We start from the raw sequence: 72,089 nt of genomic DNA, 5'->3' as shown, positions 1-72,089 counted from the left end.
AAAAGCAGTAACTTTGCAATTGCAATGGTTATATACGGTAATTTGATCTATGAATAAGACACTGGTGAAAATTATATATACTACATACATAATTGAATTACGTCAAACCTTGAAGAATTAGTCCCAAGTAATTTTTATATCCATTCATTCTTTTCTTTTCGTGAATACGTGGATAATATATACACCTGTGTTTGATGCAAAAGATCCAGGTTTGATTCCCAATGGAGTCTCGAGGAGCATACAATATTGTAGCTAGTCTCCTGTATATTATTATTATTATTATTATTATTATTATTATTATTATTATTATTATTATTATTATTAACAACAACAAGACAGCATATAAAGAGGAAAGACAGGCGGTTTATATCTGAATACCAAAACCCAACGCGAGTCTAGGAGGCAATGGTACTGTTTACGAGCTTTTCGGTTTGAGTTCCGGAGAAGTAAGTATTCGGGCTCGAGCCAAAAATTATTAAAAGTTATAGGGCATCGGGCAACCATGTTCAAAAATGCTTAGGGCCCGGATTTAGGGCTGTCAACGGCTCGGGCTGCTCGGGTCACAGCTCATTCACTATCGAGCTGAACTGAGAAGTTGGCCAAGCTTACAACTCACCCAACCGAGCCGGCTCGAGCCATGGCCTCAGTTGAGCCGAGTAAAACCGAGCCGATGCACTCATTTCGACCCAGCCTGCTCAATCCATCGGCTCAATTGAGGTAGTATTAATTCAATTGTTCGTATTTATTTTAAATTGTGTTTGCTCAGTTTCTGTTCTTACTTAGTAGACATTTGTTCTGTCCTCCCTGCCCCTATAGTGAAAGCGGTTTCAGGATGAATCACATGATTGACAGGTGGACCGTGTGAGAATGCACCACACCTGCAGAATGATTAATCCGATAAAGAAGACGGTGCGAAATTGCTCGATAATGAGCACTGTGTGAAACTGTACAGTGCGAAATCGCACGGAATCATTTAATGGTTTTGGGTGACCACTCTGCCAAATGTAAATTTAGTACTATCGTAGAAATTAATAATGACGAAATTCTGTATCAAAACCTCTTGCTCATAATATGTCATAATATGTGGAACATTGCATCTTTCTTCACCATTTGGTGTTCCACTGATGTATAGTCCAAACAGTTTATAAGACAAGAAAAATCCCCACCTATTACATTAAAACCTATTATTTCCGGCAGCAAAATATCTGAAGGTCTAACCTCTTTCAAATACATACCAAATCTTAATAGCACAAAACACTAAAACTTGATTACCCAATCATTATCAACGAATTATATCCAACCCAATGAAATTTTCGTTTCGCCCAGTCACTTGGGGGCTAATGTGAAGTTAGAACCCCAAAATTTGTGAAGCTCTAATTCTGTTTCGAATACAGCCCAAATCTTGAACCTTCCTAAACTGCTAGTCGACACGAAGTACTGTAAATTCAAATAAACATGTTTGTCAGAAATATCATATTAGTGAAGTTGTCTCCAACAAAAGAAGCAGGAAAATCACTTTTCAAAATGTTTAATAGCCCATATTTCGGAAACTATAATAGCCCAAACTCTTTTAGTTGCTGACCCAATCAGCCCAAAACGAAGTACTATCCAGCCCAATAAACATCTCGTCTGGCCCAATCACTTGGGGGCTAATGTGAAGTTGGATCCCCAAAATTTGTGAAGCTCTAATTCTGTTTCGAAAACAGCCCAAATCTTAAAACTTCCTAAATCGCTAGTCGAGACGAGGTACTGACGATTCTAGTAAACGTATTTGTCAGAGATGTCATATTAGTGAAGTTGACCCCGACAAAAGAAGCAGGAAAATCACTTTTCAAAACGTTTAATAGCCCATATTTCGGAAACTATAATAGCCCAAACGCTAAAAGTTGCTGATCCAATCAGCCCAAACGAAGTACTATCCAGCCCAATAAAAATCTCGTCTGGCCCAATCACTTGGGGGCTAATGTAAAGTTGGCCCCCCAGATTTTGTGAAGCTCTAATTCTGTTTCGAAAACAGACCAAATCTTGAAACTTCCTAAATTGCTAGTCGACACGAAGTACTGACGATTGTAGTAATCGTATTTGTCAGTAATGCCATATTAGTGAAGTTGACCCCGACAAAAGAAGCAGGAAAATCACTTTTCAAAAAGTTTAATAGCCCATATTTTGGAAACTATAATAGCCCAAACGCTAAAAGTTGCTGACCCAATCAGCCCAAACGAAGTACTATCCAGCCCAATAAAAATGTCGTCTGGCCCAATCACTTGGGGGCTAATGAGAAGTTGGCCCCCCAAACTTTGTGAAGCTCTAATTATGTTTCGAAAATAGCCCAAATCTTGAAACTTCCTAAATTGCTCGTCGACACAAAGTACTGTAAATTCCAATAAACATGTTTGTCAGAAATGTCATATTAGTGAAGTTGACCCCGACAAAAGAAGGAGGAAAATCACTTTTCAAAAAGTTTAATAGCCCATATTTCGGAAACTATAATAGCCCAAACGCTAAAAGTTGCTGACCCAATAAGCCGAAACGAAGTACTACCCAGCCCAATAAAAATCTCGTCTGGCCCAAACACTTGGGGGGCTAACGTGAAGTTGGCCCCTCAAACTTTGTCAGACTGTAACTTTGTTTCCGGAGTAGCCCAAGCGTTTAACGTTGCTAGAACAAACCACGCAAATGAAATACTTTCTGGCCCAATAAATATCTCGTGTAGCCCAAACTTTTGGGGGGCTAACTTTACACAGGCCCAATGTACCGTTCTTTCGTACCACTATTTACCATTAGCCCACACAGATATTGTTATTCCTTTATCTAACACCAACAACATATATTGCATTCAACTACCTATGTGATTGGTAAACATCGCACTTGCAATCAGGTTGGTTGCCAATATGAATCCTAGAAACACTTTTGCGTATTATCACTACAACAACACTTTTATGAGCTGACGTGTCATCGTATCAGTTAATGCTTAAAATTAAAAGAATATGCCTGCTGTCAAATTCTATGTGAAACAGTTCACCCCAATTAATATTTTCCTAGCTACCAGAATAATTTTATCCTTTTCCGGTTGAGCGTTTGGTTGATTGATTAGAATTTAAAGTCCATTTCAGCAGCTAGTGTATATGATGCATGGGCATGAAGTTTAGCGTGCGATCCGAATCACAAAAGCTTCTATCGGGAATCAAACCCAGGTCTCCTGAAGTAATGTAGCTTACTCGAATCATATAGACCTATCCACATGGGAACTCCGCCCCTTTTTTTAGAGCATCTGACATCTTGTACTACCCCTTCCACGTTGTTGATGAGGATATGAAGGTCAAAAGTGAAATAAAGAAATAAGTGAAATGTCGAAAGAAGGGTTTCGAAACAAGTGAAGATCATTTTGTGAGTCTTTGAATAAATCTAGTAATAATAATAATAATAATAGTAATAATAATAATAATAATAATAATAATAATAATAATAATAATAATAATAATAATAATAATAATAAATCGTTCTAAATCTTTAACATCTCATGAATATGTCCATTAGGCTAAAGGAGACAAATGACTAATAAAAGTAAATGATTGGAAAAGAATTTGTGAAATCAAAATGTGGGAAAAAACGAAAGAACAGAAAATATTAAAGTGCTGTAACCATGTAGTTCAGATTCAATGTTAAGATATAAGCTATGCCTCCAATGGGCTGAGAAAAAACATTCAACTCTTCTGAGGCAGAGTTTGTAGCTGAAAATTTGGATCATTTCACCACTTTATATCAAGGTTTTGTATACGGAACAGGTAACGCCATGTTTTACGTCTGTATGGTTTTGCTTCTTAATAGATTGTAAAGAGGGTATCTATTATTGGGATGCTAGTTTTTTGGTAGAAGAAAAAAGTTGAGAAGTTTTCCACGAGTTTACTCGGGTTCAAACTAAAGGTAAAAAAAAAAAAAAAAAAGATTTCTATTAGCACCACCGTTGAAGTCTCCGTTTCTGGAACTAAGATGGTTTATGACGTGATACGCCACTGTTTTTGATTTGGGTATGACGTCACGGAGGTAAATTAAATGAAGAATAGAAATGAGGATGCGTTCCTCGATGTTAACACAAAAGCGTGATCTAAATGAATAAGATGGCGTCTAGAAAACGAAGGTTTGAGATCTCGAAAAAGAAAGTGACCTATTTTGGTTTTCGAACCCATGACAATCTTAATACAAAAATATATATATATATATATATATAAAATATTGAGCCTGCTTTCACGGTAATGGAAATCCTATCTTCCCACGGCATTCCAGGGCTTTCGGAAAATAAGATCTTCTTAAATCGTGAGAGGAAGCGAATATTTATTTATTTTACTCCTGTAGCATATTTATATAATCACATTCTGCAACGCTGAAGAAGAATTAGGTTCTAATGCCTAATGTATGCAGACGAACTATACTGACTTTCACTTTTCATAAAAATTTAATTTAAAAAAAAGACGTTGAAGTAAGTACACAAATATCTTGACTTCTAATTTTGACTGAAAGTCATGAAAATCAGTTCAATTTCGTCCGTGATTGGTCGAAATAGAAACATCCGGCATTTAATATCACCTTAACCTATCAAACCCTTATAAAAACGTTAACATATTATTATTACTGAGATTAGGGATATAACAAATGGTTTGTAAAAGGAAAGCTTACAACTTTAGGTTAACACTAAGTAAAAGCTTCAATGATTAAAAATAAATGTTGAAAACAAGTCAAATATAACGAGAAATACTGAAGATTGAAAGTATAATGGCAAATAAAAATAGAAAGAGGGTAAGGCATAAGGCCTTAACACCAAAATTTAATCTAATCGAACGTATTGCAATTTTTATCCTTCCTAACCTTTGAATTGAATAAATTTCTAAATGTTTGACATAACTGAACCACGCAGTGACATAGTTTTTCGTAACAAGTCTTAACTATATTAATTAGGATTTATCTTATGATGTAATGAGTTTTCATAATTGAGGATACCATAAACAATTAACTCGTAACCTTATATTGGTTTTAACATGATTCAGGAGAATTTTCAGAATAGTGGTGTTCATCAGCTCACATCTCGTTACTAATGACATTTCAAGATTTATCAATTTAAAGAAGTGTGTGAGTTCTGTGGAATCTACGTTTGAATAACGAAATTTAGACTAACTGATTTAAGTAAATGAGTGGAATAAGTGATATAAGAAAATATAGAAGTCATAACTTTTAAACACACTTGATAAGAAATTTTTAATGAAAAATGCAACTGCCTAATAAAAATAACAGAGTTGATAGCTGGGTTTTGATCTTTTACAACTACGACTAAATCTTGGGGTCTAGCTGATGCGTATTTAGGTATTATTAACAATAGACGTAGATTGTATATCGATACGAGTTACATTGCCATTTTAATATACATAATGTATATTTTAGAACACTCAGAAATATGCTATCATAAATATATATAAAGGAGATATAGATATGCAAACACACAATACAATTTCTACATGAATATTATATATAGATTTCAATATAGATTTCAAAGACGTTTGTTGAAAGGGATTTGGTTAAATTTAGTTGTTTTCTGTGGCTTGACTATGCTGCTACATTTTCTTCTGACCTGGTCGTTGATCGTAGTCTACGCGCATTGTGATCTCCTCATTTGCTTTGAAGGATCAGAATAATCAGTTGATATATATCAGATGAGCTTTGCTTAGCCTACTTTTAAATATATATATTACCCGAGCATATATTACCCGCTTCGCTGGGTTGAAATACATAATCTAAATGCACACAGATATTGTTCGTTTTGGATCATTTTAATGTATGTCATCCCTCATCATCCTTCAAGTGTCAGGGCTGAAAGTGGGCTTAAACAGCATCAGAAGTGTCACTATTCATTTCGGCGACCGCAAGTACTATAGATTCAACAGTAGTATGTCATTTTTGACCATATATATATATATATATATATATATATATATATATATATATATATATATATATATATATATATATATATATATTTTTCCCCCACAACCATGTTGCGGGCCATGGCATCGGAAGTGTCACCGTTCATCTCAGCGACCTCAAGAAATGTGGATTCAGCACTAATATCGGTTATTTTCAATGATTTTTAAATATCTCTTCCTCCTTCTCCCCCAAGTTGTGGGTTTGGATTTGAATTTAAACTGGATGAAAGTACCACTGTTCATCTAAGGGATCCAGAATACTACAAATTCGACACTGATAGTGGCCATTTTCGATCCTTTTTATATATTTCTTTCTTCCCCTCCTCCAAATGGCGGGGCTGATTTTAGATTTAAACCTTATCGGAAATGTCACTGTTCATCTGAATGATCCCGAAAACTATGGATTAGACAATAATATTGGTCATTTTCGATCATTATTATATATGGCTCCCCCTCCTCCTTGCTGCGACGCACGGCATCGGAATTGTCACTGTCAATCTCAGCTACTCCTAAAATTATGGATTCGACACTAATATTAGTTATTTTTGATCATTTTTAAATGTTTATCCGCCTCGACTACGTTGTACCCTCCCCCTCCCCAAATATCAGGGCTGAACTTGGATTCAAAAGAGCATCAGAAGAGTCACTGTTTCTCTCATCGACCACGAAAACTATGGTTTAAACACTAATATCGGTCATTTTTGATCATTTTGAAATTTCTCTCCCCCTCCCCTCCCCTACGTTGCATCGTCAAACTGAATAGCCTAAAGCAACGCCTGCCCCTAAATTCATTATGTTGAAAATTTAATTGAGATCGGTCAGGTGGTTCAAAAGTGATGAAGTAACAAAGGCAGTCATTTTTATTTTTTTTACATGTATCTTCACCTCCCCCCCCCCGCTACGTTGCCTCGAGATCGTAAAACGATAAAAAAAAAAACCTCGCAAGACCCTAATATCATATATGTTGAAAATTTGATCGAGATTGGTTGGGCGGTTCAAAAGTTATTAGGCTTTATTAGTTTTTGTTTATATGCCCCTCCCCTAGGATCTACCGTTAAAGTGAAATTACAAATATGCTTTCAGACTCGAACCTCATGTATCTTGAAAACTTGATTGAGATCAGTCGGATAGTTCAAGAGTTATTAACTTACAAACGTGATCACTTTCAGTCTAATATAAATTTATTTTTATATACCTCCTCCCTCTCAATCCCCTAGGTTGCACCACAAAAGTGAAAGGACGAAAATATTCCAGCCGAGAACCCTATCTATGTTGAAAGTTTGATCAAGATCGGTCGGGTGGTTCAAGAGTTATTAAGTTTATTTTTATGGATTTCTCTCCTCCCCTCTCCCTAACCCTAAGTTCTACAGTTAAAGTTATGTGATAAAAACCACCTCTGGTCCGAACTTCATCTATGTTGATTTTTTTAAAAATCGGTCGGGTGGTTTAAGCGTGATGAAGTCACAAAGACAATCACTTTTATTTTTACTTTTTTGACATATATCTCCCCCTCCCCCGCCCCTTCATTTCACTTTTACAGTGAAATGAAGGAAACATCCCAGGTCCAATCCTTATCTATGTTGAGAGTTTGATCGAGATCGGTTGGGTGGTTCAAGAGTTATTAAGTTTTATTCGTTTTGACATATTTCCCCTCCTCATTCACCTCCACCCTAAAATCTAATTTCAAAATGAAATGAAAAAAAAGAAAACTTCCCAGGTTTGAACTCCATATATATTGAAAAAATGATTGAGATCAATTGACATTTAAAGAGTTATTGATTCACAAACATAGTCACTCTTATTTTTACTTTTATTGATTTTTGTATATTTCCCCCTCTAGCCCCACCCGACGTTGCTCCGTCAAAATCAAATGATAAAAACCATCTCAGCCAAAAACCTCACCTACATTGAAAATTTGATCAAGATCGGGCGGGTGGTTCAAGAGTTATTGTGTTTTATTTTTTCTGTCCCTTTCTCTGCCCCCCCCCCTAAGTTCTACCGTCAAAGCAAATAGCTAAAAGCACTCCCAGCGCAGAACCGCACGTTGAAAATTTGATCGAGATATATCGGGCGGTTTAAGAGATAATGAGTCAGTTTCAATTTTATAATATATATATGTAAATAATTATTCATTTTGCTAGAATCAATGTCTGTTGAATGGGTACTGTATCTTTAACCACGACTATCTATAAATTTTATGTATCATTTCTCTAACAAATGCTCCTCTATTTGATTTCTCATGTTAAATTCTTTTAACTCTCATTAAAATACTAAGTGAAGTTTATTTCCATTTTACAAATACCTACTAGAAGATATTAATACATATCACTATTTCATACTAACAAAAATATACACTGCATGACTTTAGGTATTATAGAAACAAGGAATGCTTGGCAATAATATGCTTTGGACATTTTAAATATATTCATATAAAAATAATAAAATCATAGCTTGAATACCAGCATTATTTTCATAACTAACCTCACATAATTAATCTTATAAAGAAATCCTGGACCTTTTAACAGTAACGTGTTGTTCGCTTCTCTCTATGAACAATTTTTAACCTATATTTTGCAGAAGAAATTTACTAAAATATTTGTTTATTTCAATGAAAATTTTAGTTTTCAAGATTATGCAGAATCACTATAGCTTCTCTGAGGCTCAAAACAATTTAAACTGAAGTTATTGCTTATTTATGTCCAATGTCCGAAATGAAATACTAATTTCGAAATGATGAAAGCAAAGTTAACGTTTTACAAAATATCGGTTATTCTGGCACTAGTGTTTAAGCAGTAACGTCTTGCATTTTTATTTAAAGACGAAAATCTGTCTTGCAACACTGGAAAGTAAAATAGGTTGGTCCTATGTTTAGCTCCTGATACTGTTTTCACCACATACACAAAGATCTTCGCGGTTTCTGGGTTCATGTACCCCTAACGACACCTGCTGATGTTGGATTGCCGCTAAAGAAAATTTGGCCTTCGTTCCTATCTGCAAAAGGCAACAAATCTTGAACTTTTTTTCTTCTCTGCAGGAATCTAATTGACACTTTCTTTCCTCGCTATGCATGTGCGAACTAGAGCATTCTCGTCCCGAGACCTCACCAACACCATTTTGTTATCGCGGGTGTGTGAGTGTTGCAAAAAATGTTTCTAAATAGTATCCAAGTGCGTGTGTCATGACTATGTCACTGTTTTAATACTGTGATCACTAGGTCTCAATAGTATGTAATTAGAGAGAGTGAAGTGGGTCTAGTTTTTCTTAACTCCAAACGCAATATGTAGATCACAAAATTATGTAGATAAACTTGATTTTGTTATAAGTTTATGGCTCGCTAAAGAAAGATCTTAAGGATGTGTGGTTAACTCAGTCAGTGCTCTGGAGTCTGGACGCTTCGGCTATGTGTTTACTTAGCCAGCCAAAATTGTTTCTTCAACTTATTTGTGTGTAAAATTCTATGTGGGGTTGTATTAAGTGTATGACTGAAATTGAATGTTGTGTATAGTTATGCACTCGGGATACAGTCTTACTTGAAATTTGTAGTTACAAATTTTCCTGGTAATTTGGTTCCGCCTATAACCTATTTTTCTGAATTCTCATTCTCCCTGATTCATCCGTTTTTTTTTTTTTTCGTTTTGGATTTTATTTAACGTATACGCCCTTTAACGGTGGTCTAGCGTCTCTTTTCGAGATACGTGTTCTTTGACATCTCACAACTTTTTTCCTAAAATTCTCTGAAATTTAGTGTAAGGGACGTTCTGTTCTGTATGTTGCTGAGATAGTTTCTCAGAGATGTGCAAAAATTTATCTAGTTTCTGCATGGAGAAATACTGACCCGAATATGTGTTTAACAGATTCGCAGGGATCACTTTCCACTTAGATGGTGTTCAATTTGAGTAGACTTTGCTGTTTCTCTTCTCCTCCTCAGAAAGATTGTAAAAGCTCTTATGTTCCTTGCCTGGGTCCCTCTCTCTCTCTCTCTCTCTCTCTCTCTCTCTCTCTATGTGTGTGTGTGTGTGGTCACGAGACAGCGTTGCCATTATTATAATGGATAAAAGAAATTGAATTCCCTTCCTTCAATCAACACAAGGTACACAAATTAAAAAAAAAAAAAAAAAACTTTGTTTGGATAGGGAAAGAAAATTAATAATATTCTTTCAGTTTCTTTTTCTAACGCCAAAAATTTAAATTACATTAACTAATGTTCTTTTAATCCACTAGCGTTGCCAGTATGTGTGTTTGAGGAGGGCCGAAGTGCTGTCATAGGTACATTTATAGAAATTACAAAAAAATATATAAACATAAAAATATATAAAAAATTACAAAAATCAAAGAACCAAAGTACATTGTCGGACCTCTTTTGGGGGGGAGGCTCCTCTGGACCCCACCTTCCCTAAACCACTGTTTTAATCACATGCATAATTAAATTGAATGAATTTAAAATTAATTTTTAAAAAATGAATATGAGGCAACTGTCACAAGATGTTAGTTAACTACATGATGGGTAACATATGAGAAGTAATAATAAATACACACTTAAATAAAATAGAGAAATGTGTTTCTAATATTGAGGCCGCGGTGGCTCAGTGGTAGAGGGTTCACCTTTGGTGTATGGGGTCCTGGGTTCAAATCTTGCTCCCACCAATTGAACTTTGTGGTGGACAAACACCGTGTGCGTGGGTTTCCTCGGAGATCTTCAGTTTCCTCCCACTTTTTTTATTCCACCATTTCATTCATTTATCATAATCACCGTCTCCTTTAGCATAAACGTTAAACGTAAAACACAAATTTCATTTCATTTCATTTTTTGTTTCTATTATTGTTTCTTAAGAATATTACGAAAGACAGCTAACTTTAGTTTAACAAGCTTTCTTTCTTTTATTGTAATCTCCAAATTAGAGATTTTCATAAGGGTGGATTATGACGATAATTGGGTCATCAAAATTTTAAAGGGGAGGGAAACTGATTTATCTATTTACAACGTAAAAAAATGGATAAAGATGTACAAACATCAATATGTATAAAACCCGGATTGTACGATCAGAAGAGGATTCTGAAGTGATGAGTCTTAGGTAAGTTCAAAAGCAAATATTGTTCTTTTGGGTGTGAACATGACAAGATAATTTAGGGAATGGGTTAGATGTTGAAGAAGAAGATCGGCGCACTGCTCCAAAATTCTTGCAGCAGAAGTCTCAGGAATGATGACAAAAAAGGTGTGGAAATCATATCTTATTCCGTATTTTTAAAGCACTATAATAATAATAATAATAATAATAATAATAATAATAATAATAATAATAATAATAATAATAATAATAATAATAATAATAATAATAATTATTATTATTATTATTATTATTATTATTATTATTATTATTATTTATTATTATTATTATTATTATTATTATTATTATTATTATTATCATATTAATATAAAAACATCAATAATTAATAGAGATTTCTCTCACCATAACTTAAACTGGGAAAGTAGTCGAAATTTCTCGCTACCGTGCAAATATTTTGGCAGTTTAAAATCAGGTATCATCTTTACTTCGTGGTCTTATTAATTTATTTATTTTTACAATTGGTTATCTTGTACTGTTATTATATGTCATTTATGAACAAAGAAGTATTTCCATAATCATGCGTCGTCAATTTCACAAGAGATCGCGTAAAGGGCCAAAGCTCTCAGATATTTTCAGAAATCAACAGTAGCTTCGTATTCTGAACTATTCTGTGAAGTTATTTGATCCATCTGTATGTATATCGTTTCTGTCTTGTACTGCCCTTTTAAATTATATTCCTTTCTAAAAGAGATTAAGTTCATATTTTCTGCTTCAGACTGGAGACGGAATATTAAGTCTTGAACCTTAAGACAGTGGCGTCCAGTGGATTGTGGTTTCGAGTGTTGCAGTACGAACGATAAGAGACAGAAGATATAAAGTTGACTCATTGACTAATAAGCATAACTTTAGATGCAAATGCTATGTGACATGTTAAATTAAATTAAATTCTGTTTTTAAAAAATAGAAACTGCAGAACTTTTTATCCGATTAATCACCTTAATTAATTAGTAAGTTCATTATCCTCTCTTTGATTGGAGCAAATCTCCCTAATACGTACTGGTTGAACTCTGGTATTCTTATTGTCAGGTCTTTTTCTCTGGAAAGCATAACTAATGGTGATAACCTTTCTTGGGACACTCAATTCCTTGAAAGTGTCAATTCTTTTTTATGTAAAAAAAAAAAAAAAAAAAAAAACTTTTCTTCTTTTGCTGACGCCATAGGTACAGCTAAAATTAATTTCAGAAGCTTTGTAGATTCACTAAATATTTTTTCTAGATTATTGCAAACAATTCATTTTAGCAAACTCAGTCCCTGACAGTGATCCAAATTACTTTTCAGCGTTGACTGAAGAGAGTTGGTAGCAGAGATTAGTGTTATTAAAAAATGTATATTGAACACACTTTATTCACAGTTTATCCAGGAAAATATAAAATAAATTGAAGAAATGTAGCTGGTGTAAATAACACTACTGCCATAAGATATCCTGTAAATTTAAACAGGATTTTTTTTTTTCGAACACTCTCATGAATTGCCCTTTGCTTGTTTTGTCTAAGCCTTAATTGGAAATTTTTCCGCAGTTGAAAGCTGGTCAAAGTTTTTTGTAAGTTATTTACAGAAGTCATGGTATACAATTCATTCAGAATTTGTAGGTTATTTACAGAATTAAAGCATACACAATAAAATTGAACCTAATAATTAAAAACCAAACCAGCTGATACAAAACAGGTACTGGTATATGAATTCCGAATGTCACATATCCATACATCAACACACACACACACACACACACAAGTGCGTAAAAGAAAAAAAACTACCTTCCAAATCATCCGTCTTTGTTGTTACGCAATGCACGATGAACACATACTTCCACAGGAGCCGCAACAACGCCTACCAATGTGATATGTTCTGGAAATGAAACCTCGAAACCCGCCAGATCAAGGATCAGCATGTAACAGAAGCTAAAAATCAAAGAACATCAAAACAAACAGCACTGCCAGTTCTGTACCCAGAAATGCTAACTGGGAGGGGTCCAAAGTATTTGAAAGAGGTCCAATACGTCTACATAATATGGAACCTGTCTTATACTGCACCCGAAAAGACGATAAGTAATACTTACTTACTGTCACCTATACTTTTAGAAAAAATGATAGAACGATTATTTTTATAAGAAAAGAAGAGTACATGATGAGGCGTAAAATAAAATATTTAGCCTCAATCGTTTCTCTGTTAAACAAGTATAGTTCGTTAAGAAAGTCTACAAATGTTAGTCAAGTTTCGAAAATTTTTGGGAGGTCCGGACCCAGTGGAACCCCCTCGTGGCTACGCCCCTGAGCATCGCTAACTAGTCCCAAATTCAATGTGGTGTTCCCCATCATACAGTTTTATGTGGAAATTATCAAGAGTATAAAATATATTTATTTAATAAAAGAAGTATGTTTATACTAAAATACTATCCACAGACCCACACAGCAAGGAATATTTCCTCAACCAAAAGAAAATATTTTCCTTGATTTGCAAAAGGTTTTCCTTCTCTGGAGATTTCCATTCTGGTTTCCCTAATGTATTCCGAATATTTCCCGAAAATATTTTCTCAAAAATGTTTCTAAAACATTTTAGAAATTACCGAGAGTACATTTTGAGAATGCTTGCCAGAAAGTAAATCCAGGAAAATATTCACAAAATATATTAGAAATATTGTTTTGGATGTATTGTAATATGTTTTTACTGTTCAGAGGGGAAATATTTTCGAAATGATACTAAAAGTGTTTTCCATATATGATACGGAAAACAATGAAATGAAATATATTCCATATATTTAAAAAATGTTTTCTAATACGTTATTAACAATATTTTCTATTTTTATGAGAAAATATATTGAATATATATTTTTAAAATCGTTTTGAATATTTTAAAAATAAATTCTTTCGTAATATAAGAAATATTTTTTAGAAATATTTTAAAAAGATTTACTTAATTTTTTACAAAAGTATTTTGGTAATCTGCTCATATAACTTAAATGAAGTATTTCCGACCAATATTTTAGTATTATTTCCAGAATATTTTATCGAATTTTGAATATAAAACGTTAAGACAGGGAAAGGAAAACATATTAAAAATGAATAGAAAATGTTTTCCGTTATGTTTTGGAAAATATGTTGTGTTTTTAGTGAACCACATTTTCTGATATATTATAGAAACATTTTTACATTGTTTTCAGAATATACTCTTTCGTTACTGGAGAAAATATATTCCTTGTTATATCTGAGAAGTATTCCAAATATTTACCGAAAATATTTTTTAAAAAATGTTTGGAAAACATTTTATGAAGTACAGAAAGTATATTTTTAGAACATTAGCAGGAAAATAATGTAAGAAAAAATACACAAATTGTACTAGAAATATTGTGTTGGATGTAATGTAATATGTTTTCACTGTTGAGAGGGGAAATATTTTCGAAATGATACTAAAAATGTTTTCCATATATGATACGGAAAACAATGAAATGTAATATATTCTATATATTTAAAAAATGTTTTCTAATACGTTATTAGCAATATTTTCTATTTTTACGAGAAAACATATTGAATATATATTTTTAAAAACGTTTAGAATATTTTGAAAGTATTTTTTTCGTAATATAAGAAATATTTTTCAGAAATGTTTTAAAAAGGTTTACTTAATTTTTTACAAAAGTATTTTGGTAATCTTCTCATATAACTTAAATGAAGCATTTCCGACCAATATTTTAGTATTATTTCCAGAATATTTTATCGAATTTTGAATATAAAACTTTAAAACAGGGAAAGGAAAATATATTAAAAATGAATAGAAAATGTTTTCCGTTATGTTTTGGAAAATATATTGTGTTTTTAGTGAACCACATTTTCTGATATATTATAGAAACATTTTTACATTGTTTTCAGAATATACTCTTTCGTTACTGGAGAAAATATATTCCTTGTTATATCTGAGAAGTATTCCAAATATTTACCAGAAACATTTTCAAAAAATGTTTGGAAAACATTTTATGAAGTACAGGAAATACATTTTTAGAACGATAGCAGGAAAATAATGTAGCGAAAATTTTCACAAATTGTACTTGAAATATTGTGTTGAATGTAATGTAATATGTTTTTAATGTTGAGAGAGAAAATATTTTGGAAGCAATACTAAAAATGTTTTACATACATGATATAGAAAACAAAATAGGTTCCAAATTGACTCTCCATAGGACGTTTAGTCTTGGAGCCACTTTTCATACCGATTTGCGTTAATGCAACGCAAAAGTAGTGTTTCATTTGGCCGGCTTAGAAGTCACGCAGAGGTTGGTATAGTTCTGTTCACGACATAAAATGGGCTATTTATGTATGCTGTGATATTTTCAGTTGAAACATGGGCTGATCCTGAAATACGAATTTAATTATTAGTGGAGATTGAGATACAATATAAAGGAATGTTCCTTGCCGGCCTGGCATCATTGGAATTTTCGTATGTTTTTGAGTCGTGCGTGCAGTGTTGCCACACTTGGTACAATTGTACCAAATTCAGCCCTTTTTGTCATTAATCGGCCCGTTGGTACCACACTGGCATTTTCAGCCCCTTTTGTGAAAAAGTTGGTACAATTTTACCCAATTCAGCCCCATTTAATAAACACTTTTAAAAGTGTCAGTAAGACTTATCTTACATCTCACGTTACTCATACTATGTGTTGGACCCTTAAAAAACCCTGTTGAACATTCATTCTGTGACATTACACTGCATAACGCTACGAACTAGGTGTGGATAATTCGTAATTCGAACTATGTCCAGAAACAAATTACGCTAGATGGGCGTATCCGCGCCGAACATGAAGGAGACGAGGAAGAATCAGCGGGGTGGAAATTTTAGCTTGAAATCTTGAAAACAAAAAGTAGCACAATATTCTTCTTATAGTTATTATCCACCTTCGGTCTTGAAATAAGCGAGAATAACATGCAATAATTTATATTTTAATATTTTATTATAACGTATTGTTTACATACGAACTCGGAAATGATTGATTTGCTCCTCGTTTTATATATTTTTCATATATGGCCATACTGTTTTGGTTTATTGCCCAGTTTGAAATAGAGGGGCGTTTGGTTTCCTTACAATACTTACCGATGTTGATAACTGTTTTCCCTTTTAATTTGCGGCCTCTGTTATACTCTCTTCGTGCGAGAAAAGTTTCAACTACTTCCACGGTTGTTCGGGGTCATCCTAAGTGGATGTTTTTAAAAAGTAATTTTTAAAAGAAAACTTTCTTGATTTGGACTCAGAAGACGTGGGGGGGGGGTATGTGTCAGAACTTACACTCTTTTAGTTTCATGTTATAGAGCCATGTATTACACTGGTATAAAATAATGAATTCAGCCCGTTTTGTTTCAAGTTGGTACTATTTTTCAGCCCACTCCAGAGCCAAGACTGTGGCAACACTGCGTGCGTGTATTTTTTCAAATTTTAAAAATTTTATTCTCAGTGATATGCAGGATTTATACTCTACCAATTATTATCCGGCGAAGTAAAGTACAGGAAAATAATGTATGAAGCTTAAATACTATCACGTTAAGTTGTGTGAAGCGAAGAGTTATCTAAAATAAGGAATCATGTATTCTCCGACTTCTGATACGAGATCTATAGGGAAGTTAATGGATCTATTCAGAAGCTACGTAGGTACTGAAAATACTTTTCTGAATAGACCTATAGCCACAAAGCTAAATTTTGACGACACATTCGACCTCTTAAATAAAAGGAAAGGGGATAGTGATGGCCAAAGACAATTACAGAAAAAGAAAAAGGAAGAACCATCAGCAGAGGAAGGTAGATATCGACGTTGGAGATATTTTCGATAAAGTATCTTGTGAGCATAAAGTGTAAAGTTAATGTAAACTGAAATGAGTTGCAATGAGTCTGAGAAAGCAAACTATAGATTAGTCTATTCCGTGCAGTTTTACTATCCGGATCCATAGTGTATGCAGTAGTAGGAGTAGCAGTAGAAAGGTTAGAAGCTCCCCCTCCCCAGGGATTCGTTGGGTTCTGTTCTCAACATAAAATGGGCAAATTAAACACTTTCCAAAATTTTTCTGTACATTTTACAATGTGTGGATCCGTATAGTAAAACTGCACCGTCTTTTCTGTTCTAATTTGAGGTTCCTGATTGTAAGGGCCAGGCTTGGGTAATAAAATGTGGGGTCAATTACATAAGGCGAGAATAAAATTAATCGTAATGTACAGAATAAATCTGGGATATAGTATACAACAGGTCCTCATCATTTTCCGAGGACTCACGAAGTTCAGTATTTTACGGATTATTCATTGAGGACCTAGGAACTTGAAAATGGGGTAACAAAGCGATTTTCATTTACTTATCGACTGAAACTTGTACATGACATACCACCATTTCTACACGTGGTGCAAGAGTTTGAACTATCCTCGAGTACGGTGCACTTTATGTGCGCCTCTGTAGTGCCCTTGTACTTTATATTTCACTATGTGTGTGTGGGGGGAGAAGGGACTTGAACGCATATTGCATGTCTTGTGCTCGTGGATAGTTCTTACTGTTGCATTACGTACAAACGTGATGGTATTTCATGTAGAAGTTGTAATAGCACACATAAGAAACGCAGATCACGGTGTACTCATACTGCATATTCCAGTGTGAGTACAACATGATCTGGGTTTCTTATGTGTTCTATTACCACTTGTACATAACATACCACCGTTTCTGTACGTGGTGCAAGAGTAAGAACTATCCTCGAGTACGGAACACGATGAGGAGCTGTTGTATACTATTACCTTTTAAAGGTTGATAAACTAACCCAAAGTGGAGATGAGTTGTCAGAATACAGCAGCAGTAATGTATTAACGTATACTGCGCTATTCTATTTTAGGTCAGATACTGCCAATATTTATGTTAACTTCTTTCATCGGAAAATTCACTGTTTACTAGCTTAGTATTTTCAAAGTGAAGAGCTACATTTCTCGAAGCAGATTCAGTCTAGGAAGGCTTTAGCTTTGTGCGAATAAATATAGTGTCGTAGAGTTCGGATATACACCATGCTACAGTTCAAAATGACCCGTGCTATGTGGGAACTAGCAAGCACTAGTGCTGTCTGAATCAGAACGGTAAAGGTAGAGGAGGCAGCAAAGTGTAGGTGCGACTGCGAGTAAAGAGTGATATTGAAAAATAGAACAATTTACATATTTCTCCTGTACATTTTAATGGTTTATTCTCGCATATAAGAAGCAATTAAGAAGTTGTCTTTTACTGGAACATTGCCTTCATAACTTGAGTTCATGGTGGTGGCTTTGTGCAGTATGTAAATACAAGCGTATACTTTGAATCAGGGTGGATTGATTTAAATCAAGATTTAAATTACTTGATTTTTTAAATAAAAATCGTTGATTTAAATCAAATTCCGAAATAATTTAAAGTGAAAATAAGTAAAGTCCCGTTTCTGTTCTGTTATTCCGATTTTATGGAAGATGATAATCATAATACAATAAGACTCAAATGTACAGTATGTACAGCTTTGAAAACAAGTGTCATGCAGAGGATGATTAGGGAAAATCCCGTTTTGAACGGGTAACAGGGCAATCCTGTTTTCTTCTCTTCGTAACATAGGGTTTATATTGTAAATCGTTAGCTATTCCAACGGGGAAATCACCATCGACATTTAAGACGAAGATTCTTTTGTGTACGCGTCTATATATTTGTTCCCAGATAATACGGCGTATTTAGAAGTGTCCTATCCCTCTCCGATTTTTTTTTTTTTTTTTTTTTTTTTGTTGTTTTGTTTAGACTTTATAACTTTAGGCAAAATTTATGTATTTCGTGCCGCAAGCTAGTTACAATTTCCTTTAAAATATGCCCCTGCCAAATATCAGTGACTTTTGAGGAAAAAAGTGTCACTTTAATAAGCGTTGCTGTACTTTTTCCTTAACTTTTAAATTATATTACCTATTTTTAGGTGATAAGATAAAATCTTTATTATTCGATTAAAAAAGTACCAATAAAGCTTTTTACTTCGTTTTTTCAAGATTGAAGGAATTGTAGAGCACGTTACATATGCTTTCACTTCTCTCTGCGTCGAGACATAGGATGTGAGGACGTCATAAATTAAAAAAAAAAAATTGTGCCTATTTTTATTATTTTTTGGCGGGCCTACATTTTGCATTCAGAATACTGAAATTCTGCACACTCGTTCAGTGCACTCTTAGTATTTTTCAGATGATTTCAGATCTCTGCGTGAAAACAGGGGGGTCCAGAGGGGCGAAAATGTAAAAAAAAAAAAAAAAAATATATGTATATATATATTTTTAACAAAAAATAGCTTTCTTCGCGATTTCCCCGCCTAAGATGGAGACATATGAATGGTACCATCTGAAAGGCTGTTCTGTTCCGAAGAGAATGATGTACGAACCATGATCTTAGGATAAATAGGGATGTTTCAGTAAACTGTTACCTGAGATCATGTTTTATACGGAAATCTGGGGTATTCGGGGATATTTTTTGCGGGCTTACTTTTGTATCTAGAAGTTTGAAATTTTGGACACTCATTCACTTCACCCCTTAGTATTTTTCAGATTTGTTTCAGATTGTTGCCTTTAAACACAGGCGGTACAGAGGGCTGAAAAGTAAAAAAAAAGGGGATATTTCTTAACAGAAAATCCGTTTTTTCATGATTTTCCAGCCCCAGATAGCCTACACGATGGACACATTTGAATGGTACCGTTTGAAACTGTTTTATTCTAGGATAAATAAGATGTCTGAGGAAATTTTTATATTACATCCGTGTCATCTGGGGTATGGTGAGGATGTTCTTAGCTCATTGTTAAATATTTTTCCCGCCCTTATTATTCAAGATAGAAGCTTGAAATTTTATACACACATTTAGTACACCCTTAGTATTTAACAGTTGATTTTGAGATCTGTGCGTTAACACAAGGGAGTCCAGAGGGGATCAAAATTTGAAAAAAAAAATCAGAAAAAATCCCGACATCTCTCAAAATTTTCCGCTTCAGGGACATGATAGGGAAAATGTGAGTGTTACCGTTTTAAAGGCTGTTCTATTCTGAAGAGAATGAGGTATGAACCATCATCCTAGGATAAATAGGGATGATGCTTGACTGAAAGTCTATAATTTACCAAGAAGAAAAAAAAAAAGCCATAATTTAAAGCTAAGAAACATTGTTTGGGATTGATATATGTTAACGATTGGGGATTAATTCAAAATTCAACCTCAATACTTTCACTTAAATGGCATAATTGGCATTTAATACTAATTTGTAATGCTTTTTCTTCAGTTCGCGAGTTGTATTATACGAGGAGAAAGATTTGATTTAAATAAAAAAAAAACATCAAAAATGATTTTTTTTTAAAAAAAATCATGATTTTTTTCCACCCTGCTTTGAATTACGTTTTAAAACTTACACGTCAGATTACGATTTTCATCTGATTATTTCATCCATATTCACATTCCTTATATTTTGTTTACTTATATACATTCTTGAACAGAGTCAAATTTTAACTTTCCGGGATGAGCGCTGTAGTAATTTATGGTAGAACGAGCGGATGTATTTTTTGTAACAGTAGAGGTTATACAACTTGATTTTAATTTGTATTGTAATGTATTTGTTTTAGTTTACATTTACGTGGGAATGTACTATTTTAGGTCCGTATAGATTTGCAAAATTTACCAATGGAGTACTACTTTTATTTCAGGAGAGCAGTGTGTAATTAACAGGGTTGGCTGGTTTAAACCAGCTGTTTTTTTTTTCAAAACCAACTTGTTTAAACCAAAAAAAAAAAAAAACGAAAAATGCTTTAAATCGTGTGAACTTCATGGTGACGTTTCCACATATCAAACCATCCGCATTACATTTATCTACTTTCCACCCTTTAAGCAGGATCACGACCGTCGAACCACAACCCATCTTTCAAGTGTAAACCAAGTAGCGATTCGAGGTGTCCCTCTAAGCAGGAGTCCTCTCCGTGATGAACTTGGTATTTCATAAGGATGTTAAGCCTAAACATACGAAATGAAACCAAATGATATATTTCTACTTGAATGAATGCCTGTTGTTTTATAAAGAAGCCAACGTTGCTTAAATATATTGATAGAAATTGCCAAATTTATCAAGTGCCTACGTAGCTTCCAACATCAGCTTAGATTTGACTTGGTTTTAATTTTATTGAATGATATATACATACCAAATTTGTAATTTAATACCTCAATTTTAGCGTAGTGATTATGATCCGTTGACCTTAAAATTTTACATACAGATACATGTAAAGTAATAACAGGATTTTCCTAATGGCTAAGGCGGGAGTTTCCCGATTTATATATAATTCTAGGTATAATGTTTTTACTTGTGTAACTGTTTGTCTTTTTGTCCTTCTGAAATTACTCTTGACAATTATATTAACAAGTAGGACCATGTAAAGATCAGTACAACGTATTTTTATCAGAAGTCCTTCGTGAGTGAGTCGGCAATCGCATTTGTGACCAATTAGTCCCGGTTTCGTGTCCAAATGGACAATTTCTCTTGGATGTAAGTCGAGAAGCGGTTTGGATTCCGCTTTAAGCTTGTGACCCCTTCCAGCATAACCTTGTTGTTGCATAATAACACCAAGGGGAAACAAACTAATTTCTGTCCATATTTAATATGAATACATAGAGTAAATTATTTAAACCAAAAAACTGGTTTAAACAAACAAAAAAAAGTTTAAACCTCCCCCCCCAAAAAGTTTTGTTTTCAATAAAAACCATGGTTTTGGCCAACCCTGGTAATTAATAACAATATATGATGATTTTAGTCTTTACATAATCATTAGCTTACGCGCATACGCACCCTCGCTGACGCACTTATTCCTTACGGACGCAACTTCACGCTGCCCCATTCCTTGTTGCGCTCCTGTCCTGACTCGGTTATGTAGCATTTGTAGTTTTTAGTGGCAACCCCATACCCATGTTGGTTGGTGTTTATATCACAACCGTTTCAATGGCATTCCTTCGAACGCGTATTTACACCCGTAACAAGTAAGCCTTCCTAAAGTGTCTTTCGTCCAGTAATATAACTCTTCCCGTAAGAAATACTTTAGTTGCTGAGACTGAATTTACTGATCAAAGATTTGAAATGTAATGAATTTGAGTATGTGGAGCTAGGACAGTACTTTATACTTTTACTTGTTATCTGGCGTATATTGTCTTTCACTTTGAGTTCTGTTATTATGCTGAATAAAATTAGCAAGTCAAAATACAGATATAGGCGTAGTAACAATGCAGAACGGGCTGTTCTTTTTATTTTTTTAAATATATATATGATAAGTGATGACAAATTATTGTTGTGTTTGATCTAGTTACGCATCGTGGTTTTAGTTTTTAATTATAGAAACGAGCGTAGTGAATCTTCTACAATTCGACTCGATCGGCATTTGTTTATTTGTTCTATGTTAATTATCGTAAAAGTTAAAATGAAAACGCGGCGTGTGTCTTTCTTCAACTGGCGGAAATAATTTTATTGCTTGGGGTTGTAAAACTTCAAATGAAACGTTTGTTTTATATCTTAACGCTTATGCCATGTAGTCTAAAGAAGACGTGGGGATCACGGTGGTTCATTTGTAGAATGCTTACTTCTGGTGCGTTGGGTAAGCAGGTCACAATACTTCCTTGAGAATTCTTACATATTTATACAGAAAGCAAATTTAGGAAAATGATAATATTTATTTTTATTATTATATTTTCAGTTTTAGCTGAAAGGTTAGAAACAGCGGAAATGGAACTAGCTAGTTGTCATGCGAGGAACAAAGTGCTGGAATGCAACATGAGGGATCTTAAGACGTCGAAAGAAGAAATGGAATGTAAGTTGAAGCAAGAAAGACAAGCTCTAAAAATAGAAAGGGATCATGATAGAGAAAAGGTGAGTGAACTATGTATGTTCAGATAACGTTCCATAGTTATACTCTTTATGCTAAACGAGATGGATGAAGAATGAACGTAAATAATTAAGAAATTACATTTTTGTACTCTCCCGCAGGGAATCGAACGTGAGACTACGTGCCCGAAATGCACACACACTAGTAACTAGATCAGCGGGCAGTACTATGTATTTTCAGATTACGATATTCATTTCTTCTTTTCGTATTAGAACAAGTGAAATTTGTCAGTTAATTACGTCACACAGACACAGTTTATTCAACTGAGTGTGAAATTGGGGGGTGGAGGGACTGTAGGCACGGTATCAAATAGTAGATCTCTCAATGCACCTAGTTCGATCCTAGAGTATGTGAGTTTATGATGAACAACGTGATGAGCGTGAGCCGCAGCTTGAGGCGTGAGCGTGAGCTTTGGCTAAAAGTGTAATAATTGGTTTCTTTCTTTACCAAAGTTTTACATTTAATTCACATAATAATGCCGAGGGAGCGTTAGCGAGTGGAGACGGGTTAGTGCCCCGCAGGGCACGTTGTTTTCTGTTTTTATTACAGCTAAATGGGAAGACGTTCCTGTGTTCTAGAAGATTGCTGCCTTCTTGGTTATGTCACTAACCGTTACAGTAAACAATATAACTTTCTCCACGTTTCTTTATATTAGCATATATCAGGGTTGGCAAAAACATGGTTTTTATTGAAAAAAAAAACGGTTTTTTGGTTTAAACCAGGTTTGTTTGGTTTAAATAATTTGCTCTATATATTCATATCATATATGGACAGAAATAAGTTTTTTTTTTCATCCTGATGTTATTGTGCAACAACCGGGTTATGCTGGAAGGGGTCACATAAGCTTAAAGCGGAATAAAAACCGCTTCTCGAGTTACATCCGAGAGAAATTGTCCTCCATTTGAACTGGGAACCACGACTAATTGGCCACAAATGCGATACGTCTGCCGACTCACTCACGAAGGAATCATGATAAAAATATGTTGAACTGATCTTTACATGCTTCTTGATATAATTGTCAAGAGTAATTTCGGAAGAGCAAAAAGATAAACAGTTGCACAAGTAAAACTATTATAGAGAATTACATATGGACAATTTCTAAGTACTACGGAGTACAGAACTAACTTAGTTCAAGTTAGTTAACAATGACTTTTATTGGTCCAAATTAAAGAAAAACAACGACTTAATTTGCATATCAGTAAGAATAGTGAAAAAGATACGAATTATTTGAGTCCACTTTGGCTCAGACTCATTTATACATAAATAGATACCAAAAATAGTTCTCATTTCACTAAATGCCTCTCGTGGGGTCTGCATGACCCCCCACACACACACACACAAAGTACGGCATTTCGAAGTATTTTATCAATAGTAAACATTGAAACGAAACAATATTTAGAATTTTTCTTTGATTGCAATTACATAACAATAATAACAACTACAAACAATCACAAACATTTATAAACTTTAAAAAAAAAATTGCTTTTGTAGTATAATCTTTTTGAGTAATGAATGGGGAATTCAGGTCTGAATATAACACGAATAATATATGGGAGTGAAACGTGATAACCCACAAATGTGTGTTCATCAAGATTTTACAAACACTTACACTTTTACGAACATTTTTCGTTTTTTGGTTTAAACCAGCCAACCCTGGTATATATATATAGGGTGTAAAAAAAATTAAAGCATCAAACCTACAGAGGTGATTTGTCACATCAGAGCAAAGGAATAATTAATATGGACCTGTGGTGAAAACGTCCATACTTTCGAAGCTATAGGCTGTCGAAGACATAAGAAAATAAACTTTAAAAATCTATAGCTTCAGTGTGGGACCGAGCGCAGTCAAGGAAGACATCACTTAAGAACTAGTATGTGCCCTATTCAGATACCCATGTTTCAGAATTCTGCGGTGCTTGCGTATCAATGGACAGTTTATGAGCACTTCAACTTTTCTGAGTATTCCTCAACTGGCTCTATAAAAATTAATGTGTAAGTGCGGCAAGATTCTGAAATATGGATATTTGGATAGGGCACGTACTAGCTCTTAAGTAATGTGTTGACTCGACTGGGATCGGTCTCACAGTAGTGGAACTCTGGACCTCTAAATTTCCTTTTCGCACGTTTTCGGCAGCCTGTAACTATAGACGTTTGACCACGGGTCCATATGAACTTTTTTTTTTCTTTTCTTTTCGTGTGCAGAGTAAGAATTAAATGATAACTTAGCTGCTGATAGTCGAATTTCGGTTAAAACTACGCTAGAAGTCGTGTAGCCGAATAGTAACCGAGTAGTACTCAGTGATACTACACTTTGCCTTTTCCTGGATTACTATAGTACGGAAGGTATAACGTCGTTGCTTTCCCGTGAAAAGTTGTAATGACGTTTATGGGGAGTTGCCAGCTTGGTTACTCGTGGCTCGGTGAGCGCAGTGAATGGTGGCTGGTGATTTGCTATCCTCTTACCACACCCCCAGTGACGAGCAGGTCCAAGTGCGGGAAGCCAATGACGCTATACCTTCTGACCTTTAGTTACCAAGAAAATTGTCAAAAGGTGTTAACCAACTTGATTACATTAAGCAAAAGGAATAACAGCTGTACAGTTTTGCGGTAAAAATAGCCGTCTCGTCTTTGTAATTGCTCATTGCACTTAATTATTGCCAGTACTTGGGCTGTTATAGACAATTAGTTATTTTAACCCCTCTTCCTTGGTTGCAGGACTCAGTTATTCAGGATAAATTAACACGTCTCAATTGATCTTTCTTTTCTAGTATCGAAATTCTTATATAATATTAAATTAGCTGCAGCATGGGATATTTCGAAGAAAATTTTTCTGGTCACAGTATGAAACATCCTCAGATATGCTAGTTGTCATTGTCGTGTATGTGATGCACTAACCAATTAAAGTAGTGTATACTAATTACGGCTCTCGATTAATTTAATCGTGTGGTTGGCGTAATCATAAATATATTCATCTTTATTAAAAATTAGTTGCTATATAGATGTATATGTAGTGTATAAGCGAATTTTAAAGGGAAATGTAGACATAGTAACTCCCACAGGATTTTTTTACAGGGGGAAGTGGGCAAAATGACCGACATACAAGCAAAGACGCAGATACAAATACGTAGAACCACATAATATTTAATGTAAAAAAAAAAAAAAAAAAACAATTATTGCAACTCACTGCTAACTTCACTAACTGTTGTGTGTGAATTAAAAAATTTAGCATATTTTAATACTAATTAGGAAAATCCATTGCTAAAGCAAGTGCTCCCTGCAGCGGGCGGCTATGGTTACAGAATACAGTTTTAGTGTTATTGATACTTCGTAAGTGAAATTCTCATTTAGTTGGGCGAGGAATCTAGAATACAATAGTGCTATGATAAAGAAAAGAGTAAGCTTTTATATTTTAGGTATGTTTTGTATTTGTAACCTGTTCTTCTTTCCGAAAGTATTTTCTCCTTTAGAACAACTTAACTCTGTGCTTCAGAAGTGCAGAAGTACAACTCTTATGCAAATCAGGCGCAAATATATGTATTGAAAATTGAAAGTAAAGATTACCATGAAAAAAAGCAATGATAGAACGACAGTGTGAAAAATACGAACCAACCAGTGCTAGATAGCCACTGAAAAGCACGAATATTATTAACAGAGTGAGCACAAGGGCGTAGCAGGATGAGCTTGGTGTGCTTCCGTATGGAGCGGGCATGTCAGCGACGGTGGATATGCACGTAACCGAGGGTAGTGTAAAAATTTTATAACCCATACAACTATGCCTTACATCTAATAGAGCTTTACTTCACTCCTGTGGTTCTGCATCATCACTTTACATAATGCCGTGAGTTCATAATAGCTTTCTTACGGAGTACTATGCATTACGTATTACGTATTTCTACCTATGATAAATATTATAATAGATATAAGGTTCCGATATATATTTACGTGTGGATTGCTATTGCAAAATGAATCAACATATAAATAACATAAATAATGGTTTGCGCCTTCCATTTCAACTGAGCCAAAAAAAAGTACCATCACCATCTCAGATATTGTTGAAACTTTTTTTTATAGCAACTAGACATGTTTTTTAAATGACCCGTATTTTTTGTTGTCGGATAAGATTTTCCCGCCAAGTAATGGGCCATCAAAACGGGAAGTTCAATTTACGAATTTTAGAGGACGTGGAAAATGGTAAACTTCGTAGCCTCATCATTCAGCTATGGAGACAGATAGTTATAATTCTTGTTGTGGTATGTACACTCATGACAAAAATTATTGTCGCATGTCTATAAATATGTTGTTGTAGGAATATAATTTGATAACGAATTTGTCCGGTATTTCTTATAATGTTAGTATGTGTATAATCGGGAAAGACGATGTATGTGGCAAATTTCATGTCAAAAGAGCAGTAAATAAGAACAATAAAACGAAAATAAAACTTTCTTGTCCATTTAGCAACATTTTGTTTTACTCATTCTAATTTTCGTGTTTGTAATTCTTTTCTTCTGAAATTTACTACGAATATACATTTCCCGATTATACATGTAGTATCAATATTAATAGTACCCTGCAAAATCATTATCAAATTATATTCTTACAAGAAGACAGTTATAGATATGCGACAATCATTTTGGACATGAGTGTACATAGGGATTTAAATAAAATATATTTTATTATAGTTTGGTTTGCGCATGCGTATCTTTTGGTACATAAATTAACAAATGAACGTAAGTTTATCTCTAAAGTCGAAGTTTGCGTCGAGCACTTCCGGTTCGAATTTTAAAATTCTATTTTACGGTTGGTAAGACCTAGTTACGCGCTTCTCGAAAAAAAAAATTGTATTGCTTGTGTGTGCAACCGTCTTGTCGCAAAAAAAATTCGAGAAACCGTCAAATTTTCAAAAATCACCTTTCTCGAAATCACCATAATTTAAAATCCTGAAATGTTGTCAAATTGTTCAACTTCACATGAATAATAAACACCCCAAATAGCATTGTCGACCAATGCTTCATGAATGAACTACAGCCTCTTGAAGTTAGCGAAGTTTCATTAACTTCAATATCACCGTTGACAACACTGAAAACAATGAAAGTGCAACAATTTGATGATGTTTGTGGTTCACATTCATTAAATAAAGAATAAAAGTTTCTCCTGGCTCCTTTTTATTATTTTGATCAAAAAGGCTCTCTCAAATAATAAGATGAGCCTCCCCTTCTCCGTTTTCTTAAACCGATGTAACCTGAGGTGTAAATTACGATTACGAAACAAAGTTTCACTGATTTTTTCCACTCTGAAGTAATTATTTGCTTACTTAGTGTCTTCTTCGCTAATAGCATGTAACCATGGCAGATGCTCCAATAGGTGTAGGTGCACTCACAACTCGTAGCACGTTGTCGATAGTCACAAAACACTCATATTCTCTTCTTTTATTCTCTTCTGGAAACCTGTACCCTGTTGAAGGTGCATGTGGAAACAAAGAAAAAATAATGAAATGAAATCTTGGGAGTTTTACGTCCCACGTTTATGCCGGTTAGGCTAAAGGAGACAGTGATTATGAGAAATGAGTGAAATGGCGGAATGAAGAAAGTGGGAGGAAACAGGAGAACCCCGAAAAACCCACCAGCACGGTGTTTGTCCACCACAAAGTCCACACGGCGCGAGCTGGGATCGAACCAAGGACCCCAAGCACCGGAGGTGAACGCTCTACCACTGAGCCACCGCGCCTCCTGGAAACACAAAGAACACTGAAATTTCATGTAATATTTGATTTATTGATAATATTTCTGCTATCCATCACTGGTTATTATATATGTATGTAACAAAAGTTAATTTTTGCAAATTTCTTAAATCTACACTTTGAATTGGAGAAGCTCGATTTTGGGGAAAGCATGAAGTTAGCCCATAGTAACCCGTTACTGCCATAAAAGCCAAAGATGACTTCGGTAAATACCGGTTACCGGTCGCACACTTTCCCACTTTTTTTTTTTTTTAAATTGTCGAATTCGGTTTTTGGCAACAAGACGAGAGTAATACCCGGAGTTGGTACTTGCACTATACTCACGAATTTTTCTGCTGGTTTATTACTGTGAATCTGTTTTTCGTCTTCCCGTGTTGCCACATTCTTATCCCGCCTCTCCCCAATACGTCGCAGAGACCTTTACTACGGCCGGTTTCACTGAAAAGCAACTGCTTTATCGGACCTGTCTTCATCTTGGACATCTGAAAGCAATTTTTAAAGTGGAATGCAGCACCATCAGAAATCACTGAAACGGTTTATTAAATTGTAGACACTTATTTTCACGTACTCGAACCTTTTTCTATAACGCATATTTTCGCTTTTCTTCGAGTATTTTTAGAATCTTATTCATGGCTATGAGTACGAGCCGAATCGTGTGTTTTGTCATCGCTTATTACGGCAAAACTGTCAGTTGTTTCATAATCATATATCTCTCCCGTAAAGGAGATTTGCTCGTTTCTCCAGTGATCACTCTGAACTTCCCTTTGCAGAATAACAGTCTAATTTAAGCGAAGTCCACATGCAGTAAAATAGAATTTTTATCTTGAAATTTTACACGGTGCTTTGCGGTAGCATTTTTTTCCACTTTCATTGTTGCAAACTGTGCCTTCAAAGTTAACGAAAGTTCGCTAACTTAAAAAGGCTGTAGTTCATTCATAAAGCATTGGTCGAGAATGCTATTTGGTGTGTTTATTATTCATGTACAGTTGAACCATCTGACAAAATTTAAGAATTTGAAATTATGATGTTTTCGAGAAAATGACGATTTTTGAAAATTTGACGATTGCTCGAATTTTTTGCGATAAAACGGTTGCATACAGAAGCGATACTTTTTTTGGGGGGGGGGGAGCGGGTAACTAGGTCTTACCAACCGTGAAAACAGAATTTAAAATTCGAACCGGAAGTGCTCGAAAAAAGCATAAACTTCGACTTTTCACATAAACTTACGTTCATTTCTTAATTTATGTACTTAAAGATACGCATGCGCAAACCAAACTATAATAAAATATAGTTTATTCATATCCCTATGTACATACCACAACAAGAATTATAACTCTACATGTCTCCATTGCTGAATTGTGAGGCTCCGAATTTGACCATTTTCCACTTTTTCTACAATTCATGAATTGTACTCCCCGTCCTTGATGGCCCATTACTTGGTGGGAATTTTTTTTTCGACAAAAAAAAAGGCCCCTTAAAAACATGTCTAGTTCCTATTAAAAAAAAGTTTGAACAATATCTGAGATGGCGATGGTACAATTTTATTATTTATTTATTTTTGCCTCAATTGAACTCAGATATCTAATTTAAGTTAAAAACAATGTACATTTCTCATTAATTTTTAGTTACTATAAAGATGTGACTTAAAATTTGTAAAATACTGTACATATTTTAATTTTTTGCATTTTCTTTTTCTATAATAGATTATTTAAAAAAAGGTACATAACGTAAGAAATGTTTATTAAGCACTGACCTGTTCCGAGAGATCAGAAAAAATGATTACGAGCTGGTTTTGGAATGAACATAGCTGTTCTTTATGCTATGTATTGGGTAGTTCAGGAAGTGAGTATTTATTGAATGTTTTATTATTATTATTCGATATGCCCATTAAACCATATAGTTGAGACTATTGTATTGATAGAAAGTTTGACACTATAATATTAATAAATTTTCATAGAAATAGGCACTAACGATACATTTAAATAGGAAGAATGGGTCAAATAGAATTTACTGTAGGCAGCCAATGACACCCCAAAATAAACAAACTTCTGTTCTTTATAATATATCGAACGTAAAGGAACAACATTGGTTGATTTGGCGCTTTATTGATGCATTTCGAAGGAAAAATGAGAAGCAGGACACGAGACAATGCTTCAAAAAGACGATCCGCCCAAGAAAAGAAGAAAATTCCCGACGAGAGCTCACGTCGTGGTTCGGATTCCACGTTAATCAGTAGGTTCACGTTTTGTATAGCCTCGCTGTTCACGGGACGTTAAACTCAAAATCAACTGAACTGAAAGAAGAAAATATATTCAGGCTGATAAAAGAATTCGCGTACAGAATTTTGAAACTGTTGACATTGCAGAATAATGCTGGATTTGGCCCATAATTCCGTCATGGAATGTTAATGTCATGGTAATTGTAACATAAGACAAAGCAAATTATTCAATAGGTATATTAGATTTCACTGTTGTTTCCTTTCCAATTATCTGTGTTGCAAATACGTAGTAATAAGCAGTAATGCAGTGTAATGAATTGCTATGACGTTATGAATATCCTTTACGTTAGATATATTGTAAAGATAACTTCAGAAGTTTACTTTGGGGTGTTGTAGGATGCCTACAGCAAATTTTATTTTAGCCCAATATAGATTCATGCTGAAAAAAATTTCTGCAGGTCATTGTGTCCAATTTTCCTGAAATTAGGATATATCATTCTAAAAACAAAATAATTAGACCCATTTTTTTCTGCACTATGCAAAAAAAAAAAAAAAAAAAAAAAAGAACTAAATTAAGCATTTGTTGCAACTGAGACTTTCAGTGACTGTTTGCCATGGCATTTTAAAGAAAATGTGGATCAAATTTAACCTTTCCGAACTTCTTAATTTTAGGTTGTGCAGTTATTTTTTGAGTTTTAGTGATATTAATGCCTATTTTTAAGACTTTTAGTACGTAATCATCCGGTTTCTATTTTTGAAGTACATTATAACCCATTTAAGTAGATTAACCTATTTAGATATACGGCTTTGCGTCCAAACGTCCTGCTCCGGTATCACAGGGTGGTATAGGAGCAGAGGGCTGGTGTTATTTATCACTAGCCTTTAAGATATATCTATAAGTGAGCATAGTGAGAAGGACCACATATACTTCTACCTTATTAATTTATACAGTATGGCGCTAAATTCGGTGTACAAAAGCAGAGGGGTGATTCCTGAGAGTTAAAAAAAAAAAAAAAATCCAATAAACATAGGGCGGAAACTCCATCGTTTATGTGTTATAGGCTGCTGAAATCATGAAAAAATGAACTTTAAAGGTTCATAGCTCCAAAACTATGGGACCTACCTTGGTCCGGTCAAGACTTCCCTATCCAAAAATGCGTGTTTCAGAATCCTAAGGTGCTTCCACAACAATGTTTATAGAGGGAGTTTGACTACGGGCCTATGATATAAAGTACTCTCCAACTACCTCCATAAAAATTGTTGCGTGAGTACCTTAGGATTCTAAAACATGTATTTTTGGATAGAGCACATATTAGTTCCTAAGTGAAGTCTTGACCCGACTTTGGTAGGTCCCATAGTTTTGGAGCTATGGACCTTTAGAATTAATTTTTTCATGTTTTCGGCAGCCTATAACACGTGAACGATGGGCTTCTCGCCCTAAGTTTATTGGAACTTTTTTGTTTGTTTTACTCTCAGGAAACACTCCTCTGCTTTTGTACGATGAATTTAGCGCCATACTGTAAGTATCGTTAAAAAAATGTAAATATTAAGCTAGGCTTAATCTGCACTTTTAAAAAAAGTTTATATCTCTATTACTTTATGGCAGGCATGCATATAGCGGAGTTGGGATTTGGGCACCAGAGTCCAGCGGGCAAGCTCTGTGTCGGTTTTCTACATTATTTATTTACAAATACTGAACAAAAATTCAGAATAAATTAAATCTTTTAAAAGTTTTTTTCTTTTTAACTCTTTTTAAAGCGAGCTTATCTTCTTTATCTTTTAAGTCGAAGCAGGAAATATAAACCACCGAACGATTTCTGTGTATGAACTCTGTCAAACTCGTAACCCAGCTGAGTTACTTTCCTTCCTTCGCTCAGTAATACTCATTCATCTACAGTTTCCATTTTCATCCTAAGTTAAGTTTATTGTATTCTGTAATATCATTATTTTAAGTTTGGATCATAGTTTCAATTCTATATTTACACTATAACTTTATTCAGCGTACCAAATTTGAGTGATAGTTATTAAGATATTTAGTATATAACTTCCAAAAGTATAGGAAACAATGTTTTAGTACTTTGGATAGCCTGAGGTAAGATAAAAAACCCGCATAAAACGCTTCGTTTGACTTAACCTTGATTCTGATATATCTTTCGTTTTTAAATTTTGTCACACATGCTACAAACAGTAATTTTACAACAATTGGTTTATTTTAGGAGTCCACTGTGTTTGGAGGCTATCAACCGAGATGATTTCAAGGTACGCCGCACACAGGTACTACATAGACGGTACCAAATTTGACCGTAAGTAAGGATGAATCCCAGAAAAAGGAAGAAAGTGTTGTGACTCACCTAGCATTTCAGTGTCTTCCTATGTGATAAACTATCATCAGCCTCCCATCATTAGCGCGCGGCTTGCTCAATTTGCAGATTCGACGAAAAACGTTTTATATATAGAGTGTTTGGCATAGAGACATTTAGTATAGGAAGCCCAAAGTTCATAGCGTCAACATAACACCAATTTAAAAATATAGACTGAAGATCTAATTAATTCTTATTGACTGTGATTTTTTTATTGGCGTAGCTCGCTTCGTGTGATGTGTATGGTACTCATTTAAGCTAATTTGCGGGTATATTATGCTTAGTTTTAATTTATGGCAGTTAAATCACACTTCAGATTCTAAAGTAATGTATAATATACCTATTTCGTATCGCTAAATATATTCTTAGATGAAGGTGACAGAGAACTTTTCAAGAAATAATTTAACTTATTTTGTGTGTGTTGAGGGGAGGGGGGACGTAAGTAAACGCATGATTCTGCTGCTTGGTTTTCGGTGATTGGTACAGTCATCTTCTGAACTACAATACTAGGGTGTGGGGAAGAGTTTGTAAGGTGCAACTCTGTTCGAACTTTTCTTACAAAGTAAGTTTTGGTTTTTTTTTTTTTTTTTAATGTTAAATAAAACTTGTTAAAATTGATACACTGATGAGGTGTATATACATTTCAAACTATTATAATGTACGGTATGCAATTAGTAGACTTAAATTAATATAGAATTTTTGTTTATGTATTCACATTAAATATATTGTGTACTACAAATGTATACTTAATGTAAAATTTAATACATTATTACTGTAATTATTCTCAATAAATCTACAGGATTTTATGTCTCTTTTAAAGGTTCATTCCTTTATTTGGCTTTCGGTTTATGTAATTATAAGTAATGTAGGATGGTGGAATTTTGATCATTTTAAGGATAATTTCTTTATTATATACGATAACTCAAAGAAATAATCGATTGTATATCGCATTAAATATTTACATGATATAAAATAAGTTATTTTCCCCATTTATCATGTATAAATCTTACCACCAGTGGGGTTCTATAGTATAGACACTGGTTGCCCAAGTACTTCACAAGTTGCGGTATAGTCAATGCGGTCTGGTTGCTTGAGCACTGACTTCAGGAGTGGTAGAATGAATGAGTATTCGGAAACAGTGAGTAGCCTAGTGGTTAATGCATCGACACGGTAAGTTGAAGTTACAGGTTCAAACCTTAGTCCAGTCTTGCATTTTCTTTCCTTTTGTAATTATGTACTTTAGCTTAGTAGACCTGATTTCTTTATACTCGAGTTATTTCATCATGACTTTCAACACAAGGACGACATGAACCACTCACATGTTGATAACTGGGATGTCTTCCTTGTGCTCTGTCATTTATTCTACGCACTACAATAGCTGTTTTAGTGTTGTGTAAAACATACAACGAAGAGCACAATTAAGACACCTCGACTGTGGACATCTGAGTGGTCCACGTCGTCCTTGTGTTAAGAGTCGTGGTGCAATAAAATGGTTTCAAGGTGATATGATCACGTTTTATAGTGATTCTTTATAAGAAAAACTCATTATATACACGTGTTTGTAAGTTTCGTATATTTTTAATACGTCTGTAAGAAACTGTACTATAGCATTTTTTTTAGTTCCATTAAGAATACTTTTCACAAAATGCATGTGATTTGTTCCGATTGTTATTGTTCCTCCATATCATTTTTCAAGGAACATTGGCATAGATATAGAATGTGTGTCCGAGATCATTTAGTTTTCTTCACTTGTATTGCACAGTGCCCCCTGTGGTGTCGTCTTGTAATATTAAGGGATCCCGGGTACATGACAAAATATTTAGATAATATTTTCTGTACATGATAGAAAATATTCAGAGAATATAAGGTAGACAAATCAAAAACATTTTCAAATTACTTTTCTTGGTGTTTTGTAGCAGTAGCAAATGTTAAAAAAATATTAAACTAGTTTTAGACGAATTTGTGCTAACAAAGAAAATATTTACGATTTATTTTTCAAATAGCAATTGATATGTTTTTGATTTGTTATTGTATGTAGTTTCAGAACGTACTTAAAGTATTTTCTAACATTTTCTGGTTTTCGCAGAGAAATATTTTAAATTCTTTCTGAATATTTTTCCGTCATTACTACCATAACACCGACAGTTCGAAATACATTTCTTTCTTCAACCTATAAGCTAGAATACTAGAATTTATTTCAACAAATTTATGTGATGATAGAAGTTTTTGTGTGTTCTAAACCGGTTCCAGTATACACAGACTTCTACCACTCCATTAATTTGTACAAATGAAATCCAGATATTTTAACTTACAAGAGTTGGAAAACTGTTCAGTATTGAAGAAAGAAATGTATTTCAAACTGTAGGTGTTATCGTGGTGATGATGAAAAAATATTCAGAAAGAATTTAAAATATTCTATGTGAAAACCATAAATCGTTAGAAAGTATTTTAAGTACGTTCTGAAACTAAATACAATAACAAATCAAAAACAAAAACATATCAATTGCTATTTGAAAAATGAATCGTAAATATTTTCTTTCTTAGCACAAATTCATATCTGAAACTAGTTTAATATTTTCTAAACATTTTCTACTGTTACAAAACACCAAGGAAAATAATTTGAAAATCTTTTTGATATGTCTACCTTATATTCTCTGAATATTTTCTGTCTTGTACAGAAAATATTCTCTAAATATTTTGTCATGTACAGAAAATGTTCTCTAAATATTTTCTGTCATGCACAGAAAATGTTCAGTAAATATTTTCTGTGATGTACGGAAAATATTCACTAAATATTTTTTGTCATGTATAGAAAATATTTTTTGGTATGAGTGGAAAATATTTTAAAATTATTATTTTACAGAACATTAATTTTTGTTAAAAATGGATTAGAAATCTTCAGAAAACATTTCAACTAAGTACCCAATACATTGTAAAAATATTTAGAAAAAATTTCTTTATTTTAGACAAATGATTTTCAGTGTTATTGGCAAATGATTTTAAAATATTCCATGCGAAACATTTTAAAAACCATTCCGTTAACATTGTATAAAACGTTTCAAATACATTTTCAGCAATGTGTGGAAATGGTACAGAAAACATTTTTTGGAAAACTTTTCTAACGGCGTATAAAATATTTCTACAACATTTTTGAGTATATTGCGAAAATATTTTCAGTATTATTTGGAAAATGTTTTCAACAACATATGGAATATATTTCCTTAAGGGAAGTAGGATACATTTTCTGAAGGAAAATGATGGTACGTTTTAGAAACGTTTTGAAAATATTTCATTGCTGTGTGGGGAGGGGGGGGGGGTCGACTCTACATACTGACTTATTAATGTTTGATTCACAAATTACTGTAGAAGAAGCGTTCATTATCAATATAAGTTAAGAATTAACTTCTAAATGAGGATCTACTTTCATTTGTTTTCTCCTCTACTAGATATCTTCTACTCCTCATTCTTCTTCCTCCTCACCACTCAACTCTATCTCTCACTGATCTTTAGAAACAAAAGAGTTTCCAATAAAAACATTTGGAAACAGTTTGGCTTTATTTTATTATAATACCAGAGGCCAGCTTCTAGAAGGCAGGGACAGCACATGTGACATCTTGAGGAAAAAACACTGCAGATTCAGCATGCTGTTTTCCTTTATAGAAGGCATTCTCGGAAAATTCAATTTCCACACCTCGAAAACGCAATCATTTTAAAAGAATTTAGACATCATTCGCAGCAACAACCTGACGACGAGCTGCATAGTAAGATTTTTTTGTTTTGAAATACAGTACATGAAAAGCAGTCCTTTGTTCCAATGAAGTGACTATACCATGGATTGAATGTAACATATACCCGCGTACTTCCTAAATATTAGGTGGCTATACGATAGTTTCCAAAAATTAGAGGTGGGTATACGCCGTATACCCGCGTATATCCTCCATTACATCCCTGGCTGTTACTTTTTTTCGCTTTATCATGAACGCAAAATAAATCAGCGAAATCAGTTTTACTTTTCAACATAGCTGTCAATTACACATAGAAAGGACCCCCCCCCCCCAAAAAAAAAAAACTGTTATATCAAAGCTGCAATAGCAACCTAAAATTTCACAATGATTATTTCTTCCACATAGGAAATAAATAACAGAATCTAACTTATTTAGCTATAAACGGGTTAGCAGGGGAAACTGGGCCTGGGAACCCCAAAAACGAAAAACAAAATTACGAAACTTACTAGTAATCTAGAATTTCACAACAATGGTTAAGTATTGAGTAAAGAGTAATAAAAGGGTTCAGCGAAGCCTCTAGGTTTGGGGGCCTCAAAAACAAAAAAAAAAAATATATATTACTAGAATTGCTGGCAATTTTAAAATTGACAATGCTTTTCCCTCGCGCATAAGAAATGAATAAAAAAAAAAGTATTTAGTAGTCCACTCAGTAGTTAACGGGCTCGACGGGGCCCCTAGGCTTGCGGGCCCTGGTGCGTTGCACAGCCCGTCGTTAGGGCACTGTTCAAAGGAACGATCGAATCCTTGTTTAGAGAAATCAGGTCATGAAACCAAGAACTTAGAAATCATACAACTTCTGTGAACCAAAGAATTCGATTAAGAGGAATGGATCGTCCTTTGAAACGTATTGAAAGGAATCAAATTCAGAGAGATAAGTTACAACTTACAAGTAAAAAAATGTGTAATTTACTTAAATTAACGAAGCAAAGGCTTAAATTACCATAATTCCTTCTCTAAAAATAATTATCAACTTAGAAAGTTTCGAACTTCGACATTTCGTTTTTTTTTTTTTTTTTTTTGCTAGCCACAGGCTAGCATCCTCTTAGAGGGCTACACCCTCTTCTAGGTGGGGGAGTTTATGAGATAGGGCTCAAGGATTAGCAGGTTGATGGGCTAAGTGATTTTGTATATTTATTATTTATTTATTTATTATCACATACCTGGACATTATAATCTTTGCGATCATAATCATAAAATTGTGGTAAGGTAAACAATTATACATTAATTAAATGATGAGTTGTTACGTTAAGAATGAAATGAACCTAAATAAAGTGATGAAAATATGAAGAATATGAAGAAAGTAACCTCAGAAAGTAGATAAAGAAATATATATAAAACTATAGTAACATGTAGAAATATAGATATTTGCATACACATAAAATGAACTTCAAAATACAAACATAAAATATTGATGGTGTTGATACGTTCAGCTATGATTTAGAAAATATTGAAGATGAGTGGTGGAGGGAGGTGCGATACACAGGACAACACAGGAGATGTTAGCAAGACAGGTGAAGTTATCTTCTGCCTAGGGGCTGCTCTAGGCTGATGAAGACATAAGGAGCCCTGTTAGAGACAGAAGGACTTACTGTGCAGAAAATGATGGAAATACGTGAGGTAGATGGGCATGAATTTGATAGTCGTCGAGTAATAGTAAATCTGGGTGCTCAGGTGGCAGTGTATAGTAGTAGAGAGTGAATAGCAGACTGAGTAGGGAGTAGGCATAGCGAGGACGAACAGGATGAAGAGCATGATAATGCATAGTATCGAAAAGTAATGGCTAGCGAGAATTATAGCGGACTGTGATGAACTTCTGGCGATGCGATTCGAGATGAAACGTGATGTCGGGGAATGTAATGAGATTATATAAGTCGCGGGTTGGACTGGGTAACTGAATACGGTGTGCGATGCGGAATGCGTGACGCTCAAGGACACGTAACTTTTCGTAGTATGTAGGAAGAGCGGAAACCCAGGCGGTAAAACCGTAGGTAAGGACTGGGCGCATGAAGGCTTTGTATGTGTTAAGAACTGTTTTAGCTTGTAGGCCCCAGGTTGTGCCAGTTAGGCGCTTGAGGAGGTTCAGGCGCTGATAAGCTTTGGCAGCTACTTTCTTCAGGTTAGGTTTCCATGTGAGGTGTGAATCATAAAGAATGCCCAGATAGGTAACTGTTCCAGCTGGAACAATTGGAGTGTCATTAACTGTGAGTGAGAGCAGTGACGGGTTGCGGTGAACTCTAGATCGTTTTCGGGGTGGTATGAAAGTAATGGCCTGGGATTTTGCGGCATTTATTGAAAGACTCCACTTCCGACACCAACTAGTGAACCGATTAATCGCTTCCTGGAGAGCGTGATTGATCTGGTGGATAGTATTTCCTAAGGCCAAAAAGGCGGTGTCATCTGCATATTGAAATAAATATACATCAGGAGGAAGTGCAGGAAAATCGGCCACAAAGATGATGTATAACAACGGTGAAAGAGCAGAACCTTGGGGTACTCCTGACAAAAGGAAGATAGGATGAGAAAGTTGATCATTGATGCTGACGTAGGAGAGACGACATACAAGAAAGTGATAGACGAAGCGAATATAAGTAACGGGAAACGCGAAATGTAGAAGCTTATGAAGAAGGGCCAGATGCCAGACTTTATCATAGGCTTTTTCAAGGTCGAACAGAAGTAAGCAGGATGGTTTAAGGGAGTTAAAATGATTTGTGATGAGACTGGTGAGGCGAAGGAGTTGATCATTGATAGAGTATGATGGGCGAAAACCTGCTTGGTGAATAGGAATGATATTTTTTGATTCGAGGTACGGGTGCAATCTTTTAACGATGATGCGTTCTAGAATTTTGCTAAAAGTAGATGTCAGTTGAATAGGTCTATAGGAAGATGTGGCAGTGGGTGGCTTGTTTGGCTTCAAGAACATGAGTGTTTTAGATGTTTTCCAGTCCATTGGAAAGAATCCGGTACGGAGAATGAAAGTATAAATGAGAGCAAGAAGCGTCAGGAGTATAGGAGGACTTTCCTTAATGTGTCGGTAGGTTATATTGTCAAAACCTAGGGCAGAGTTTCGTTTGGGATCAACAACAGTAATGATTTCAGCTGTGGAAATGGGTGTTGTAAGTGGATGATTTGGAAGCGTATGTGATATATTGGGCTGTAACTGAGGAGAGTTCAGAGGTAGGTGTGAAACTGGATGCTGAGCGGGAATGTCGGAAAGCGGTGTGGGTGTGAACATTTCCTGCAAGTAGTCTGCAAAGGCGTTGGCGTTTTCCTGATCACTCTGAAGTGGTGTGTCATTATGGAGTAGATGATAGTAAGGCTTAGTGTATTTACCGCGCAGAGCGTTAAAGCGTTTCCAGAATTTGGAAGGGTGACTAGTGTCATTGAGGTTGTTACAAGTTTTAACCCAGTTTCTCAGTTTATATGCCTTGAGATAATTTCGAACAGTGCGTTGCAGTTGATGATGGTGATGAAGGGTTTCTGGATTACGAGTACGAACATATTCGCGATAGAGCTGCCGAGAGCGGCGAATCATAGTTAAGTATTGCGGTGGTAGTTGTGTTTTGTATGGAATAGAAGCTGAACAGGGAATATAGAGTTCTGATGCATGGGAAATGGTAGAACTGATTGTAGTAATGCTATCGTATAGCTGCTCTTCCGTAGCTGGTTTATTTTGATTAGCAATATATTGGGAAATATGATCACGATATTTGTTCCAGTCGGCTTTGTCATAACGAAGTGTTAATCGAGGAAGTGGTGTGTTGGCAATTTGAGGGGCGTGCGTGTTTTGATAAGTAAGTTTGAGAGGTGCGTGATCACTGCCAATTAGATCGAGGACTTCGACTGTGTAGTGGGAAGTTATAGAGTTAGAAGAAATGACCACGTCAGGCGTTGTCTGAGAGACAGGACGAGACGGTTTTTGTAGATCATGAAAATTTCCTGTTGTATGCGATGTAAGAACATAGTACGTTCTTTATCTGTGCGACTATGGAAATTAATGTCTGCCATGATCAGATAATGTTTATAAGTATTTGAGATGTGTTGAAAAAAAAGCAAGAGGGATCTGATGTCCAGGTCGGATATAAACTGTGATGAGAGTGATTGCGATATTTGGGAAATACAAAGTTGTGATAACATGTTCTGGAAGGTTGGGAAGGGGACAGGTATGGCGCCGAAAGGGCAAAGTATGGTAGAAGCCAATGGCTGCTCCGCCGTTAGCTCGTTGAGCAAGGATCTGGCTATCACAGCGAAGGATGTTGTAACGGGGAAAGCGGATGGTATCAGTAGGTTTTAAGAAAGTTTCGTTGAGAAGGAAGGCATTCACATTTTCTTCCAACAGGAGCGTGTCAAAGAGCAGTTTGTGTTTCGATAATGATCGAATGTTCAGGAACAGAAATACAATACCCATGATAAGAGGTAGTATGTGGAAGTAGTTATTGGTTGGACGAAAGATTTGTGGTATGAAAATAGACATCAGTGTTTGAATAGGTGGCATTGAAGGAGGCGTGGAAGATGATGCGGTCAGCATGAATAATTTGTTGTAAGATATGTGGACGGATAAATGGATGAATGTTTTGTAATGCTAGAGTTGTAAAAGCTAGAAGTTTATCAATAGTGACGGGGGTCGATTCTACGGGAAAGTCGGTATTGGTGGATGAATCATGTGTTCGCAGTGGAGCTACTAGTTCTGGATGGGATGTTTCTGGCGCAGGTTTACCCTTGCAATTGTAGCTGTAAGTGGGATGTTGTTCGTTGCAAGTAGCGCACCGAGGTGGCTGAGTCAGATTCGTACATGAGCGAGTAGGATGTGTGCCAGTACAGTAGCTACATACGACAGTATTACGGCAATTGGCAGTAGTATGTTGGTTATATGTTTGGCACTTCTCACAACGAATGGGTAACGGGGATGAGGACCGAGAGGGTTCCACACGATGTCGTTGCTTATATATGTAAGCACCATTAGCAAGTAAGATATCAATGGTCTCTTGAGAGGCACTGAGGATCCACACCATATACGTGGGTCCTTGATCTTTGCGAATGCGAAGGGATTTTGTGATGGTAAGACCCTCTGCCCTTAACTCTTCTGAAATTTCGTCGTCGGTGTACGACGGATCGACACCCCTTATAACCACAGAAAGGAGAGGAGGTTTCTTAGGTGGTGGAGGTTGTTTGCGCCGAGATGAACTAAGAGTTTCTATGGTGGCGTTCTTACCGAAAATTTCGTATTACGAACAGTGATAGCAAATTTTGGATCATGCAACTGCAGTATAATTCCGTTACGAGTTTTAACGACTCTAATGAGATTGATGCTTGGAAGATATTTGCGTAACTGCAGAACTACAAACTTGACATTTTCGAATTTTGGGTCAAACTTTTGGAGTAAGAATGAATGAATGAAGCTGATGATCGGATGTTGAGGGAATGCTCAGAGATGATTCTGAAGATATATTCGCAGTTCCCAGGTCCATGGCGTTAGCTGTTGACGGCGATGGTTCAGTCACGTGCAGTCTCTTAGCTGGCGGTGAATTTCTGACACTGTCAGTGTAGTTCTCCGTGCGAATGGGCGATCGTGATCGGCTGGAGGCGTTCGAGACGGTAGAGGCATTGGAGCGCTCTGAGGATCTACGATGTCTACCGCCCTCCTTCCGCTTTTCACCTTTGTGACATGTGCCGGTGGAGCGAGAAAGACTGGGGGTAATCCTCCGTTACGACCATCCATCGAAGCCCCAGTGATCTGAGGAGGATCCGCCATGGAGATCAACAGGTGGGCCGAAGCCCGAACTTAAGGTACAAAACCAGTGTACAATGATGTGATGAGAAATGATGAAGGTGAGGTGACCCGTTTGGATAGCCACCAAGGTAGGAGGAAGTTTCCGGACAGACCCGTAGCTCTGCACGCCCTTGGCTTGATCAGTCTGGAGAGGAGAGCTCGTAGGAATGACGCAGAAAAGTCTCCGGGATATGGAAAAGGAAGGTTTCCAAAAAGCACAATAGCCACGCTATTTTGGTTGTCGCTAGCAGAAAATCGCTTGCGACCGAAAGTACCGACATTTTGGTTTTTTTTATTATTATTTTTTTTACAATGCTAGCCAGGCTAGCTACCTTTTACAGGGTTACGCCCTGTTTTAGGGAAGTGGTGTGGGAAGACTTAGGTTTCAAGGTCTGTGGATGGTCTAAGTGCTGTAATATATCTTTATTCATTTAATTTCTGGACTTAAGGAACTTTGCGTTCCCTAACATTTGGCGTGGATAAGGAATGATCACAATTGACAAACATTAAATACAGTGATACATGTTAATACATACAGTTATGCAGGTGTTATGAATTGCAAAAACAAAATAATAATAAAAATAATGAAAATGATGTTTTCAGTATATAGGATAGTCACGGAAATAACATACATAATAAGAAACATAATATGAAACAACTAGAACAGATATGAAAAGAGACAAATTTTGAAATAAAGACAAAAAAGTCAAATATATGTTTTAATATATGAGTCTGGAATTATTTGTTGATGGAAGTGAAGGATGAAATGAGGTGCAATGCACAGGACAACACAAAGGATTAAATGTTAGCAGACGAATGCGGTTATCTTCTTGCCTAGGGGGACTCTAGGCTATGATGAAAGACGGTGGGAACCCAAGTTAGTAGACAGAGGGAATCACTGTGCATGAAATGATGGGAATATGAGAGGACGATGAACATGAGTAATGTAATCATTGATAAGCAAAAGTGAGGGATCATCGGGTGGAAGTGTGTAATGATATAATGTGAAAAGAAGGGATAATGGAGTGTGGACATAACGTGAAGGTGTGGTATGTAATGTTATGTACTGCATTGTGTCAAAGAGAAGGGGATGATGAGCTTGAAAGCGGCTACGGATGTATTAGAGTCGGAGAGTTTCAAGGTGATATTGCAACGTTGGAAGGGAATAGAGATCACGTGTTGGGCTAGGCAATACTATACGAAAAGCTATCCGGAAGGCGTGTCGTTCAAAGACAAGTAGTTTTTTGTAGAATGTGTCGGAAGCAGCGATCCAAGCTGTGAAGCCATACGTTAAGGTAGGACGCAGAAAAACCTTGTAGGTGTTTAAGACAGTAGAAGGTGTTAGACCCCAAGTCGTACCCACGAGACGTTTAAGCAAGTTTAGTCTATTGTAAGCCTTTGTCGTTATTGTTTTAAGATGGTGCATCCATGTAAGGTGAGTATCAAAAGTGATTCCTAAATAGGTTACTGTCCTGGTAGCTTGCAACGGAACATGGTCAACATGTAAGGAAAGACAACGTCGATTTCTGCGTACTTTAGAGGTTTTCTTCTTGGGGATGAAAACGATGGCTTGTGTCTTTGCAGCATTAATTTTAAGCTTCCAGTGTTGACACCAGCGACAAAAGTCATTTATGGCGGTTTGTAAGATGCCGTTAATATGTTGAATGGATGTGCCTAGCGCGAGAAAAGCGGTGTCGTCTGCATACTGGAAAGCATGAACGGAATCCGGAAGGCGTGGCATATCAGCTACAAACAGAATGTACAATAGAGGCGAGAGAGCGGAACCTTGAGGGACTCCTGAGAGTAAGAAGATTGGATGCGATAGGCAATTTCGGATGGCTACGTATGTAAGACGGCCGGAGAGAAAGTTAAAGATGAGGCGTATGTAGGCGGTAGGTAGCTGAAGTCTAATAAGCTTGTAAATGAGTCCGATATGCCACACTTTATCAATTGCTTTTTCCAAGTCGAAGGGGACGAGGCATGACGGGTGCACTGAATTATGGTGTGTACTAATTAGGCTTGTGAGGCGTAAGACTTGGTCATTTATAGAAAAGGAAGGGCGGAAACCCGCTTGGCTGAGAGGTAGGATGTTTATGTCTAAGAGATAGTTATGGAGGCGTTTAACAAGAATGCGCTCAAGAATTTTGCTAAATGTCGTTGTGAGTTGAATCGGCCTGTAAGAAGATAGTTCATGAGGTGGTTTGTGTGGTTTCGGAAACATTAGCGTTTTTGAAGTCTTCCAGGGCATAGGGAAGTATCCAGTGCGCAGAATGAAAGTGAAAACGATTGCAAGAAGTAGTAGTAGTGTAAAAGGACATTCTCGGATCTGGCGATACGTTATATTATCGAGACCTGGTGCTGTATTTCGTTTATATCGTATGGTATCGATGATCTCCGTGACGGTGATGGGTGCGGTAACAGGTTGATTGGCATTGAGAACATGCAGATGACTAGGCTGTAAGAATGGAGTAGATGGGTTTACCCGATCAGCAATGTGTGGCCGGTCCTCAGAAGGGGGCGGAGTGAAAATTGTCTGGAGGTGATCGGCAAAAGCATTTGCTGTGTCTGTGTCTGTAAAAGCAGCGGAGTTTCCTGTCAGTATGGGGTATGGAGTGCTACTGGACTTGCCGTATAAAGCGTTGAACCTTTTCCAGTACTTTGTTGGATGACTGGTGTTTGATAGGTTATTGCAGGTTTTAACCCAGCATCTGAGTTTGTACGCTTTGATGTAGTTGTGCACTGTACGTTGCATTTGTTTATGATGATGTAAAGCTTCAGGGTTTCCGGTGCGAAGGTAATCTCTGAAAAGTTGGCGGGAACGGGATACCATAGTCACATACTGTGGTGGTAGACGTGGTGTGTATGGAATGCTTTTACTAGTTGGAATAGAGAGTTTACTAGCTTCCTGAATGGTATTTGTAATAGTATCCATTGTAGCGTAAAGTTCATCTTCAGTAGTGGGTGATGTTAGGTGTGCTGTATGTTGAGTCAGATAGCTTCGATAATGAGTCCAGTTTGCTTTATCGAAGCGGTAACATAGGCGAGAAGGCAATTGCGAGCGAGGTGATGCAGTGGCTTGTAACTGAAGCGTAAATTGAACAGGAGCGTGATCACTACCTATTGTATCGAGAACAGTGATGAGACTTTGGTTGGAGAGGTTTCCTGAGGTGATGACAATGTCAGGTGTTGTGTTGGAAATGGGCCGAGTAGGTTTTGGGAGTGGATGTATGATCCCAGTTGTGTGCGTAGTGATAAAAGCTTCGAAATTCGCACGATCTAGTTGTGAGCGACTGTGCAGATTAAAATCGGCCATGATAATATAGTGACGGTAAGTGTTTGAAATATATTGAACAAACTGAGTCGGAAGAGGGTGACCAGGACGTACGTAAATAGTTGCAAACGTGATGCTGAGAGATTTGAAGTATAAAGTGGTGATGAGATGTTCAGGTAACAGATTGATGGGACAATCGTGCTGACGATAGGGGAGATGTGGAGAGAAACCAATTGCTACGCCCCCATTCGCTCGTTGTGCTGGAATGTGACTGTCTGCCCTAAGAATGGTGTAGCCGGGTATGCGACATGGAGTTCTCTTTGTCAGGAATGTTTCGTTTAACAGAAAAACTGTGATATGTTCCTCCAGAAGTAGAGTTTCAAACATGAGTTTATTGGTAAATAATGATCTGATATTCAAGTACAGAAAGTTTAAAGCCATAATGAAAGGGTGATTATCCGAGGTGAGTGATTGGAGATGCATGAAAGTGTACTGTATTACCAGAATAAGTAGCTGTGAAATTGATATGAAATGTTGTTTTAGCTGCTAGAGTAATTTGCTGGAGAATGTGTGGCCGTATGAAAGGGTGAATATTTTGGAGTGCCAGAGTAAAAAATGTGAGCAGTTGGTTTAAGGTGACAGGAGCGTCAGGAGCAGGCGGAGTTGAAGTGGCGGCAGGTGCTGTACGGAGTGGTACAACAAGTTCAGGATGGGCTGGTGTTGGTTCCGGCTGAGCTTTACACTTATAACTATAAGTGGGGTGGTTATCGGGACATGTGGAGCACTTTGCTGGTTGGTGTAAATTGGTACAGAGCCGTGTTGAATGGGGTCCTGCACAGTACCCGCACTTATAATTGTTTTTACATTCAGAAGTGGTATGTGTATTATATTCCTGACAGCGTTCACAGCGTACTGGCAATGGTGCTAGCGACCGCGATGGTTCGACTCTATGTCTTCGATTATAGATATATGCCCCATGTGCAAGTAGATCGTCTATGGTCTCCTGATAAGGTGAAAGAATTCGGACCATGTAGGTGGGCCCACGGTCGTTACGAATCCTAAGAACTTTAGTAACTGAGTAACCATCGAGTTTCAGTTCCTCATGGATTTCATCGTCTGTGTATGACGGATCTACTCCGCGGATAACCACAGAGAGAAGTGAGGGCCGTCGGGGTGGAGGTGGTTGTTTGCGTGCTGAATCGGAAAGACGAGTGATCTCAGCGTTTGCGCCAAAAATATCGATTGGTACTTTGTTACGAATAGTGGTGTAAAGATCTGGGTCGGCTGTCTTGAGAATGTAACCATTCCGGGTATGAACTATTTCCTTGAGAGCAGCACGTGGTAGATATTTCCGTAATTGGAGTGAGACAAACTTCTCGTTAGAAAACTTGCTGTCGTAATTACGAAGTAGTATGGAAAAGGTTGATGAGATAGGTGAAGTGGACGATGTTGATGCTCCTATATCCATAGTGTCACTAGCGGAATCTTCGTGGTGATGTTTTTTCTTTGGCGGTGAATCCTGAACACGTGCAGCATAGCTGTCTCTAGATTGAGGTGATCTGGAGCGGACGGAGGTTGTAGATTCAATAGATGCAACTGAAGTATGAGAATCTCTTCGTGTGCGAGCGGCTGTAGCGTTTGTCTGCGCCTTTGACGATCCCTTCCGTGGCCTCACCTTCGTGGGACACACAGGAGGTTCGTCGACAACAGAAGGAAGAGAGGTATGCCGACTGTTCGTGCGTTTGCCTGAGGTGGTGCGTGAATCCGCCATCTTTAAAGACCGTCCGATGGGCAACTGCCCAGATGGAAAAGCTAGTGAGACTAATGTATGATGAGATGTGTGAGTGATCTCAAGGTGGGACTACCCGTTTGGATAGTAGTCCGGGTGAGACAGTTCTCCTATTAATGCAGTGACACTGTACACCCTTGGCTGAGATAAGTCTGATGAACAGTGTCCTGTAGAAACGCGGAGAAAAGTCCAGGATCAGGAGTAGGAAGGTGTCTACAAAAATCGTCACCGTTCTAGGTAGGTGGCGCTTCAGAGGCAAACCTCTGGAAAAGTATGACATTTTGGTCTTCCCAACGCTACTCTAGTACTTGCAATGTAACTCTTTACCTACGATTGTTTCTGTTTCTTATGTTCTCTTAACAACATTTTCGCTCTATTCATTATTTCTTAACAAGGTTAATCATGTAAAATATAAGCAGTTAAAGCTTATGTAAGTAGTATTGTGACAGGTTCAGTCAGTTACTCAACGATTTTATAGTAATGGAACAGTAGTTACCTGCTGCCGTCTTTGAACGATTTCTATACTAACTACATATTAAGTGCTGCTTATACGGAAAGCACATCAATAGAGAGAATGTGATTTTATTTTTCACTTTCAACTAAATAGTAGCAGGCAAAAACAAGATTTCAACCCTATCTTCAAATTAGTTTTTAAGATAAAAAAAAAACTACTACACTTAGATATATATAAAAAAGAGTGCGAAATTTTCTGTAACAATTTCAATTTGCTTGTTTGATGAAATTCCATGTGCGTCACCGCGTCTGAAAGTACAAACTATATTTATGGAACAAAGAAAACCTAATTTTGAAATTGAAATATTATAAATATATATACAGGGGTAACAAAAATTTCAGGACACGTAAGTTTGACCCTCCACTGTACAACACGTGTTGCAGTTGTCGATCGTTTTTTTTCAGTGTGTCATGTAGATATTCCTCTTCCGTCAGCAGTAACCTGTTCACCTGTGAGTGTCGTGGTGTGAAAGTGGTGCGGTAAAATGGGCGACCTGACAGACTTCTAAAGAGGCATGGTCGTTGGTGCCCGTCTGGTTGGAGCTTCTGTGGCAACAGTGGCGAACGTTGTGGTGGTATAGATAGGCACTGTGTCCAATGTCCCGAGAGCATACACATTTCACGGGCAAATGGCGTCTGAAAAGCACAACAGTGGTCGAAAGACAATCCTGTCAGATAGGGACCGGAGGGCATTAAAATGGATTGTAGCAACTTAAAAGAAGACCACTGAAATGAAAATTACGTCTGAACTCAATTCTTGCCTACAGAACCCGGTTTCATCGAAAACAGTGTGATGAGAACTTCATAAAATGAAAATTCATGGCAGGGCCGCTATCGCAAAATACCTGGTCACAGCAGTAAATGCGAAGAGGTGTATCCATTGGTGCAAGGACCACAAGGCGTGGATTCATGAGCAGTGGAAACACATAATGCGGTCCGATGAATCGACCTTCACCTTGTTTCCAACAACCGTTAGAGAACACCGTCCTAGGCCTATGATACAGACTGTCTGCGTCAAACTGTAAAGCATGGGGGTGGTTGTGTTAGAGTATGGGCAGTTATCGTGGTTTTCTGCTGGCCCCATCATAGCCCTGCATCGAATGATGAATGCTAAGGTGTATGAGGCCATTTTGGGAGACCAGGTTGTACCCATTGCCCAAATATTGTTCCTGATGGTGGTGGTATCTAGCAAGGTGATTTGGCATCCTGTCACGCTGCAAAACAGTGAAATCATGGTATGAGGAGCATAACCAGGAGCTACTACACCTCCCCTGGGTCCCACAATCACCAGATCTGTACATCATTCAGACATTGTGGTCTGAGTTAGAAAGGCGTGTTCGGTCTCATTACTCCCCAACAGTATCCCTTAGGGAACTGGAGCATGTTTTAGGGAAACAATGGTACAAAATTCTACACACCACGATTCAGGAGCTGTATACGTCCATTCCACGTCGGATCCAAGCTGTTTTGGAAGCAAAAGGAAGCCCCACACCATACTAGATATGATTTCACGCTTTTTCCAAACATTTTAGATTTTTTCACAACCTCTCTCTCTCTCTCTCTCTCTCTCTATATATATATATATATATATATATATATATATATATACATTTGGTATATATATATAGCCACGTAATGTATCCTGAAGCTGCATTAGTAGCGTAACTTGGATTATATTTAGGTTGTGCAGTTAGATGACAACTAATTTTGAATGATTCTTTGTGTTTAAATAATTTATATAACTATATATAAAATATAAAGTATCGTCCTCCGCAAACAGAAGAAAGAAAAAAGTACGCATATACTGTATCCTCCGCATTTTCATTAATATTTTTGGGTCGTCATCCCGTTCGAAACATCCATCGTGACATTAAGCTCAGGAAGGTGGTGTGTAACCTGAAGTGGAACAGTAACTGCTCGATAAGGAAAACGTTGGCTAACACCTATAGCTGTACCTCCGTAAACTCTTGGACCAGATGGAGCATCATGTTGGAGTAGATGATATTTCGAAAAGTAGCAAGAAAGATGTGGTGCGAAGTAAGATTCGTTAAGTTCAAAGGCTGCTATATTTTCTTCTTGGAGAAGTTCTGTAAAGAGCACGTGATGGGTTAAAACTGATCGAATGTTAAGAAAAAGTCAGTTATAAACCCTAATGATACGTAGTATACAAGTGTATGAAGAAGTACCTAGTGTTGCAAATAGAAAAAAAAAAGTTCGTATTTTTTCAGAAATGTACTTTTTTTTTAGAAAAAAACATTGCCTCTTGTTTTTTTTTTTAAATTTCGTTTCTCTTCAAATAGTCATTTGTAATGCATCTTACGTCTATTTAAGTATTAAATATTTTTATGTACGTGTAATCACCGGAAAATGCAACCTAATTAAACGCTAGATACTGATACGCTACAAATATTTTACAATTTACATGAATACCATACCTATTAACAATTCGGGTTTCAGCAGTTTTCATCAATATCAACTAAGAAATAAAAGTAGAAATGAAATTTTGTTTTTTCGTGAAAGCAGGTCTCTAATAAGTACGAAAATAATGTCACGAACAGTATAAAATTCAAATAACTTGTCTAAAGGTAAAAACTAATACTAATTTGCCTAATAGTATTTTTCTAAATATCATATATAAATAATTTGTCGACTCGATATATATGATATGCAGAACCGGCTGTACCATATATGCAACACGTGCATTTGCATGGAACGGCAAGTTTGGAGGGTACGGCAAAATCTGTCATAAGTATATTATTTAAATTAAATATTTCTTGTTGGAAACAGACTTCATGATGATGGTAGTTACATTTACTAAGCTGACCTATTCGAATACTACATTCATAAATTATGTTTAGCTTGCATTAGTTTAAGATCACATGGACAATGCTAAAGCAAATGGTCGAATAAATTCGAGCACAAATTGTTTGATTGTTGTCAAATGCAAGAATTCAATTCTCGAATAGCAGCGAATATCTGTTCCATTCAGTAAGTTATCACAGTTTTGATATGACAACTAGTCATGTTTTTGTCAGAAACAAGTTCCTTATCATTGAAGATAGAAACAAGTTTTTAAAAAAAATGTTAACAGATGTAGAAGAAAAATCAGGAAATTAAGATGAAAGAGCTAGTTGCACTGGAATTGTAAACTGATACTTTGAGATTGAAGCTCGATAGTGAATTCTATAAAAAGGATTGCAATCTTTCCTCTGCAGGTGTGTTTACTTTATCTTTCACTAACATAATAGATTAATATTTAAAGAAAAAAAGACACAACGGGATTGCGTTTTTAGTAAGTATTTAAGCCTTTCTGAGTGCAACTGCACTTACCCTCCCCTTCGTTATTCATGCTGGAGTAGCATACTTAAAATCATTACTTTTAAGATTTGATCTTTCTGGAGAAAGGGTGAGGCGGCAAATTATGCCATTGCACGGGGTGACAAATTGCCTAGGGCTGGCCCTGATATGTAGACAAGACATGAATATAGGATGACTCAATTTGAAGTAATGCAGGGTGTTTCAAAATGAATATTAGGGCTTTGAAACTTTGTAGTATCTATTACACTTAACTTACAATTATAAATATTATCAAGTAAAAGAGCAACTCAAACAGTTTTGTACGCACGCACTCACATGCATTGTTTCTTATGTCTGCAATTAGAAAGAGCTAGTAGCAAGGATAGAGACTAGAGAGCAGAAAGCTTTTTGTGTTTTAATAAAGACTGAATCTGTACAGTGCAACCGTCTGTGTGAAGAATATTAAGGAGACGCTTGCAACTACGTCCTTATCGTTTGCAGTTCCTACAGGTGTAAAGCCTACACTCTACGGTTTACATGCCAATTTCGCAAGTGAAATATTGCTGCATAACAATGAAGATTTTCTGGATCGTGTCGTCTTCGACATTTCTCCTAAGAGCTAATGTGAACACTCATAATGTTTGCATCTGGCCGTCAGCAAATCCTCAGGAGATGGTGCAATTGAAACGAGACTCCCTTAAATTGAATGTGTTTTGTGCCATATGTAACATACCTTGTTTGTTACAGACAAGTTAATAGGCTCAATGTGAATACCAGATTATATTACTCATATTATTATCGTAATTTTATAATAGGGCAATTTAAAGTATCCTTATGTTTATTATTCTTTCGCAAACATTGCGTTGAAATGCAGATTTTGTTGTGTTTAGACGTTGGTTCTCTTAGTAAACTGCTCTTGAGTTTGTTATCAATGTTCTTCTTCTTCTTCTATTGATTCGCCCATAGTAGAAGAATATACAGGCATAGGAGCATTACGGAATGAGGCCAGTTTATAACGTTGATTTATAGTTCAAATTAAGGTTGTAGTGTTCTTTCTTACTATATATTTTGTTCATGAATGTCTATATTCTATGCGAATTATCTTCATTTCATTTAATAAAGCTGTAATAAAAATTTCATCAAAATTTCCAACAGCGGGAAAGAGAGAGAAGCGAGGCGGTGAAACGACTGTCTACATATATACTGTGTACTCTAAACTACGCCGGACAGAACTAGTGGTTCGAGCTTCCTTTCTTTCGTAAAAGGAAATGTAATTTGTGATGTATTAGAAGCTATTTTGTCGTCCTATTCTATATAATAAGATTCTCTAAGGATCATAGTTGCCGACAGAGATATAGTTCTTTCTAAATTGTGGACGAAAAGTGAATAATTTGGATACGAAAGTGGAAGTTGATCACGCACATGGTGATTATCGTGTAAGCTGAACAATGGCGTAAAATTTATTATTTCTTCTTCTGGTAGCAGCACTTCAGGTAACGTGACTAACTTTAAGTTTATCTACAATGACTGTTCTGCATGGGAGCATTGAAGTAAAGTGAACTTAACCTTGTTTTATTGGAAACTTCAGTAGTAAAACTCGAACGACTAAAGGTCAACGGATATATCTATATTTAGTTCGGTTAAATTATTCTGGGACACGAACATACTGAATGAAATTATTCTTTCTCCGTATTAACTACGGTGGTTTATCAGAGTTAAAACAAAAGCTACAGTTGTTTATTAGAGTTGAGATAACGAAAGCACTGGTGTTCTTCAGAAGTACAAATTAATATTTGTGAGTACGAAAATGTATAGTTTACGAGTGTATCTTATACACGGCACAATGTCCGAGTAAAGAGTTCCTATGGGGGAAACCTCCTCCCGAAGGGGCCCGGCCTGTGCGCGGCTCCGAAAAGTCTTAGCCAGCTCTCTCATTATGTAAGTCGTAAGTAGCGTAAATCTCTCTCTCCCTCTCTCTCTGTTGTGAAGTTCATTAAGTATTGGGTTAAATGTATTATAAGTGCACATGAATATTTTCTATTAGAGCTCCAGTTTGAGTAAATTTGAGTATAATAACATATATATTGATGGTATTTATCAGTGCTTCTTGCTATATGTGTTTAAAGTTCAAGTGATTTCATTGGTAAGGTTGCCATTTTACGAAGATTGTTTGAATAGCATCTATAGTTCTCCAAAGTTTGTCCACCTTCGGGTTATCATATGTTACAGTAATGAGTTGAACGTTGTTCCTCTGCTTAGATTACTGGTGCTACGTGCTGTTGAATTGCTGTTTGGTCAGTAACTGTCTGTCTATAAGAAAATACGTATATCTCGTCCATTCGTCCAATGTTGTCTAGTTGATATATACACAAAGTCTCATCCAACTGTCGTCTACGAAGTGTGTTATATACTATCGTGTCTATTGTCTACCTAATCCAGATTGTCTAGTATTGTCTATTATTACTGTCCACCTAACTTGTCCGCCTGGAAGGGAACATTATTATTACTAAACTTCCGAGTCACTAGTTGCTGTGTCTGCCCAGTGGATGTTCGGCTGTACACTTTATTATTTGAGTTGCTACGGCATATTAAGTTATGCGAATTGTGTGAACAGGAGTTCTATTATGCTGAAGTGGTGATTAAGACGTCAGGTGTACTATATTTGACTTCGTATAAATTGTATGACATTATAATTGATAGTAAAATGCGCCCATGGTTGGAGCTGCCGAACGGGTATGTCAGTAAATATTACCTCCGTTCCTATATTGATTGCTTTTCGGCACCTGAACTGAACCGGAAGCGGTAACACTTCTTGCAGCTGACGCTCGCGCAGACGAGAATCCCTCTGTTCTGTTATTATGTCGTACCTATGACGAGTGATATGAAGTCCTTAAATGTTATGTAACTTTCTGTGACGGCAATACAGTTGTTTCTCTTATGTGGTGCGACGAAGTGTCAGGTAACTGTTGCTAACACCAACAGTACAATTTACTTCAACTATTAGTTTATTGGCCTATTATGGATGATGAACAATGACGAGTTGATAATGGTTGATATTGTAAACAATTTGGATATGAGATTGACAGACAGAATTCTAAATGTATTCTCTTGAGATTTTTTTTCTTTTCAATGTTATGATACTGTAATGAATACACTGGCACCTTACGTTAATTGTAGTAGTGTGGTTAACTATCACACCAGTCTGAGTTGAAGCATTGTTAATAAATCGTATCTGAAAATGATTTTTTTTTCAAAGTATTTAATATAACTAAGGTAAAATATTCATATATATATATACATGTTTAAGTAGAGCTTTATTAAAGGAGTTGAGTGGAGCTATTACTCTCTCTTCTAATCTGCATCCACCGGAGGTAAGTTTCTGGTTCTTCATTCTTTTTGTTTCCGTTTTCGTTTATGATTTTTCCGTTGCGCGATAGATTTCCTTCTCGATTCCTTTCGAGGTTGCTAGGACTTCGAATCAGGCATCAAGAAGGTGAGTTCAAGGGAGGTGGTCGTTACGTATTGGCAAAAATCAACGTCCCTTGAACTAGGCTTTAGATTGTAGCAGTTGTTACGCATATGGCGGAAAGTTTATGGCCCTTTCTTGCCTATCGAATAGATGTGTGCCGTGTGACGAATGAATCTCACATCGAATACTTGTAGTAAAGACTGTTTAAGATGCTCTTTTACTTGATGGATTCTTTATAATTTTATGTAAAATGTAATAAGTACTACGAAGACTTAAATCCCCGATATTCATTTTGAAACACCCTGCATTTCTCACCAATAGTGTTGGAACTAAGATGTAGAAAAGGAGAGAAAATTTTCTTATTAAGTTATTGTTTACAACAACGATATTATTATTAGTTGAGATTGTAACTACAACAACATGGGTTAGTAGTCGAAAAAATGTAATCGAATGTACACTCGTAATCCTTTCGGACCCAGGTAGCCAAAGTGGCATACACGGGTGTGTCACTTTTTTAATCCGCTTCTGTGTGGACACTAATTAAGATATCGGGATATTATTCTTGCCAAATATCGTTGGACCATAGTTTATCATATCATTTTCTTTTTCTTCTGGTGTCGAATTTCCTTCTCAAATTTTAGTCTAGTCAAAAATTCGAGAATTTTCTAGTTTCAAATTTCCTTTACTTCTTTTTTCGCTGTTGCTTCCTTCGTTGTAGGAAGACCTCTTAAGACTTGCCAGGTAGATACCTCGAATGGATACCTAATTGTTGACACCAATTGGACGGGCCTGCGCGCAGTGTTGCGAATTGGGGAAGTTAAAATTTTCCTAAATTTGGGCAAAAATTCGAAATTTTTGTTTATAAATCCGTATCTATACATCCGAGTGTAAGTCAACTTACGCCAATCGAACATTTGTTCTTACTTAACAAACGCAAGTACAGATGGTTACAATGGGGTAATTAGGGAGCGCACCAAAAATTCGTATTTAGGTTCTAACCCTTGATTATTCTAGTTTTTCCCTACTTTTCTGTTTACCGTAATATATTTTTGGTATATAAGCTTTGTTCCTTAAATATCGCTATAATACTTGTAGGATATCAGTGGTGTATCAGTGTTTAATTTAAGATAGTTTGCGTCTGTCTGGTAGCAGTTTTGCCAGCTACAGAAAATTTTAATTCCAGATTTTAGGGGGAAATTTTGGGAAAATAATCTGTTTTGTCTCTATAATTTCCCTCTTGTTGGCTACATCGGAACACACGTACCAGTATCTGAAAGTATCATCTTTGCCCTATACAATGCACTATAGAAAGTTTCAATAGGATAATTAGGGGAAGTACAGTTGAGGTTTACAGTAGACCTTGTTCTCTAATTCGAAAGATTGCTTGTGATTTTTAAAGGTAGAATGAGATTTTTTATTGACATATTTACTTTATTAGATATTGTCGCAATACTTGTAGGATATATTAGAAGGATACCAAAGCTTATTTTAAGATAATTTATGTGTGTCTGATAGCAGTGTTGCCAGCTACAGAAAATTTTAATTCCAGATTTTAGGGGCAAATTTTGGAAAAATTCCCTTTTTTGTTTCTATTATTTCCCTCTTGTTGGCTACACTCGAACAAACATACCATTGTGTAAAAGCCTCGTCCTTATCCTATACAGCGCACCATAAAAAGTTTCACTAGAATAATTAGGGGTAGTACAGTTGAGGTTTATAATAAACTATGTTCTGGAAATGGTAAGAAATTTGATGAATTTCTGAGGTAGAATGAGAATTTTTTTAAAAAAAATTTCATGCTTACTTTGTTAGATATCGCCATGATAATTGTAGGATATATTCTTGGAGTACTACGGTTTATTTTCAGATAGTTTTCGTCTGTCTGATAGCAGTGTTTCCAGCCAAAACAATTAATTTTTGATTTTAGCAGAAAAATTCGGAAAATGTCCCTTTTCCCCTCTATTATTACCCTCTTGCTAGCTACATTAAAACAAACGTACCACTACCTGAAAGCTTCCTCTTTGCCCTAAAGAACGCACCATAAAATTTTCAATAGGATAATTAGAGAAGCTGTAGCCCCGGTATATCTGTTGATGTTTGCTTCTGGCGTAAAAAGTGTCAAAATTTCATGTGTATGATGACAGAGAATTTTTTCTTTCCCACTTTGAATGGAAGCCAGCGACTTCAGGATTTCACTGTACCTTGTCAACACACCAAAGAATGTTTTTAGGTGACTTGAACCCATATAGCAGCAGTGGTGCTAGATACAAAAAAATTTGAAATTCGGTTAGGCATTTTTTTGTAAATTTTCATCCCTACATTTCCCCTAATAATTTCCCAGTCGTTGGCAACACTGCACTGCAACTTACACCAAAACATAGCCTCGTCCATTTTCTAAAAAACAAGGCCTTAACCATATCAATCGAATGAATAGTTTTTGAGCCATACTTCACTAACTGAAAATGTAGGAAAACGCTAAAAATGACCTGGATCCGAAAGGAATAATCACATAATTTTGCTCATATAAGCACAAAGAAACAAACGATTTGTAAGATACGAGGGCTTCGACTCAAGTTCCGCTGATTATTTCAATAATCTGCAACATAAATCCATAAATAATAGCTGCCAGAAAAAAAAGACATTTAAAAAAAAACATGAAAAAGAACGATGTTTTTTATTGAAAAAAAACTTCACAGAAAAAAAACGTTTTTTTACAACACTAGAAGTACCCATATTAAACATAGACATCAATTCGTTGAATTTGAAAGTGAACTGTAGTTCCGGAATAGGTAGCATGAAGTTGTAAGTTAAACAGTAATTTGGCTGCATACATGATCTGATTCAGATGTGGTTACGATCAAAACGATGAATGTTTTGTAAAGAAACAGTAAGGAAACGTAAAAGGTCTTACAGTTGCTGGATCACGTAACGAATTTGCTGGCGGTGTTGGAGTGTCAACAGAACGTATCGATAGAACAAGTTCTGGCTTAGCTGGATCGGGTTTAGGCTTAGCTGTGCACTTGTAGTTATAAGTAGGGTGCATTTCAGAACATCGGTCACAATGTGGTGGATCTTAAGATTAGGACAGCTTTTTGTAGGATATTCCAGTTAACAGTAGTCAAATTTGATGGTATTTGGACACTCAGATATCGGATTGGAATTGCATTGTTGACATTTCTAACCGGCAGAGGTGCTGGTGTGCGAGATGGTTCCACTTTATAACGACACCGGTATATATATGCACCGTGGATAAGAAGTTGGTCTATCAATTGTTGTTGATCAGTAAGAACTCGAACTAAGTATGTTTGACCCTGATTGTTCTTAATACGTATGCACCGCTTGACCGGTAGTCCTTCTTGATGTAATTCAGAGTAGATTTCCTCATTGGTGTAATCGGATTCTCCGCCACGAATGACAACTGATAACATTGAGGACGCCGTGGTGGAGGTGGTGTTTTCCGTCCCCTTGAGCTCAAAGTTGATATTTTTTATTTCAACCCAAAAATTTCGAAAGTAGCTTTGTTGCGGACGTCAGTGGCGAAGTTTGGATAGGTCGATTTCAGGATTATGCCACGACGCGTCTTGATGATTTCTCGTATTTCTGGACGAGGAATACACTTTACAAGTCGCTGAAAGACAGCGCGCACTGTGTCGTATTTTGGATCATAATCAGTTAACAAGAAGTGATAAATTGTTTCTTGGTAGAACAATAGTTGATTTTTAGCAGCAGTGGATGTCCAATTCATATTAGTGCTGATATTATTAGCAGCAGTAGGATCTTTGATTAGTGTAAGGCGTTGTTTCTTAGGATCTAATGTTTGCTCGCCATCAGAAAGAGATCTCGAGCGACTTAATTGTCCGTTAGTTACACATGTGTAGAAGGCCGATGTCCTTCTCCATCATCTGCATATCGAAATGCAGATGAGGGGCACATTTGCATATGGATATGTAAATATAATGGATTTTGTGGTATAATTAATTGCTTAACATTAGCATATTCTGTGCATATTATTTCAATATTATTAGTAATGAAGTGTAAAACACCTAGCATAGTACGTAAATATTAATACAATATTGTATTATATTGTATTTATATCATTTTTTGTTTATTTCATTTATAGGAATTATATAGTGTATTAATGGGTTGCATAAAATTACTGCGTCATTGCATAATGTATAGTTTACAGGGGATGATGGAAGAAATAATATTAAAAGTATATATGGAGGATTATTTAAATAGGAAATGAGCAGATTCTATAGGAATCATATATGAATTTCAGAACGCTGGAAGAGAGCGAACGCTGAGAGAAGTTTTTTTTTTCCCGACTTGCTGTCGCCTAGACTACATGATGTGAGGTCTCTCACGACTCACCATGGAAAGAAATCACCAGAATAGGAACTAAATAAGCATCGTTATATACAGGAAGTAGCCTACGGACTTCCTTGGTGAAACTACACTGAGTTAGATACAGTGTGTTGAAACACAGGGTTTGTATTGTTTCAAATGCCATAAACTTTTTCGCTTCTACATGCGAAATTTTAGTTTTCTATACGTGTGAGTTCCAATGCAGTGTAGCCCAAGCGTCATTTCCTCCCCCTTGCTCACCAGAGACCAGTAAACCTGGCTAGCGAGCCTTTAGTTAGTTCCCGAAATGCAACACCAATTTGAAAATGTATACTCTGATTTGACTTATTTTCTGTGTTTTATATTAATATTTACGTACTAAGCTAAACACGTTCTTGGAAATACCGCATAAAATTCTGATTTATTTTATCAGCGTGTTTCCCTTATCGAACAAGACACTTGGATCTTGTATTTGTGAAAAATAAATAATTTACAAAGATGTTTCCTCAATCTCTCTCCAAGCAAACATGGCTGCATTAGTAGCAGACAGTTTTGAAAGACAGCCACAGGAATTGGGTGTACTGCTGTTTCTGAGAGAGATGACAGTTCATAAATTGTATAAATATGTATTCTTTGTATATTTTCCTTTATTTTGATGTATAATAACATATGTTTCTCTATTTAATTCATGTGTAACAAGTGAAAAATAACAAAAGTTGTGTTTAAAACTCTCATAGTTTCTGCTGGGAGCAAAAGCTTCCGTGTTGACCGTCCTTGAAGAAGGGGCAGCACATGTCAGCAAAGAAAGGGTGAATTTGGCTACGGATGGTAGCTGAGAATGTGTATTGGGAGGACGGACCACCCACAATATCGCCGCAAGGCAGAGAACCCTTTGTCATAGGTTTCTTGCGGAAGCGAGTTTCTTCGTTTCCTTGTTTTAGGTATAGACATATACTCGTTTTCATGAGAGAACGGGGTAGTTCAAGCTAGAATCGAGAGGCGACAAGATATAGTTTTTCGTTTAGAAGGAAGTCACCTGACTTCTCTTACAGTGAGTTTTGATACCCGGGACAAGGTGAGAACAAAGTGTTTCCGGTTCCCCTGGATGGTCCTGTGAACAACTGTATACGCGAGTGTGTAGAACTCAGTTTTCTATATGAAGTTATAATCATTTTACAGAATGTGTAAGATATGCACATATCTGTAGTACATACGTCACAGTGGTGATTATTGAATCTAGTGGAAATATGAAAGTAAACTTTTACGTTCAGTGAATCTTCACTCATTCTCTGAGTGCTACGGACCCTCAATAGAGACCACGTAGTTTGAATCTCATTGAACATCCCATTTTTAGTATGGGAAAACCCAGTTCTTCCAATATGGGAGAAATACATAACTTAAGCTATCTCAAGTAGAGATAGTAAACATAGGCCAGTAACGCCTTTAAGCCGTGCCTGTCCTTGGACATTTTGAACAAGGCTTAATGCAATTATTTTGCTTTGCATAAGTTGTAGGAACAGTAGTGGTAGCTTGTTCTAGACGTGTAGTCCCTGTAACAATACGCGTTGCGTTTTTTGCCGACCATGTGGGCTGATATTAAATGGAGATGGTTGAACAAAATTCTGTTGTCCGGGAGCATTCCCTGCGTCCGCGATAAGGATGAAGAATACTAAGGCTGAAGCCCAAACGAATACGATAGAGGACGAAAAGATGAAGTTCAAAAAACAAGGAACCCTTCGAAAGCGATAACTTCCGTCAATTCTCTAAGTGTAGTATTTGTGTTATGATCACAGGTACGTAATGCAATACCTGGTCCTCACTGACACAATAACAGACACAAGAGAGGCGAGATTTCTTGGTAAGGTGGTAAAGCGACTTCAATGCTACTCCAGTACTTGTTCACTAATGTTTCACCTATGACGGTTTTAATTTCTTGTGTTTCATATACAACAATTAGAGTACAATTGTAATTTAATTACAAAGTTTAATATAGAAAAAAATTTTGGAGTGCATTGTACGCACTAGAACAGATTCAATCAGTTACTCAACCGTGTTATAATAAACAAAATATTGCTACGTTCTGCAACCTATGAACAATTTGAAAACTACCTTCGCATCGAATGCTAATAGTTAATGAATATTAATACAGAAAAATATTATTATTATTATTATTACTTCATTTTTCAATTTAAATAGTAGCATGCAACTTTGAGGTTACTTTTTATCCCTCTTTTCAATATGCTTTTAATAGAAATATGTGCCAATGCATTGCGGTATGTATAGGAAAAAAATACGAACTTCCTAAAACGATAGGCTATCAATTTGAATGTTTCATGAAATCCCTTGTACCTCACCGTATCTGAAACCATAATCTGTATATATTCAGCAAAGAAAACTTAATTTTTGCACACGACGCTAGTAGGAAAGATTCTGCATATTAATGTTCTGCCAGAGACACAGTCGTTTCCTCTGCGTCTTAACTTCTCAACGAGATCAGCACTAATTCATGAAGCCTCACACTAACACTGAAATACTCCGCTTATTCCTGACACAAAATTTTTCGATTCAGAGAAAGTGATTCCGTCAGTGTGAAATTGGCTTAGACATTTGATGGCTCGAACTTCTCAACAAGAGCAGTACTAATTCTAAAAATCTGGCACTAATTAGCGCTAATTCCTGGCACGAAAAGTGTTGTATTCTGAGACAGTGGTTGGCTTAACTTCACAAACGTCGTAATGTATTGATAGTGATATAAAACAAGTTAAGTGAACCATTTTATAATAGTGAAATGACTATAGTTCTCACTTTTCTGTTGGAACTTCATCGGATTCCAAAACGGAAGAAGCCTATAATTTACCAAATTATACTTTTGTTATTCTGCTCTCCACATATATTGTTTGTAAATGCTCCAAATATAAGGTGGGACACAAATAAATATTTGGTAATTATATTATTAAAAGCAGTTAAGAATGTTGCAGATTAACTTAATGAGCAATCAATTATCATATTCACTGTTCCACACTTACTTCGCACGCTGTGGAGTGGTAAAAACCTCATTCTTGCATTTCTCCAAATAAATGAATAAACACTAAATAAATCCTGACTCCCTGCACTATTATGTAGGCCTATAACTTTACTTATTCCCTCCTAGTAGAGGTCTACAAAGACCCGCCCGGCCCCGCCTGTGAACTTATAATTGGAGGCTCCACCCGAGTCCGAAATATGTTTCAGCATTTAGGCCTGAGCCCGACCCGAGCACTTGTGATAATCAAATGATCACGAAATAACCCGAATTACAGAAACTTAATTAAATTAAAATTATATTCTTCTTTACAGCCATTAGAAGTTTAATTTTCGGTTTGCTTCGGAAGTTCTCCAGAAAGAACGGTCCAATGAATATTGTTGCACAGTATATTTACAAAGTTAGGCCCAGAAAGGCCAGAGAAATATGGTTGTATATTTAAAAATTTACGTTCTCCCGCTCAGATCCGAAGTGATATTGCTTTGTATTTCCGAGTCCAGTTCACGGGCTAGGCACCAGCCCGTGCAGATCTCTACGCGTGAATAGCTATCAATTAGAACAAAAAGAGAAACAGAATTTCTATTATATTTTTTCAATTGCTATTATGACACATTAAGGTATCTCCTTATGATACAATGAACCTGTAGCTTGTTATTTTAAGGACGAGTATATTGTCTATAATGGAACTTTTGGGAATGAAATGAGAGAGGTGATCCAGAACAAATGCTAAAAGTAGATGCGAACAAATTTTCAATTGTTCTTCCCCTCCCCCCCCAAAAAAAAAAGAATAGAGGAGTTGAGTGTGAGAAAACAAAGACAGCTTCATAGATAGACCAAATTTTGTTTTATTTCGGAGCTTTCTTCTTTCTGAAAAGCATCACTAGAGTACAGTTCGATTATGTCATTTTCAATGAAAAATTATGTCCCTCCAAGATATCTAGTGAGCGCAATATTTGCCCTAAACAATGTAGTAAACACTACTGGATAAGCCTACTGACATTTTGAGTGTTTATAATAATTTTAACCCCATAAGGAACTATTTTGAATCTGGAAATGTGCAGAGTGTCTCATACCGGATATCTATATCTATTAATCTACCTATATATCTATATCTATATCTATATCTATCTATCTATCTATCTATCTATCTATCTATATATATATATATATATATATATATATATATATATATGGAGAGAGAGGGAGAGAGAGAAGCAGAGAGATCTATAGTTACAGATAGATAGATTGATAGATAAACAATCTTTATTGTGTGTGTGCTGTTTTCAAGTGAGTTGCGACAAAGGTATACTAATATAAACTTTTTACACAGAAAATTTTCTGCGGGAGCGAGTGTTTTGCCTCCACGCCTGAAGCGAAGTCGAAGACGGCCTTCTAGGTGGTCCTTGAAGTGCGAGAACAGGAACACGAAAAGTGCGGAATTCCTTCCTGAATCAGCTCCTCCACGGCAGCTGTGTTCAAAATCTGTTGATGCCGTGCTTGGCCAGTCACGGCGCTCCTTGTCGGTGATGTTCTCTCTACCAGCCGCAAATTTTCGACATCATTCCTCGACATGCTGTGGAGGCATTACAGTCTGTCCGTAAACCCCTTCTAGCTGTCGGTGAATTTCAGCCGCGGTTACATATTCAGCCCAAAGAAATAACATAACTGAACTTACTTCTTCGAAAGATTAGTTTTACAAAGAAGTTGCCATTTGTATTTACCTACAACTAGCGCTGTAGCTTATGCATGGCTGAAATTTTGCATAGTTGCCAACTCCATGTTGTAAAATAACCGCTCACTCCTCATTCCTCTATAATATGTTTAACTCCTGAAATATCGGCCCTGTAAATTTTGATTTTTGATCCTATAACTTTTGAACCTTAATTTTTGATCCTCTAATTCCGGAACTATTCATTTCGGAATTCTACAGTGGAATGAAAGGATTGAATCTCTGAAAGGAACCGACTTGACATTGGCGGCATCACAAGGATTCGCTTAGCGGAAGGAAAAGATGAATTTACTCAGTCGAATTGACGGGTTTAAAAACTAGATTTGGTTAATGGAAATAACAAAAATAGGATATAGTTGATTGATTCATATGGATGGAATCGGACAAATCAATACGTCAAAACAGACAGACAATGCACACCAGAGAAGGTGAGAATAAAATACTGAGTATATCTAGAAATAACCAAGGCATTTTGTGATTTTTGTGTCCCTTCTTTCCAATAGATCACAATAACTACTCTACCAAGGTAGGGGGTGAGGAGGGTAGCATTTTATTACAAAAAGAAAGGAAAGCAAGTAACTAGCTTAAAATTTATTTTGATTAATATAATCACTAGAGGGGACAATACATTTTGTTCAGCTTCTCTACATGTCTTGGTAACACTGTTGATAGTAATTGATAGTACGAGTTTGAAAGATACACGGAACATTTGATTTAATGTGTGCGACATTTACAAATCTCTGCTCTTTTATGGAAAGTTTGATCTTGAAAAAAAAGAAAAGAAAATTCAGTAGAGAATATATTGGAAGATTTACAGTAGCGTCATTTTGGGAGAGCGGGGAGGCATTTGGGGAAATCAGTGTTTTAAAAAACAAAATAAAAAAAATAACAAATACATGAAATCAAATATCACCCGATGTATAGGATACAGTCTATTTTCTAGTCTAACAAAAAGTTTTTAATGCAGGCTGTGGTCGACTAGAGCTCGTCATGTACTCTAATGCTTCGGAAACCTCTCTTTTAAAATAATAATAATAATAATAATAATAATAATAATAATAATAATAATAATAATAATAATAATAATAATAATAATAATAATAATAATAATAATAATAAGCCCAGGACGTCCATGTATAACATTGACGGTATTTACGTTTTTTTTATATAATAGTGAATATATTTTGTTTACATTAATCAAACTTAATAGTAGCAAGTATACTTAAATTTAGTTTATTGTGTGTTTGAAGCTCAATATCTCGTTTAAGAACCTAGATTAGGAGACGTGAAATTCCAGGGTATTTTTTTCTTTTCAACGTGGAATCCGAATCTTTGTATTATGTTCACTATGTCATCGGAAAGTAGATAATGAAACAGAATTAATGTTGAAAGAAATTAAAAATATGGTTGTAAATGTTTACTTTCCTACCTACCATAGTCGTGTGTTTGGATTGAGATTACAGCTTGCCTTTCTTTCCTTTCCCTCATTTAGAAAAGTGATCAGCATGTAAGTTCTGTTTTCGCTATGATTAATCTCAGAAGAGAAAAGTCGATTCCATATTTGCCCGTTTGCAGTTCTCAGATTTGTAAATATTGTCATAAAGAAGCACACTATTTACCGCAGACATAATTTTTATATAATAATTTTAAAAAATAAATTCATAAAGTTTTTTTAAGAATATTAAGAAAGACAACTAAATTTAGAATTACAAAATGTATTTTCTTTCTACCTTCTTTTTCCTTTCATTTTTTGTTGTTGTTGTTATTGCTGTTTTTGTAACCACCAAACCAGAGATGTTCACAAGGGCGGATTATGACGCTAATTGGGTCATCAAAATTTTAAAGGGAAAGGAAATCGATTGAAGTGATGAGTCTTAGGTAAGTCCAAAATCAAATACTCGTATTGTTCTTTTGGGTACGAATATGTTAAGATAATTTAGGGAATGCGTTAGATGCTAAAAGGAGATCGACCCACTGCTCCAAAATACTTGCATCATAAGTCTCACAAATGATGGTGAGAACGGTGTCGAAACCATTGTTTTTGGTTCCATATTTTTAAAATTATCATTATTATTATTATTATTATTATTATTATTATTATTATTATTATTATTATTATTATTATTATTATTATTATATTTATATAGCAACATCAATGATTAAATTGGATTTCTCTTACCATAGCTTAAACTTTCAAAATAGTCGAAATTTCACGCTACCGTGCAAATATTTTAGCTGTTTAAAATCAGTTGTCCTCTTTACTTTGTGGTCTTATTAATTTATTTATTTTTACATTTGCTTATTTAGTTACGTTGTGATATGTCATTTACGAACAATGAGGTATTTCTATTATCATATGTCGTCATATGAGGTTAATTTGACAAGATATCGCGTAGAGGAACCAAAGATCCCAGATATTTTCAGAAATCAACAGTAGTTTCGTGCTTCTGAACTATTCTGTAAAGTTATTTGATCCATCTGTATGTATATCGTTTCTGTCTTGTAATCCTCTTAAAGTTATCCTTTTAAATTAAATTCCTTTCTAATGGAGACGAGGTTCATGTTTTCTGCTTCAGACTGGAGACAGAAAATCAAGTCTTGAACCTTAAGATAGGGTCTACCGTACAATACATTTATGTTATTATTTCATTCTCTTTCAGTATTATTACTTCCGTCTCCGTTTTTAGTTATATTCATATATCGACAAAAGTACGTTCTAGTCTAGTCATTCCCGCTGGTCTAGTGGCTAGAGCGTGCCTTTGGCAGATTAACTTTTTGTTCGATTCCCAGTTGGAGAGCCTTGAAATTTGAACAAAGTAATGGTTCGAATCAGTGATTTATCTACACCCCCAGCACCCCGTAAAATTTTCGGACACCCTATAAAATTTTCTTAACTAGGGGGGTGCAATATTAAAAAGATTCTTTCTTGCTCTGCCTAAAGCTTTCCAGGACTAGAAAATGCTTTAAATGATCTTAAATGATCGTTCTGTCTAATCTTTGGAGACAGGGAATTCTATGCGAGGAGGAAATTTTTAGAGAAATGCAGCACCAAAGAGCTTGACTCTTAGCTTCTTTGTGTGCAGATAGGAACTCATGTATAAAGTGGCTGTACCAACGAGTGCGGGAACCAAATCCAAGCGATCAAAATGTAAGGAAAATTCTGACGAAGGAAAACTCCAAAGGACAAAATCACAGGAATGTATATTGTATGTATCAATGCACACCCTATATGATTATTTTTCTTTCCTTCTATTACCATGTATTCTAAAATGTTATCTGTATTGTTTCAACTGAAATAACTTTTTCTTTCTTTTCAAATACTGAAAACATATAAAATGCGTAAACAAGTTAAATAAAAAGGCAGATTAAGTTTAATTACTTTCACACATACCAATATGAAAACTTCTGGGTATTTCTATTTTTTATACCTTTAATATATTTTAAATACGTTTAGCATATTACAGTAAGACCATTCATTTTAATTACGAAAAGTAACTGTGATGCTACTTGATTTTTAAAAAGTCGTTCTTGTATGGTAGAATATAGCAATCTTTTATTTTGAGTAATCTATAACTATTTATTTTAATTCTGAAATACTGATCAAGATTTTTTTAAAGCAAATATCAAAATGTGAAATATTTACTTACTTCAACAATCTTACGTCTTTTATTGGGTTTTCAGCATTTTTTAAAAATGCTATTTCCGTAAAGTGAAGAATTTCAGATAACATTTTAGATACATAATAGCTGAAGAAAAAAATAATCGTTATTTTATTAATCTGCGCCTATGATTCTGTCGCTTGAATTTAGTCCGTTTTGTCTGAATTTTCCTTCGGGTTTGTTCTCTTGAATTTTCTCCTGCATTCATAGTAATGAATTTTGTAATTCTAACATATGCTGTGAGAAGAATAACTATTCTTCTTTTTAAATTTCGTCATAAATTGTAGATGTTATTCTTGTTGTTCTTCTCGGAAAAATGATGAGGAAATAGTTTTTATCAGCAGTATTATTCACATCTACTTTGGTAAAAATGAATGTAATATTTAAAAAATACCTGCGGGCAAATGGAAAATTGATTGATTCAGTTGCAAGAAAGCCGTTTGGTATTGTAACTGAAACAAAGATAAAATTAACTTAATTCAGAATAATATCAAATCATTTCACATCAAGATTTTATGCACTTTTTCAGTAGTTCATCTCTAAAATGCTAAGAATCGCAGTACGTAAAAGTGCCACAGTTCACATCCTCAAGACATGTTTGGGCATATATTAAGTAAACAATGCAAGAGAATGCATAAGGCGACTCTTAAGAAAGAATATTATCAGTGTTCTACATCACAACTCCTTTTTCGACATCACCTTATGCCTATCAGCTGATTTCTCTTATTTACATAATTCTATACTATATGCAATAGTGTCATATATACTTCTATTTTCATATTTGTCAATGTAAATAGCAGGAATACAAAATATCAATATCAGTATCGAAATACTTGATTATTTTTTGTACTTTCAATCAAATCAAAAGCACAGATAATCGGAGATACGGGCGTCTTACGCATCCCTTTACATATTTTGCTTAATATATGGCCAAACATTTCTTGAGGATATCAACTGTGGCACCTTTCACGTACTGCGAGCAGTGGAGGTTTTAGCGAGTAGGCCGGGTAGGCACGGACCTACCTAAAAAATTGAAAAAAATATTTAAACACTAAAAGGTTATACAAAAATCACGCTTGCCCTTAAAAAGGATATTAGGTTGAGTCCATGCACCCCCATGATGAAATTTGCGTACGATAGTGGGATGAATAAACAGGAGACAACTCATGAAGTTTAACTTACTTTCTGAGGTTATCAAACTGCCACGTGGTGATGCATTAAATCGCGTAGACTAACTGTCTAAAACTTGTGTATTCACTGTCGAGATAATAAGTTCATTTCGGGTTTTTATCTTTATTACATTCAATGATAATTGCAATATTTCGCCTGGAGGACTTTGAATATATGGAGGGTGAAAGCAGTACTGCAGAAATATTTTAAACCACGTCAAGCACGATCGGGGATATGCTCTAGAAGAGGGCTAGACGAAGAAACTTCTCTTGTGGGTCACCCATTCAAATCATAACTAATTCCATTTCTTCACTGGAAGAGGGAAAGGGAAGTCAGCGCCAAAAGCCCCACTACAATGGTTGCAAACAAGTGCTAACTAATAGTCACTGCCAGGTAACACTTTTTGCTTAAAAATAAACTTTTGCTACGAAACTTTAGGGATACTGCACATGATGCGTAAGTTCAAGAAGTAAGAGAAGTCATGGGTCACCAGGAGGCAAATTACTGTACTTTTACGTTCAAGGCCATATATCTGGCAACACTTATGCAATTGGTGTAATTCATATAACAAGAAAAACTATATGATACAGCAAGAGATTGAACTGTCTGTCCGTATCCCGAAATATCAATCCCTCCCAATAAAATAGAATAAAAATCGGAATAACTTATTAGTTAATAAAAGTTGTCTGAAGAGTTTGGCTCAAAATGGGATTCACACTATAGAGCCATATGGGAACTTGGACCCAGAAGAAGGATCGAATTCTTTTTAGGGAAGGCTAGAAACTTGGTATCAGGGGCGGACTGGGATGAACATTTCACTGTGGAACAATTCCACCAACCGGCCCTGATCAAAAGTAGTAGCTCTTTTTATTTTTATTTTTATTTATTTTTTTGTTATCCAATAATATTTTTTATAATTTTATATTTTTAAAGTTGTCCTTAATGAATTAAGGAATATACGCTCTTGTAAATGAAACTATATTTAATTCGAGAAAAGTGCACTTTGTGCTTAGTATTCTCAATGTTTCTTTAGCACACAATCTTCATAATAGTATTAATAGGTATGCTACTGCTTTAAGAGAAAGAATTTTGTGTATTTAGCTTTTTATTATCAACTTCATACAAAACAAAATTGTGAAGTTGGCTGCCTGTTTTATATTTTAGTAAATTTTATTAAGTTTCTTTTCTTTCTTTTTACATTACAGCCCTTGCATGAGTGTTATGCAAAATAAGGAACATTGTTGATTTCGAAAATGGAGGCCTATTACCTCAAGAAAGGAATCAATTTTAAATGGGAAATTTATTATTTTGACTGTTCAATCGGCCTACATTTTAAATAGTTTACAGATATAACCTTCGTCTTTTTATTTGGTCATACTGTACTGTCTAAAAGTCTTCTTGATACCGGCCCCTGTAGAAAGCTCCACTATGGCCAGTGCGTTCCTTCTTGGTATCATACAATATCTTCGAACCATAGTATCAGTACCAGAGGAATGGATCGTTCTTTGAAATTTATTAGAAAAAATCAATTCCAAAGAAGAATACAAAAGTTACTTTTGCAACTTGCAGTAGTAACTACATGTCAAAAAAATACAAAAGTTACTCGAATTAATGAAGCAAAGGCATAAAATACCACAACTGCTTCTCTAAAAATTAGTATCTATTTTCAGTTGTTTGCGCAATGCTAACGATTTTTTTTTTACCCGCTAGCCAAAGTGGCTAGCAACCTTTAAGAGGGTTACGCCCTCTGTGAGGTGAGTGAAGAAAAGGAAAGCAGGTGCAAAGGACAATGGGTGGTATATGTGCTTTATTCAAATTATTTATATCAAATGTCACAATAAATAACAAAAAAAGAACAAAACAACAAAATGAAATAGCAAAACAATAAAATGGAAATAACAAAACTGGATGTAAGGAACTTTGATCCTTACCATTATGAAAGGGATGAAACATACATACATATATAGCAAGTGTTAACTATAGGAAAATATTAATATAAATAGAAAAATTAACGATATACAAAAAGGTAAAAGAAAAGTAATGGAATTTTGATAAGCTTATAATGAGGATGAAGAATGAGGCGAGGTGCGAAGCACAGGACAACACGTGGGTTTTTGTTAGTCAGACAAATGAAACTATCTTCCGCCTAGGGGCAACTCTAGGCAATGATGAAAAACAGGGGAAGCCCAAGTGAGTAGACAAAGGTAATTACTGTGCAGGATATGATGGATGAATAAGTGGAAGATGTTCATGAATAATGTAGTCAGAGATTATGAAAAACGAAGGATCTCTCGGGGGTAAAGTGTAGTGATACAGCGTAAACAGGAGAGATAATGGTGGATGATAATAACGATGTGGCGTGGGATGCAAATCCAGGTATCGCATAGTGTCATAAACTAAAGGGTGTTGGTTTTGGAAACGTTTGTTGATATAGGTGAGACGTAGTTTTTCGATGTAATATTGCAATGTAGGGAAAGTGATGCGTTGGTATAGCTCCTGGGTGGGGCTAGGTAAGCGGATACGGAAGGCTATGCGGAAAGCATGTCGTTCTAGGATCAGAAGCTTTTGATAGAATTTAGATGATGCGGCTATCCACGCTGTGAATCCGTACGTTAAGACTGGCCGTAAGAAAACTTTGTATGTATTTAGGATTGTCTGTGCCTTAAGTCCCCATGTCGTACCAGTTAAGCGTTTCAACAAATTCAGTCTATTGTAGGCTTTTGCTGTGATAGTTGCTAAGTGTTTGTTCCATGTTAAGTGATGGTCGAAAGTAATCCCAAGATAGGTGACGGTGTTACTAAGGCGTATAGGTTCGCCATCTACATGGAGTGCGATATTGCGAGGATTTCGACGGACTTTTGATCTTCGGCGTGGTGGTAGAAAGACTATAGCTTGAGTTTTAGCCGCGTTTATGGTTAATTTCCAACGAGTACACCATGAGGTGAAGCGATTTATTGCAGTCTGT

At 35.8% G+C, this 72,089-nt stretch overlaps 1 protein-coding gene across 3 annotated transcripts; it reads left to right on the top strand.

Annotated features, from left to right (window-relative positions):
- Positions 1 to 16,493: 16,493 nt before the first annotated feature.
- LOC145692899 (uncharacterized) lies at positions 16,494 to 33,409 on the top strand. 3 transcript variants are annotated; one of them, XR_014132661.1, is made up of 4 exons: positions 16,497 to 16,876; positions 22,806 to 22,978; positions 30,435 to 30,573; positions 33,166 to 33,409. XR_014132661.1 is itself a non-coding variant. In XM_081768454.1 (3 exons), the coding sequence occupies exons 1-3, from the start codon at positions 16,663 to 16,665 to the stop codon at positions 33,199 to 33,201; spliced, it is 423 nt and encodes a 140-aa protein (XP_081624580.1). In that variant the 5' UTR covers positions 16,494 to 16,662; the 3' UTR covers positions 33,202 to 33,409. The 3 variants fall into 3 exon arrangements, 2 of the variants coding, with proteins under 2 accessions (XP_081624580.1, XP_081624581.1); XM_081768454.1 differs by lacking the exon at positions 30,435 to 30,573 and having other exon boundaries at positions 16,494 to 16,876; XM_081768455.1 differs by lacking the exon at positions 33,166 to 33,409 and having other exon boundaries at positions 16,496 to 16,876; positions 30,435 to 30,574.
- The last annotated feature ends 38,680 nt before the right edge of the window (positions 33,410 to 72,089 follow it).

The sequence above is a fragment of the Thermobia domestica genome, chromosome 8 (assembly GCF_964235325.1).
Source record: "Thermobia domestica chromosome 8, izTheDome1.hap1.1, whole genome shotgun sequence".
NCBI lineage: Eukaryota > Metazoa > Arthropoda > Insecta > Zygentoma > Lepismatidae > Thermobia > Thermobia domestica.
Note: the sequence above shows the minus strand (reverse complement) of the source record. Positions and strands in the feature narration are given on the sequence as shown.

Excerpts from the sequence above, each read along its gene's own strand:
- LOC145692899 (XM_081768454.1), top strand. The coding sequence starts at position 16,663 with ATGTATTCTCCGACTTCTGATACGAGATCTATAGGGAAGTTAATGGAT. Across the intron at positions 16,877-22,805 it reads AGAACCATCAGCAGAGGAAG|TTTTAGCTGAAAGGTTAGAA; the intron begins GTAGATATCGAC and ends TTATATTTTCAG. Across the intron at positions 22,979-33,165 it reads GGGATCATGATAGAGAAAAG|GAGTCCACTGTGTTTGGAGG; the intron begins GTGAGTGAACTA and ends GGTTTATTTTAG.